General features: G+C 36.2%; 3 protein-coding genes across 3 annotated transcripts; all 3 read left to right on the forward strand.

Annotated features, from left to right (window-relative positions):
* The first annotated feature begins 30,452 nt into the window (after positions 1-30,452).
* On the forward strand, positions 30,453-42,452 carry LOC145777451 (potassium voltage-gated channel subfamily A member 1-like). The gene is made up of 10 exons (XM_082588826.1): positions 30,453-30,473; positions 30,844-31,033; positions 31,360-31,560; positions 34,276-34,502; positions 36,618-36,744; positions 37,459-37,798; positions 38,223-38,355; positions 39,527-39,659; positions 39,757-39,966; positions 40,653-42,452. Exons 1-10 carry the CDS (start codon positions 30,453-30,455, stop codon positions 40,901-40,903), a joined length of 1,833 nt encoding a protein of 610 aa, XP_082444952.1. The 3' UTR covers positions 40,904-42,452.
* A 4,204-nt stretch (positions 42,453-46,656) lies between these two features.
* LOC145777725 (deoxyribonuclease-1-like) lies at positions 46,657-60,345 on the forward strand. The gene is made up of 7 exons (XM_082589164.1): positions 46,657-46,825; positions 47,734-47,906; positions 54,675-54,775; positions 55,386-55,498; positions 57,828-57,982; positions 59,883-59,976; positions 60,280-60,345. Exons 1-7 carry the CDS (start codon positions 46,688-46,690, stop codon positions 60,325-60,327), a joined length of 822 nt encoding a protein of 273 aa, XP_082445290.1. The 5' UTR covers positions 46,657-46,687; the 3' UTR covers positions 60,328-60,345.
* On the forward strand, positions 48,651-50,048 carry LOC145777388 (protein FAM200A-like). The gene has a single exon (XM_082588757.1). It carries the CDS (start codon positions 48,651-48,653, stop codon positions 50,046-50,048), a length of 1,398 nt encoding a protein of 465 aa, XP_082444883.1.
* Positions 60,346-60,948: the final 603 nt, after the last annotated feature.

Genomic DNA, 60,948 nt, shown 5'->3' on the forward strand with positions numbered 1-60,948 from the left:
AACGTACCTGCATATTCGCAGTGTGTTTCAACGACTAAGCGCAACAACTTAATACTGAAACGTAAAAGTCTGTAATGTTTACTGACCTTGAAACGCCAGGCAAATGCCGCCACCCCTTCCCCTTTGACGCGACGCAGGAGAGGGCACCACTCATCAAGGTTTATGCATTGATTCCAAGACGTTACGGTTCATCGATTTCCAGTAAAAATATTTCATTAGACGATAGCCTGCAGTAGATAAAAAAATTAAACTAATTTAATTTCATAATCCTATTAAACTAGGCTACACGTAGAGCAATAGTCTACTACGGTTCTTTTTAACGTTGAATATTCATTGAGTGACGTTTCCTTGGCCTGGAGGTTATTTATTGAGAACAAAAATAGAAGCGCTCTTGGAAACCAAATTACTCTTTGCAAGATAAAGCAAGTAATATTCCACGTAATTCAATATCTGAACTCCCTTAAAGTTTGATTCATTATCTTCCAAAGAAAAGTGCAGTGCTTTGAGGAGCAATTGTGGTTGATTATACCCAACGCTAAATGAAAATAAATTGATTTTTCTAAAACCCTTGTATCAAAATATGTCAAACAAAGCATGCGTTTATGCCACAAGAGTAGGAAAAAATAGTAGTTAGCATAAAACAAAAAGTTATTTATTTCTTATTCTAAGTTTGAGATAAATATTTGCAATGCAGCATATAAAGATCAAAAGATGGAAGATTTTCCTGTATAAGAGAGAGGCATCTTAGTGTTTATTACGTTGTCCACCAAAAGCAGTTGATCTTGAAATCATCATCCCTTCATGTGAAGCCGTTATTTTAAAGCCTGGCAAAAATTTACACAAAAACAATGACAGTTTCCGCAAAGAATTCAACGTTTAGTTTTGTCAATTCGCCATTGTCTTCAATCAATAAAATTGTGTTGTAATTTAGGAGAAGCAATGTTGAATCTATGTTGAATCTATGTTGAATCTATGTAAAACTGCAATTTGTTTTTTCATTAGTTGTCTCAGTGCACTTTAAGTGTCGCTAGAAAAAAAATTGATACTTAAATGGAAAAAGAAAAAGGTAAATCAGTCAGGTGTCAGACGGAAGATAAATCTGCATCTGAGCTATTAGCCGACAGGTTTGTTTTAGGCGGATATGGAGAGTTTGGGAAGTTACTAGTTTAAAGAACGAAAGAAAATAAAACAGTATAAGAAAAATATGCAGTCGAGCAGTATACTATGTAACGACCTTTACTTGGGATAAAAAGCTAATTTTTTAACAAAATTATTTTTTATGCAAACATTACTTATTTCAACGCGTGGCGGTAACAGATCTTTTCAAACGTTAACTCCCCAGACAGCAAATCAACTAGTTTCTACATTGATTCAACGTCTGTAGACTTCCATGTTAAAAAGGGAGTAGGTTTTCTGTCTGGTTCATGACGTCGATAAATAAAATATGAACTTCCATTTGCTATAATTTATCTTCAAATCATTTCGCATTAGATCTGGCAAACTCTCTTTCAACCTTCTTGCAAAAGAATATTTGACAGAAAGAGTATGCGCTTGCAAAGCCTAAGTAAAAATTACTATTTAAGACGACTAAAACAAATGGTATCGAGCAATGCAAAATCCATTTGACTTTTATAAATAGACTTGGCAGCGTTAATTCTGTAGGTGAGGTGCGTTGGAATCTAAGCATTAGTAGCCTTAGACACAAAATGTTGATTTTTGCGTTGAATTTGCATCAAAAAACGATGTAGACCTACTAATTATTGAGGAAAGTCAAATATGTTTCCTTTCCAGCACGTGGCGGTATACCACATGCTTACTATTTTACCTTTTTTCTAATTGAATTAGTTTTGCTTATTAAATCAGCTATTACCGTAACATGATAGACGTTTCAGTACATTGCTATAACTAATAGTTTGTGATATCTTCAATTGCACCAAAAAAGTCTCCTCTGTTGTTATTCCTTTCAGAGATACAAGTTATGGTTTTGCAATGTTTTACTGGAAGTTTTACATCCGCACAAAATAAGATCGCTGTTTTAAAGAATATTTTTGTGACAATGTGATTCACGGTCTGAGCTGATGTTGGCAGCAATAAAAACAATAACAATGCGCTGTTGGTAAACTAAGAAATACGAACTGCATGGTAAATGCTTCTCTGAAGCTGTCGGCTAACAGTAAACAGCTTCAGAATTTTTGAAAAGAGTTACAGTCTAGTCTAAGTCCATGTTCACTGAGAGAGGGTAATGACTACAAATCTCAGCGCATGTGTCATTGCGACCAAAGCAAGAAAAATCAATTTCGTGTTAGACCACGTGGGGCTTAATTTCTGAGAAAATATGGTTACATTTTTTGACAGAAACTAACATATTTTATATTCTGTATCAACTTGGGAAGCCGAGTCATATTAGAAGGAAAGGATTAATATCAACAAAGAATTTCTCACTTTCATTTATTTAATTTTTTCTCTTACATTAGTTACAAAAGCAGTCAAGTATAAAACATAATTAATTTATAAACAAGATTTCATTGGAACCATCTAGAAATTAATTTCTTATGAAATTTGGTAGAGAAACTTTCTCTATTTTTTAAATACAATTTTTTCTGAACACTGCAGTCGTTCAATTATTCGCCATTTGAAGTTACCAATTAAATTGATGACATCACATCCAGCAAAACAAAGTAGTATTACTTCGTTTCCTAGTGGTTGCCACTCAATGTCTATCACGATCATGTAATTATAATTTCCATACACAAAATATGACATCATTGCTGACTCTCGCGATCATATGACGTCATAAAGAAAACTAATTACGTATGTTGCAGAAAACCGAGAATTTCGGCGTTAGCGACTGAGGGTGTGTTCCTCATAAAGTTTTTTTCTGATAGTTTGACAAAATTTCTGCTGAAATCAGCAGACAAGAAACTCGCTAAAGCAATTTGGTTTATAAACCGCAATTTGTTATTTCATATTTCATTGGCAAACTCATGTCATGGAATAGAAGAGAATCTCAGAATGAAAGATGGAAGAAACGTTTTCAGTTCCATTCTATCCCATATCCTATTGGGAGATCACCAGTGTTGTTTTAGTTTTACTGTAGTCTACTTTACAAACTTTAAAAGTTTTAAATTTTGAAAAATTAGAAACTATTTTTGTTAGGTCTTTTGAGCTATGCTAAAATATTAGAAAGTCTAGTCTTTGATCACTTCGGCACAAAATTTACTTTAAAAAAAAAACAGTAAGTAAAAACGGTGTCATTGATTTATTTTAACGATTTCTAGTCCTGTTCTGTCAAAGTTCTTTCTTCTTGATGTTTGCTTATCGTAAAACATGGAACGACGTTGGAAGAACTCATCACAGTGAAATAATTTTACGTTATCGCGAAAACAGACAGACAGAGATTGTTAATGTTATGAAGACTCAGCATTCTTTTAACGAAAAAGTGTTTTACGTAAAACATTTAAAAATTAAACTGAACGAATGTATGTATGATCCTCCGTGAATGCACGAACAAGTATTGTCTAAAATGTTTTTGTTTTTTTTTGTCAGCTCTTTTTATTGTCACATTTCTTATTTTGCTATAGAATTTCTTTTTTTAAATTGTAGATTTTTTTCGTAAAATGATCATAATCACTGTGACATCATCTCGATGTTGATGAAATGTTGGCATCTCCACAAAGTTCTGTCCTTTTCGTCTTCAGTCATATGAACGTTTTCTATATCCTTTGAAAATGGAGATAGAGATGCGTGTAATTAAATTAACAACTGTCATGGCAGATCGATTTCTTTATGTGAAGGAGAATGAAAGAATCCATACGAGGTAGTTGTTCTAAAAACAATCGGCATTTCTTCCATTATTTTTGGCTTGTGTTTTGTAGAGAAGAGACATTTGCTGTGGAAGGCTGCAAAGTGAATTTATAGTAAAAATTGAGCGCAGTAGACAAATATCCATTGTGATACATTATAACTTGCAGATGAATAAATTTTTTTTGTGAAAATAGTTTTTCTTCAGCAAAATGTTTATTCTGCGTAACTGTTTCTTTTGAAACTACCATCGGTCAGGATCATGATTTCTGTCGCGGCTGGAAACCAGACTGCTTCCCATTCCAGACAAGACAACTCGCCACTGCCGTACAATAAAGAGCAAGTGAGTGTTTGTGCAAGATTTTAGTGACCTACGTTAAAATTCAAGTTATCGCAACCGACAAGTTGAAGTGAACTTGGCAAATAAAAATAATGTAAACATTTGTCATTATCAAAACAGCTTAGGCTGTGTTGCAGTAGGCCTATTTATTTGCAATGACAAGAAGCAATACACGACCATAAGACCAACACCACTCAACCAGTGAGCCACGATTTATGAGCGAACCTTGAAGCTTTTTCAGACAGCCCCTAAACCGTTGTAACTTATGGCAATATTTTTACGTTTAAGTATTCTTTTTTAGTACCCGGTGATTTATTGTTATAACATTTGATCATATATTTCTTGCCATACAACATCAGCTATTTGTGTAAACCCAGCATTGCAGCTGTTAAGCAATACCGAAGACCAGAGACACTCTGAATGCTACATTGCGCGTGAGATTTCTATCAAGCCTCCGCTTTATTTTCTCAAGTCAAATAGACCAATTATGATATTGAAACTGATTATAATGAAGATCACCCTGGTGACAATTCTGTATGTCCTCTAGTCGGTAAGGCCAAGAACCATGTGTTCTAAGGGTGCACATTAGTTATGGTACGGAAAACGTTACGGAATTGAAAAGCAATTGTTTTTTTGTTTTTTTGTTTTAACTTATTCAGGATGAAAAAACTGGTTCTGCTAGAAAAGCAGACCAAATTATCAGTCATGTTGGTCAGTCATAGTTTTTATGCCTAGGTTAAGCAATTGGAGATCAAGAAGAAGCCGCAATTGAGTGCATTCAATTTTTAAACTGATAGTCTTATCTAATGGATACGTAATAGAAAACAGTATTCTTACACTTCAACACAGTAGAGTTGTAATTCGATTTGCGGTACGTATGTAAAAAGTTTCAAAATTACCACTAATGCTCAACGACAATAAAACGTATTTTAAAAACGAAATTCCAGTTTTGGGAGCAAATTTAAGGCCAATCCTTGGCATTCAAGGACGTTTGACGATAGTAGTCGCATTATTTTTAAAATCTGTCTGAGTGTGCTAACAAAAACTTTTGTTCACGTGTCCATCGCGTCACAAACAACGGTAAAATGATATTGGCCAACATCTTAAGTTGTCCAGTAGCGTATGCAGAAAACAGCAACGAAACTGGAAGTAGTGATATAAATAATAAATGCAGCGATAGCTTTTGAACCAATTTATTCCGCAATTTAAAAATGAACAGGAAAATTGAAATGACGAGTGTCTACTTCGGAAAATTGATTTTTCAAGACTCTTTACCTGAATGTTTGTGTGTGTGCCACAAGTCATTACAAAGCTGTTTCAAAATGTAGGTATAGAGTTATTCCCATTACGTTGCAGATAAAAGACAGATGTCTCACCGCAATTATAAACTTAACATCATCAGATTTAGATTTTACATTTAGATTATATTTTACATAAATAAACCCTCTCAAAACAAAAATAACTTTTATGGCCGTGTTGAAAAGTTAGTAGCCTAATCATATAAAAAAAAGTGAAAATATCAGTCAAATGTGAGCTTTAAGATAATGCAAATAATGCCTACAAACATAGATTATATGGGTTCATAAATTGTGACAAGTGGTTAAAAAGGGCATCTTGTTGAATCCGTGAAGCGGAAAACACAATGTATGACAATATCATATATTTAGGTCATAAAGGGGATATGTCAATCATTTCCGACGACAAAACGAAAGCCTGTGTACTATCAATACCTTCATTCTCATTTTTGAAATCGGTAGTTGGGAAGAATTACTTCAGCATAGCAAGCAATAAAAATTGTGTGTCATAAGGTTAACATCAATGAAAGTAAGCTATGTCCATTACGTGATCCAGCTTTTGAGCAACTCCTTTCTTAGAGTATGAACTGCGATAGACACAACATGGCAATTGAACAATGGTATTCAAAGAAAAAGCTAAACTTATAATAAAACAAGTTTAAACATTTTCTGGGTAACTTTGATTTCTCATCAAGAGGAAAATTATCTCAAGTAGTTTTGTCAGAGTAGCCTACAGGTTGAATTGGACATTTTGAGGCGTGGTGTCCAGTTACTTTGCACGTAGCATTTGCTTTGGCCAAAATCCAACCGACACATGAATTGAACCAAAGTCTCAAGAATGGAAGACGGTCTAGCTTTGTAAAGACGGTCTAGCTTTGTAGTGAAACCAGGCAGCAATAAATATACGCAAATAAATATTTGATTAAATTATTGTTCTTAATGAGGTATATCTTCAGCAAATTACTTTTTGAACTGTCAACAATGCTACAAAGCATTTAGAATTGTCTACACAGCGTCCTGTTGTGATTGCTTTCAAAATCATTCCAAAGAATTAAGGTTACTTCTTTTTCATTTGAAGCTCCAGACGTTTAATGTTTAATTATCTCATCGGGAGACATAGTTACAACCAGGGCCGTTGAGACGATAACTTGAGCCCGGGAGCAATGAGATTCTTGGCTCCCACATCATGACACTCCCAAAAAATACGCATGTATCCAAAGAGTACTCGACGATTTCTTCAGACTCTGGGTTACAATTGATGTGCTTGGTAGTGGCTGTTGCTGGTTTAATCGACATAAGCAAATTTATCTTGTAAGCTTGAATGACAAGCTTATACCTCAAGCATTTTTTTTGTAAAATAAAGTTGAGTATTAGTGATTGCACTTAGTGAGTTTTCGTCGAGCAGGATTAACGTAAACTTCCTTGTTTTACCATAGTACGACTAGCAATTGTTGTCTTTTTATCTTGAAAATTTTTAAACTGTTTTTGTTTGCGTTTATAGATTAAAACAATTTAAAATTTGTTTGAATCAATTTTATGCAACTTCAAACTTCAGGCTGGTTTTAAACAGGTAAGGTTTGGGAAAACACTCCTTTAAAAATTAAATAAAAATACATCAAGGGGAGTTGAGGGTTTGTAAAGGCATTGAGACCACGATCGAACGAAAATGGAAGACACCATACTCGAGTTTCACCCTTGTTTGGGATTATCAGTGGTGCATATCCATGTGTCTTGAGCGGGGATCGAGCTTCTGTCGAGATTGTACTACGGTATTCTACATGCCCTTCTTTACCACTTTGCCATGTCTCAGGGCAATGAAGCTGTTGTTTGCTGCAGCCTCGTTCCGTTCGGTGCAAGTTGAAAGTTTGATTCTGGCTCAAGGCACGTGGATATGCACCACAGATGATCCCAAACACCGGTAAAACTTGAATATGGCGTCTTCCATTTTCGTTCAATCGGGGTCTTATTAAAAATACGTTCCAAAAATTGTGAAAATATCTGGCAACACTTTTGTTGAACTCACTCTTCACTTGCCAGCAGTGGCGCCGCCAGACCTTGAACAACGGGGGGCAAAATATTGACAGTGCAAGACAGTAGCGTAGTCAGTAATTTTGAAAGGGGGGTGTTGACGGCCGGCGGGCGAAGCCGATGGCGTGTTCGCCGAAAGCGACACTTAACGGCGGGGGGTCTGGGGGGCTTCCCCCATAAAATTTTGGAAAATTACTTTGAATTTGGTGCATTCTGAGAGCATTTTCAACAAAAATGTGGGTATGAATATTCCTGTAAAATGGTGCTGTCCGGTGGCATAGCAAAAGGATAAGATCATGTTTTCTTCGGCATTTTTCGAAAATAAAGCTAAGTCTCTATGTTTTTTTGTAGCTAATTCCAGGCTGAGATATTTGAATGTTTGGTATTGGCAAAACTCGCTCTTTTAATGCAGTTTTGTTTAAAATTAGGCAAACTTTGTTTTAGAGACGTAGGTTGATTGCTTTTTTTTGCGAGATTATTACTGTTTTATTATTTATCAATTTTCTCCTTGGTTGATCCAAAAAGCGATCTTATTCCGGTAGGCCTACTGTAAGTCACCCACTCACCCCTCACTTGGCTACGCCACTGGTGCAAGACATGCGAGACAATGATATATTGTTTAATTTCTCTGGCTTTCTGCTGCTATTGTCTACTGCAATATAGCCTACCAAAAGTTCTACATTTTTGACACGTCTGATCTTTTGACAAAAATAAAATTCAAAATAAATCACAATTTGATTCCGCATGGGACTTGCAACTGCCATGGCTAAAGAAATTCTGCGTAGCTTCTTTCCAGATTGAAAAACATTTTTTTACAAATGCACTGTCTGAGTGTCTGATTATCCAACAGTCTGTTAGTTAAATATGTCTCATGATTTTGACTAATCTGTTTGTTGACAGAGAAATTATCAAATACTATGCTAAAACGCTGTGAAAACGTTTTTCCATGCTTGGAAAATACAGATGTCAAAACATAGTAGATATATCAAACGCAGAGGCGGTCACATGCGTATTGCGTAGCCTATGACATTGTGAGAATTGAGGCTAATAAAAGTTAATGGAATAAATATACTGTGACGGCCACCTGGCGTAGTTCAACTGCAATACATACTCAGCCGATGTTAAATGATTTTTTATTCTTAATATTTCTTCTTCCTATCCACGAAGATTTCATCAGGAAAATACACAATATCAAATGATAAGTTTAAAACACAACTTTAGAGAACAATTTTTATATTTCTTAATAAGATGCCAAAAATGCAGCATGATGGAACAATACAGTTAAAGTCAACATGTTTCTACGTTATTAGACGTAAAAACAAGCTTCACTGAAAGTAAAAAATAATCAATTAAAACGCCAACCTCAACCAGCTAAATCTGTTGATTTTACATCGATTCAACGTTGTAGGGCGTTGAATCGATGTAAAAAATGCACAATTTTGCTCGCGAGGACGCATGTCTTCCAATTTACAGGCAATATGCAACGCAATATCCTCAGAAATAATAGAATTGGAAAAGAATTTTACTACAAGTGAAACGTATTTTAACGTCTAATAAACGCAGGAACATGTTGACTTTAGTTGCATTATTTCGTCATACTGCATTTTTTGCATCTTAATACGTATATGCTATAATTGTTTGCTCATTTTGTGTTTTAAACTTTATCGTCATTATATTGCGCATGAAATCTTCGTGGATAGGATAAAGAAACATTAAGAATAAAAAATCATTTAACACCGGTGGAGCATAATTGTAGTTTAATAGAATAAACTTTAACTAATATTAACAGGACTATAACATACCAAGCTGTTGAAAACTCAACAGGGAAAGCAAAATGTGGCATCCTTAGCTTCTGAATACTCTAGCCAGAGATAGTCATTGAACCACTGGTTACTTACTATATTACTTTAGTAGACTTCGTTGAGTTAAATCTATACTATATCCTTGAAACATTGAATGACCCACTGCTGTATGCACTGCCACCACTCAAGAACCAAGCAAGAGCCAATCTGCTGAACAGCCGGTAACAACTGTTACGTGATAGGCAGCAGGCGAAGTATGTAAATAGAATCACAAAATAGTAATAATAACAGCAGCAAGCTTTTACCACCCCCCTTGCAACTTGAGTTGACTTCAGGTTGGGATCCAAATATTAAAAAAACAAAACAATACGTAATAATAAAAAAAAATTAAAAAGATGATGCCCAAAACATTGTGGGGCAGCTGCCCCGCCTGCCCTCCTCTGCCGGCGCCACTGCTTGCCAGATACCGTAACCTATAGTTGCTCACCGCGTACTCATATAGGTACCTGCCTTTAGAACAACCACTGGAGTAGGTTAATTTACCTGTTAACTTAATGCAGTTAAATGAGCAACGTTTTCATTTTGAAGCATTGCATTATTTGTCAGGCTTGATAGGCGCATGACCAATTTCCATATTAAAACTTCTTCATATTTGAAACACGCGTGCGCTGCGCTTTATGCCGCTGATTAGATTAATGCATTGTGAACAAAATGAGCGAAAAAGTATCCAAAATCCTAGAAAGTTTATATATATATCATGGTATATATATATTTTTTTCTTTTTAAACGTGGTACATGACTAAATGCTCTTTAGATCCTCTGCTACTTGTTTATCGGCGTCATGTAAACGGAAATAAACAAATTGTAAGACGCAGAATTTTACTTCTATTACTAACATATAGGCTATATCAAGCCACTTCCGTCGCTGAGTGATATTTATGTGATGGCATCTTGTATTCTGACGTTTAATTACGATTTACGGCAAGTTGTAGCGGTCTATTGTATGATCATCTTATCAAACCTGGTGCGTTAAATTCGAGGCTTTAAATTTTATATAGTTCACATATTCTTACCTTGGTAAGTGTTGAGAGACATCAAAACGTAAAAAGTGGATATAAATAGGCTACGTTGTTTCGTTAGCCAAAACATTATCTGAATATCAAAAACATGAAACTGTCACGCCCTCTGTGCTCTGACATCGGGTTGCTCAACTCAGATATCCCTCTTGTTTCATCTAATTACACAGTGGTGGCCTTTGGGGTGGGCAAACTGGGCGACCGCCCAGGGCCCACAAATTTATGGGGCTCGCGCTTATCCAAAATATGCACAAATAAATTTACCAGCACTAGCAAAACATTGGACAATGCTTCTCTGTTAAAGAGTTTGCCGTAATAAAAGCTAGAAAAGTGCATTTTGTGTAAGTGATGCAGACGGGTGGTGTAGGACTAGAAGGGCACTGAGTGTGGTGATACAACATAGCATCAGAGTAATGTGAAGATGTCACAGCATGAAATACACCTTTCTCGTTTACCATCGCTGTTTGTTGTTTTATCATGTTAATTTCTTTTTGTGTTATGCTCTATGGTTATTTGAATTTGCGTACTTTAATTTGTCGATACCGAGCTATAGGGGGCCCACATATTACTTCTTGCCCAGGGCCCACAAAACCTTAAGGCCACCACTGTAATTACATGTGCCGAATACGAAATTGTATTGCTCTCGGACGCTCAAGCCAGTTCTCTTGTTAATTGGGAGGTTATTTGTTGATCAGGCAATTTGTAGACGGTGTTTGCGCCCTAACCTTAGCAGATGGTTTGTTTGTCCAGAAAGGGGAAAAAATAATAACTAGGACTATGAGTTGGTTGGCTGAAACAATTTAATAACGTTTTGTTTGTGTTATCCTGACGTTGTTTTTTCTTGGCAATGTAGAACTTTTGTGGTGCTTTACTGTTTTGCTGCAGTGTTCGATCCAATAAATTACTTACTGCAACGCCTAAATAAATGATGCAACGAATGCAGCTTGCAGTGTACGAGCCACTTATCAAATATTATGAGTTAGTCATCATTCAGTAGCAATTAGTTCACATAATGAAAACTCATTGGTTGCGCATGAGATTTTTTGCATTGATACAACGAATGCAGCACAGAAATGCTGGCTGGGGCTGCACTTCATCAAGCAAGCGACTTGGAACACAGACGTTTTCTTGGAAGGCATTAGTGACGCTAAATAACGTCAGGTAAACGTAAAATTACATCATTTCTTTTCTTGTGAGTTGACGCACACTCATAAAGGGAGTATGGCGCATTCAACTTTACCACAGTGCAAACTTGTGCTGCTTTCGCATTATCAAATTAAAAGGTAAATTTAACGCTTTTAAACGTCAAATCAACACGGTTTTTATGAAATCGTGAACATGACGCAATGGACATGATTCTTCTCCGCGACGTTGGCTGCGAGCATCATTTTCTTCATGGCAGTCTCAAAGGAGGTTGCTAAGTTGATACTTGTGAGTGATAATCCGACGTTTTCCGACGTAAAGTTTACGTAAAATAGCTTGTTTGTGGTATTCCCCGAAGGATTGTGCGTGGAAATTTGTACGCACGCAATCCTGCGTTGAACAGCCAACGCGTCAGTTGCGAGATGCAAAGCGTGCTGTTCCACAGAAGCAAAAATGAACATAAGAAAAAACCACGTTTTGACTATTGAAAGTCAATGGGAAAATAATTTACAAAGATTTGATCGTGTTGATGTCAAATTGAATGTAAGGAAATTGCGAACCTATCAACTTATGAAGTTGAAATATTCGCGTCAGTTTAAATCGGTTAGTTTATCCGGCTTCAGATTTAAATGCGTGACAGAAGATGAGGTGGCATTAAAGCGGTAATTTTCAAATTTATATTAAAAGCAGCTGTATAGCTATTGAGGGTATCTAAGAAAAATCGGTTGTTAGGTAAATTGCTGAAGAAGGTTCAAATGTAATGACATGGTGAGAATGGATCGCGACTGCAATTTAAAGGTAAATCAAATATTTCGGTTGCATAATGTTGCTTCAACGGAATATTTCGGTTGCATAATGTTGCTTCAACGGTTTTCAATATCAACTTTGCCTTCAAATTTCCACCATGAATGCTTTAATCGTAATTGTCGGCATATGAGGTGTTTATTGCAGACAGGCTGGTTGGAACACTGTGTTTATGGTTCAATGTTGTTTTTACACATGTTGTACAGATATATTCATAAACTGCGTAGAATTCAGTCAGTTATAGAAAAAAAAAAGAAATTGAATAATATTTACATTATATTGTTAATAATACTAATAATTACTAATAATATTACTATTTATATAAAGCATGAAGACAAGCTTTATGATGAGTATCAATTTGCAAGCAGTTATTCTAGAACAAATGTTTTCAATTAGTGTACCGGTAGTTGTAAATGATCATCTCACCGATATATGCAAAACGTAGGCCTACTTACAATAGGAATTTAGCCTACTTTCAGAAAAGAAAGTGTGTGTGTTGTAGCCTACAGCAGTAACAATCAGTTTGTGTGACAAATGTCCTACATTGACTTCTTGGTAATTTAGGCATTTACTCGTACGCTGTTTTGTATTCTTATTTTGACACTGTCTGCTTTGTAAAAAGCTGAAAGCAACTCGAATGTACGATGGATGCTGCGCTAGCCTATACAAAGACACGCATTAGTATGATTATGTCAGCTACGCACGAGCGGTAACGTACGCAGAAACGAAAAGCATTTCCATGAAAGTTGTACTCTTCTTAACCCTTTGTCCTGTGGGGGGGGGGGGGGGGGGTCGGGTGGGACTTGGCGCTTTTCAAAGCAATATCACTAAAGAACTACGCAATCCACACCTTTGAAATTTTTTGACTTTTCCTAAAAATTATTCAAGTATTTATTCCGCTTGAAATGGCATTGCTATTGTCTATAGTTTTAGAGATATGACATGATTTTCATAACATACTCGGATATTTTAGCCTGCTACTAGCTAGTCCTTTTGTTTTCTAATTATACGGATTAATAGGATTACTGAGCGCCGTCGTGCGTGGAACTGCGACGCAGATATCTCGTGAGTTGGCTTTGTTGTAAAGCATTCGACCGTAATGATTCCGCCTTTTGTTTGCAAACTCGAGTTTTGAGTTGCTTTGATTAATCTTTTAATTACATCTGGGTTTCTTTGAAATTATATCAGAGAGTAAGTATACGATAAGCCATGCTGAAAAAGATGTAATTTTACATAGTTTTCTATGGCCAATACATTTTGTTTCTAACTTATAACAAGAAGCCGTACGAAAATTTCTTGACAAAACTCAGTCTATCTCACAAAACAAACAAACTGATGTGGGAAGTTTTTTGTTGATTTCTTGTCGGAAAGCAACAAGGAGTGAGTTTTTGACCCGCCAATAAACTTCTGCATGTACCTGTACACTTATATTCACATAAATATTTATGGATGTTGTTAAAACGTTTTTATAAAAACGAGAGATTGAAGGATACTGAAAAGAACTTGACATCGTTTATCTAAACTGCTCTGCTTTTGTGGAAATACACGCGCAGTGAAATTGTTGTGCTTTGACAAACATTGCACATACTGTATTGTCAGCAATGAATCTTTACCTAAATGGTAATTTTGCAGTTGCTTGAGAGATTACAAAATTATTTTTTCTCTACGAGGATTGAAAAGTTTTGATATATCTCAGCAGAAACACTATTAGGACCAACTCAATAATTTCAAACTTTGTTTTCAAATGTTGATCTTCAAAAGCTTATTTTCACAAAAGCTTACCTCAAAAAGGTGTAGGCATATATCATTTTCCCAATAAATTTGGATGTTTATGTCATTTGGAGCAAAGTTGTTTGCTTGGTTGAAAGAATTTGAAATCAATGCCTTGTTTTTGTAACGTATCGCAACGTAACCTATCAGTCAGCCGCTTTTGAGCCTTTTTGTTTTCGAATACATTTCCGTGACAAAAGATTGGCTTTTGTAATAACGCCATCAACCGCGAAGTTGCATTCTCTGACTGCAGCTAAAACGCGATACCATACTCAGCAATTTTTCTAAAAAATTGTTGCACGAAATACATATCTGACAAAATAAGGGAAATATGTTGAATTGAATTATTTTTTATACCGATTGTTTTCCTTGTCTCCTAAAAGTAACTAAAAAAAAATAAAAACGATTTTTATCGTTTGGCATAAAAATATGATATTGAGGTTCACCTTGGTTTGCATGATGAAAAATGAAAATCATAACAAACAATTGCTCGAAGTGATTTTCACAGCTATTTGATCCTTCGCGATGATATCAATTGTAGTTTCTATTACATGAAACCTGTTCAAACTAATTTTTTTTAAAACTGTGGTTGATTCAAGAATATAATACTTTGTAAATATAACTTACTTCATTTTTGTGTTTTTACTTCGACTTTTTCACAAGCAAGACTTTACACAAAACAACTTCAGTGTGAGCCTACCCAATAATGTCGATAAGTTATTTGCAACGTGAGTCGATTGACCAGAGTAGCCTCAGTGGACCAGAAAGCTGTGGCCAAAACTTGATTACTTTTATCAAAAGGTTTGCACATAGGGAACAGCAATCACTTTGTTTCAAATCAGCAAATCACTTTTTGTCACTGGTTCAACGTTTGAACTAATATACAACAAAATTGGTTTTCTGGGTCTTTGGTTCGGAAAAACATCATTATGATGTATTGTTACGTGGTCTATCAGCCAGCAGTAGTTGATGCGCCTTTTGTTTTTGGTTATGTATCAATTACAAAAGATGGCTTTTGCAGTAATGCCGTCAACCGTAAACTGCATCTAAAAAGTTATTTCAAAATTTGAAGAGAAAGAAATCTTCTAATGCGTAAGAAATAGCTTGACACAAAATGCATGTCCAACAAATTAGAAAAACATGTAGAAAACCTTATCTTGCAAATCTAGTTGACAACATAAAAAAGCCGTTTCAATCGCTTAGACATAAACGTGCATTTTCAAAATATCAAAAACCTTCAATTTTGCCGAAGAAAAAAGTCAAAATTTTAGTGATTTTTTTGTATGATAATAATAATCAGCCTAAAAAAGATTTTTTTTGCAAGATTTGATATCTTGCTAAATGTATTTATTTTTCCTATCGTTATGCCACGACTTTGAGTTTGTCACGCAGAACGGGAGTTCCCTTTGGCAATGTACAAACGACCTTTTCTATAGCCTACCAATACGATTTGACTAAACGATTATTGTCACTACACTTTATCAAAATTGTTGCAAAATTATTTCATTCAAAGTGATCATTGTTGGTAGGTGTGGAAACAAATCAGTTTTGTAATGCATCGTGACATAGTTTATCAGTCAGGAGTTCTAGACACTTTTTGTTTTTGAAGTGCATGAAGGTCCAAGTTGGAACGAGCTCCTATCGAAGCAAGTAACTACCTTTGGATAGGTTGTGGTTCAAACACCATGTGACACCAATAGGCTACCTTTCTTTTCTGTATCAACCGCTAGCTAGAAAGCAAATCAGATACTTTTACATCAATTCAACGTCTCTAGACGTTGAAACAATGTTAAAAACAAATAAATAGCTCCCTGGGATGTGCTGTAAACTGCAAAGTGTTTCTTGATCATGTATAACCAAATTGGACAGTATGAGTGTGAAAAGAAAACTGAACTGAACACAATTGTTACAAATAAAATGTTTACTAAAGCTCATTGCTTGATTTAGTTTTAATATCAAGCGATGACAGTACATTTGAAAATGTGTAGACTATAACATATGGCTCAAAAATGACTTGAAACAGTTTATTTTGCCGTGATTTTGTCTCATTCTCTGCAAATGTTGAGACAAAGCGAAAGATTTTTGCAATGCCTCGGGCAAAACAACAAGCAAACGCAAGTCAGACGCCAATTACGATTTCATTGAAGCGTGGACGACGTCCACGCGTAAGAGATTAAAATCCAACACAATGGAATTATCCCGTCACACTCAATTATAAAGTAATTAAGAAACGATTTCTCAAGTCAAATAAAAAAAATATGACCAACCATCAAATTATTTGATTTTTCAAGTTACGCTGTTGAACAAATTGCAAAAGATTTTCGATGCTATGTTGTCAGATAAATTATCTGCATCATGTGAAAATTTGATTGATCTATTTTGCGTAGTTTTTGAGTTACACGAGCTGAAAGTGATAGTGTCGCACCGACCCCCCCCTCCGCAAGTCAACTGGCCAAAATACGTCACAGGAAATAGGGTTAATGCTTTATAAGCGGGGCTGTGACTTTGCGTTGACAAGGAAGACGGGGAGTTATGTTTATACGGATGGATTTTAGTCGCCCAAAAGCTTTTAAACCGGCCAAGATGTAATAAAATAATTGATTCCTTTCATTTATGGCAGAAGTACGTTTCCTTTCGCGAGAAACACTGAATGGTTCTTTTTTGCGAGCCATGTTATTCCATTGGGCAAGGATGTCCGCGTGGCATCAGGCCAAACTTTCGCTTTCAACGGCTCTGGTGATTGATATACAAACAGTAGGATGATCCATATATGGTGTTGCAACCCTACAAAGTTGTTTAACTTAATATTTTATTTCGATTTCAAGCACGTGTTGACTTTTGCATTTTGTCACTTTTACCTTTTTCTAAACCCCCGCTGGGTTAACATGTTTTGTTTTATTGTTTTCTCTGCTGTGGTGACAAGAAAGAAAAACAAAATAAACCGGACTGTTGAGAAATTGTTAAAAGTACGAATGTTTTTTTTTCTCCTTTTTGTCACTAACACTTGCGATAATGAAAATAAGCTGGCAAAAAAATAATATTGAACAAATTGCAAATTTATTGGATTATTTATTTCATCTCCGCTGTATATGATTAAAATTCTTAGTCTGCAAACAAAGTTTCCTAACAGAGTTATGTAAGCTAACTTGATCAATCTTAGATTAAATTTTGTGACCAACCTATTTTAAAATATGAAGACCATCTTCTCATGAATCAACCTAGCAGTCAAATACATTCAAATCAAAGCATTTCAGAGCCAAACCAGTCTCCTAATACACTAAACGATGTCTTCTTCAATACTTCCTACACCACTGTTAGGTCGTAGCCTACGATTGGGATGAGATTGGGAGTATGAACTATTGTCTGTCTTGGTGCATTTAAATACATTTTGCTTGTCCATAAAATAAGCTAATCTTTTAAAGTATGGGCAATACTCTTCTGTATTATTTTGAACCCCCTATTGAAACGAATAAGTTAATAGTGGTGGGACTTTCCTCTGAAGACGAACCGCCCACCCTACCACTACATTTACTTTTTGAGTCCTTTTTATCTATTTTAGGACGGCAGAATTATTTTGAAAAGATTCTGATAACATTTCATAATTTTTATGGTTAAATGTTGTTTCAACGGTGAACAGTGTTTCATCTTGTTGGCATTGAACATGAAACTGTGAAGCTTGTCACTCTCTTGTCTCGTCTGAAGCATTTTTTTCTTTGTTCACCGGAGTTGACAGTTCATGGCAAATTGATGTCAGACATTTTAACTTATCGACCTTGTTTATCTCAAAAACTAAAGGAACGAAAATATTGAAGGACAGTGGTTCCCGTTTAATAAGCCCAGGGTTAATATGCCTAACCGCTTATTAACCTTTGTGACCTTTGTGCATTTGCAGTTTGTGTATCATTTCGTTGTTTTTGTTTTGGATATGGACAACTTTGTCTGACGCAAATAAACAATAAATAAAATAAAATTAAGCCCGATTTAGTCCGGTTCGGAATTACTGAATGTATAAAAGTGACAGAGAATCGTCCCTCGCTTAATAGGTCCAAAATTGTCCGGTCCCGAGGTGGCCCTGATAAGCTGGGACTACTAGATTATTTCTAGTGCGTACAATGTACACAAAGGACCACACCGCTGGGATGCGGACGTTGATTTTGCAAAGTGAAGTTCTACCGAGCCGAAAACTTGAATTAAAAGCGCTGTGTTTATTAACAACGTGCTGGACGTTTTAACAATGAAGTCCGGCCATTTGCTTAATAAATCTCACAACTGGAAATGTATCAATTCGTTTGGAATAGTAGGAAGAGTCCAAATACGGTTGATGAATTATTTAAATTATTAATCGACGAAATTATCTGGCGCTATGACATTACTGCGCGAGGTGGTCAGACTTAGCCAGATAATTAATCCTCTTTCTATCGACTTAACGTCTGCTGACCTTGAATCAATGCAAAAGGTAGCCTACATATGAAACTGTTTTGCTGATGAGGTAGCCTACTAACTTAGGCCTACCATATTTTCATCGCCTAAAAAGAGGACACGTTTCGCAAGCGAGTAAAATACAAGTAGAAGGTTACGTATGAAGAATTTTTGACATCTTTTTAGATAAGTATGCAGAAAAAGTTACAGCAAAAAAAATCAGACACAAAAAAACAAACAAATTTGTTTTTGACAAGCCGATTTGTTGCAATAAAATAAAAATGTGATGTGATAATGTAATAAAAATGTGACAAATCAGGCAGTAGCCTATCTGCAGATAGTCATGCCTTAACTTTCTTCAGAAAAAAAGTATCAGCTTTAACGAAATCATAAAATTACTTGCATGAAATATAATTGAAGTTGTATACAGCCGTTAATGAGATGCTAAGGACAAACTCAACTAAAAGGCTGTTACCTTCCTTGTACTATTGTGACTGCCTCATAGATTAAAGTCACTCTTCATTTGTATTCACATAAGTTGTAAGCATCCACGCCACGATTTATTTTAAAAATAATTATTTTGGAAATATTTATGTTATGCACAATGCACATTGGGTATTGTTTTCGATTTGTTTCACTTGACAAATTAGCCAAACTATTAAGTCGGTAATCATCAGTAACGTCTACAAGCGCTGAATCAATACAAAATTGATCTGGGCATAGCCACCTGGAGATACGGCCTGATTTGTCACATTTTGCAGATTTTGATTGCAGCTACTGCTAGTGCTTGACTGACATTTTTTGAGATGTTTTTACTTTTTGCGGTTTCCTAATTACATAAAACTTTTTGTTGCCTTGGGGAAGCAGTAGCAAATGAGAAAAAGTAAGTTGAAAAACGCAAAATCAGACTGTTATTGAAAAATTAACAGTCTGACTAAAATCTTCGAAATCAAATTTTCTTTGTTTTTCAACATTTGAAGATGTTAAAACCTATTGTGTCATCTGGGGAAAACAGTAAAGAAAGCGTAAAAATATAATTTTTAGAAAAATTTATTTAAACGTTTGTTGAAAGTTAGAAAAACATGGAAATTTCTGCAAAATGTGACAAATCAGGCCGTGTTTTTAGGTGGCCATGATCTGGGTAAAACAATAATTTATTTTAAAAGTGTGAGAAGCTTAAAATGTAAATATGTCAAACTCTTTGCAAGTTTTTGCGTTTTTTAATGTTTTATTTCTTAGTGATTTACTCCATTTTCTTTTTTTGATTTCGTCACAATTTTTCATTTTCATAAATTTGTTGATCAGATCTCCTCAAATGAAGAAATTTCCTCACAAATTGATTTGCAGTTCCACTCGCACTCATCGCTGACCATTGTTTGGCTACTTAAGACAATCGCAAAGCAATGTAGTATGTTTTAATGAACGTCTAAGATTGTTTAGAACAGCAGATCAAATAGTACGTCAATGTTTTTTTGAAAATCTATAAATCAGCATGTTGCATTGGTACAGAAATTGCGAAAAAGTCACATAACAATGAAATCCTGTTGAAAATATGAGCAAGAAAACTGAAAATGTAAAAAAAGAGAACATTTTAGCATTTTTGGGTGTCCTCGGAGGACAATTTATTTTTCTTCCAAAAAGAGGACAAATCCTCTTAAAAGAGGACATATGGTAGCCCTATACTAACTGATCTCTTAAAAGTAAAAATCAAAAGAATGTTCTCTTTCCAAAAGAATCGTCCATTATATTATTGCTTGTTTAGGTTTTTCGCTGTCATATTGCAGCAGTCCTCTGCAATTATAGTTTAATTGTTTACCGGTTTCTGCAGCAAGGTTTGCATCTGTTAAATTTTCTGAATTTGAGCCACAGCTCAAGTAATTGAAGCAAATTGCATGTTTTGAGTTTTGCTTTCGCTGCACCCAAAGACAACCCGCCTTTAAATTGTAATTAATTAACACAATCTGGGTGAACTGTTTTGTAATGGAAGAACAGGAAGCCATCTTTAAACGTTGATATTACTCAGGAAAAATTGTAGCTACTTGCAAAACCACTTGAGTTTACAAGAATAAAGTTAGGAATAAAACACTATTTTCCCGTTTGCTGCTTCAAGCCAGCAGTGAAGTGGTAGAGTTAGTAAGAGGCGTAGGTTCAAAACATTTGAACCTGGTTCGACAACCGGTTAAGTTACCAGTTAAAAACGACGCTTAGCTTTACCCAGGGTGCAATAAATTGAGTGGGTGTTGTTGCTGCATGAAAGGAACTAGCTTCAATACTCTCATTTGAACAATTACCTCGCCGTCTTCTACTTGACCCTGAGTGATCATAATGACAGAATATCAACCATTAACTTAGCAATCATGGACAGTCAGATATGCCTTATTGCATTGGCTGATGTTTTGTTTATGATGTCATGGGTTATTACCAATTTTTAGACTAGCATACTAAAGATGTAGTCTTGACAAATAGGTACATGAAAGGAAAATGCAAGTGGCTGATATGAAAATGCTGCGATGGTTTCAAAGATTGAAAAGCAGAATCGATTAAGAAATGAACTTACCCGAAAACGACTGCAAGTCGAAGAGATAAATGCCTCGGTTGGAACACATTGAGAGGAGTTCAGTATTTTTTATTAAAAATGGATGGAGAATCAGCAGAGGCCCTATTTATGGCATGTGCATTTCGCTCAATAAACATAATGAGAGGAGAGATGACAATTATATCGGAAGAAGAATAAAACGATTGAAAGTTGAAAAACGAGGAAAGCCAACCCAAACGGAAGAACTGTGTGGCGGAACACCTTGGAGCAACAAAATGAGTAAAAGAAGAGGATGCTGCTGACAGGGTGATGTAGAAGACTGCAATCTGCATCGTCGACCCCACTTAAATGGGAATAAAGCCAAAAGATATCAAAGATGCAATATGTTTGAAGAAGTTGGTTTTCCAAATCAACAGTTTCTATTGAATGTATTGAGTGGAAATATAGTTGTTGTAAGATGACATAACTACGCAACAACACTACAATTAACGTTATAAAATCAAAAACAATAGGTGAACGTTTTCGGCTATTCATATAGCCCTTTTCAAGGCTATAAAAGAAAAGATTAATTTGAAAATTTTAATTTTACTACTTTCAAATACTTGACCCGTTGTAGCCTACTGTGTAATCTTTCAGTTATCAGTTTGTGTGAGCAAATTACGCATTCTCAAATGTTTAGATTAGACCATATCTTTGCTGTGATACTATATGATTCTTTAGTATTTCTTTTACAATATCTTCTTTTATAGGCTTGAAAAGAGCTATACGAATAGCCAAAAATGTTTTCTTATCGTTTTTTCGTTTTAATAATGTTAAATGTACTGTTGTTGCTTAATTATGTCTGTTTATGGTTTAAAAAAGTAACCTCTCCACCTAAATTGCATTATACGTAGTTGTTGTAGTTTGAGATTTCGTTAGATCACAGCCAAAGACAAACTGTTGCAGCTATCTGTCTGTATTTTTTTTCATTAAAATAAAAAATAAATGTCATCATTCCTTATGTAAGTGATGTCTTAAAATGAATCTGCTTGAAAAAATGCACGGTCACAAGTAGAACATCATCCTTTAGCCTACATATTATCAATTGCGTTTTAACAGATTTATACACTGAGAAGGTCGTACTAGAATGGCAATGCTCAGGGCCGTGTTAACCGTTTAGGGGTCAACACATTATAGTCCGTGCAAGATGTTTTGATAATTTAAAAAAAAAAAAATGCTGCTACAGAATCTCGATCATCAATAGCTTAAATCATGCAAGGCCGTATTTACAACCCCCCGGCTGGGGGCCCATCGCCATCTAAGAGCCCAGACATATTTAGTTCGGGCAAAGTTTTTCGGCTTGTAATTTCACTTGTATGGTATTTTTTTTTCACTTTTGCAAAATTTTCTCGCTCGCTTTGCTCGCTCAATCATATTTTATTTGTCTAATCAGCGGTGTTGAGCAATGGGTATGCACAGCTTCAGAAGTGGAGAAGTGGATTAAGGAGAAAAAGTTTTATGGGTCTCACAAAAAAAAATGATAAAATAATGTAACATTTTGAGGTAAACACTGCTCACTCAAATAGCCTAGTCTAGTTAATTAACAATTAAATTAATAAATTTCAGTGTTAATAGAGATAGGTTATAAGGTGAAATGAGCGGCGAAAATACTATAAGTGAAGCCAAGGTTAGGACACCTTAGATGGATTTTTCGAAGTTTTAAACTGCTAAAAGACTACACCATAGCCAGGCCCGGATTTAGGGGGGGCAGAGGGTGCAGGTGCCCCGGGCCCCCCTTTTGAAGGGGCCCCCCGACGTGGAAAAAATGTGATTTTTTCTTTTTTTTAGCCTTTGAAGTTTCTACAAAATGCTGTGCGGTGCAGGATTAATGCTAGTATGCTACTGTAGACGTGGAAGTAGTTTTTCGCACGGAGGGCCCCCCGATGTAAATGTGCTCTGGGCTCCCCATGAGCTAAATCCGGCCCTGACCATAGCCTACTAGGCTATACAGAGTTTCAAGGTATAACTTATTGAAATCCTTTTGTGGTCGAGTATGAAGTTGTTTTGAAATGGTAAGCTAACTTAATTTCAAACTAAACCTTCTACCCAAATCCTATTTTAACTTGATGAATTTGGTAACATTATTGCTCATGAAAACGCCTAGAAGTGACCAAAACCATATCGTATTTGTCAGAATTTTTCCGAGACAAGCCTCTCACATCCCCTAGCCACCTTTACTTTTTTTGGACAATGTTTTGCATTGTCCATTTATCTTATAAATTTTGCTTTGTTACAACTCTGGTCCTTTCCTAACTTTTTTCCAGATCAACTACTGCATTGTCGACATGTTTAGGCTACTATTTTTTTGTAAAAAGTTTTAGAGTTGTTTAATCTAGTCTTTGTTGAAATGATTATTGTGAAATTTTTTCCTACATTGAAATAGTTTGCGGCCATAACCTGACGCTTTGTCCTGTTTTTAAGAGCCATCACTAAATATAGGGGCTCACAATTTGATTTAAGGGGGGGGGGGGGTCTAAGATGGTTTTTACATGGCCCTGGCAATGCTAATAACAATACATGTGAACCAATTCCTGAATGTAGCAGGTATAACCGAATGTCTCAGATTCAATGCTGACATCCAGTTGCAAGCCTATTGGTGATAGGCAAGTCCGTATAGCTTGTTTTGATATCAAACACATCGAAAGCTAAAATGGCGGCGACAGATGACGCTTAATGTTTTTCTACAATGAAATCTTTACTTGTAGGCTGTGGACTTGTCAGCTTTTCAAAAATTGAGTTTGCGTGAGCCAAGCGTGACTTTACTGTCAGCCATGCAAATAGTTAGAGTTCAAGCTGCGAGTTTAAATTCAACATTTGAAATTAGCAAGTCGATGCTTAATGCCTTGTTAAAGAATTCTAAAAGAAGAGTAGCCTATAGAATTTAGGGGCAAACCGACTTGTATTTGTTGCACTAAAGCAGTGGTTTTCAACCAGGGTTCCGCGCGACCCTAAGGTTCCGCCAGTAAGTCTAGGGGTTCCGCAAGTTTACATTCAAATCCGAGAGTCTATTTTATTCTTATATGCATATTGTTTAAATATAATCAAATACCGGTATTGATTAGGTTTGCCACTATTAATAAATTTGCTACACTTTAACACGTTCGCTGCGATCCCGAATTTTCGTGGTGCGATTACTTTTAACTTTCTGTTTTCCCGCCAAATTTCGTCGACAATTTGTATTTTTATTTTACATAAATAAATCTGAACATGAGTATTTTAATTTAATTAATCAAACGATGTTTTTTGCATAAGGCAACTAAAGTATTGAACAGGGTTTCCTCGAGCTTTTGGAATTTTTCATTGGGTTCCGTTCCACCAAAAAGGTTGAAAACCACCGATTAAAGGCTTCCCAACCCATGTAAACCGATAACGTTCACTCGGATTGACATGTTGGCATTCAATGTTTTAATAATTTAAATTTCACCTTTTGTCGTAGCCTACAATTGTGACATATAGCTGCTTTCTGATTATTTTACCTTTTTTCTTACGAGTGTTACGATTTTTCCCCGAAATCAAAAGTCAAGACCAGCAACCACAAACTTGTCATATTCGAATACTACTCCACCCCAATTTTTGTCAGCGCCAACTTGATCAAAAGAAGTTTGCCATTGCACAGGCTAGATCTTTAGGTAACAACTAGAACATCACACAACTAAAGCGAAAGAGAAAATTGAAAAAAGAAAACTAACCAGGAAATAGTTAAAACATCGCTCTCTCGAGTTTTTTGGAGCTAAAAGTAACTACTTTCAATTCTCTCATTTTCGCAAACCATCATTTTTCCAGATTAGTTTTATTTTTTCAATTTTCTCTTTCGCCTGAGTTGTGTGATGTTCTAGTCGTTACCAGATCTTTATTGCTTTCAAATAGCAACCGTAAAATCCATAAATCGATGATCAGTTTTAAAACGCTTTTTATGTTGAACTTAGCCCGAAGAATACTTTGATGCATATTCATTTCCAATAATTCGATGTTGGTCTACATTGATGAAGAAAAATCAGACAAAATTGTTGCTGTTATTGACTTTTAGACTTAGTTTTCATTGATTAAAAAAAACTACTAAGTAAAGTATTGCCGTTTAGACTTGGCGCTATGCTGGGTAAACATAAATCAATTATCTAATTGAACAAAAAGCTGAACTTGGAGCCTCTGTGCTGCAATGTCTGACTTTATCCTGTTCTTCAGTTGCTATAATTTAATTTGTTCAAGATTAATCTAATCATATTTTTAAATCAATACTGCACTTCTGCTTTACTGGTTTGAAAGGTGCCGTGATTTTTTACCAGAAGTATTATTAACCCAGGGATTTCTGCAAGCACGGGATGCGAAACTATCTTCTCAGAAAAGGGTGGGTTCAGTAAAAAGGTTGCCAGATGTTTTTTCAGCAAAAATGTATCTTCACAACTTTCTCAGATATAAACCGATGCTTGTTTTGTAAATCTATCCCAATGTTTACAAAATCTCATAACCTTGATTTCTGAACAGTTGCAACAGTAATTGGAAATGCAAGCTGTTCAAAGCAATTAAGTTACTGTTTGAAAATACAAATTTAATAAATACGCATCTGCTGTCAAAAACTATCCATTCGTCTAAACCAGTGGTCCTCAACCTTTTTCTGACCCAGCACTACTTAAGTATTTTAAAACTTCTTCGTGTAAACCTTCTTCGCCACTCTTGGGGTCGAAGGGCTGCGCTTTTACCACCTTTGGGTAGTGGCGGCGACTCGGTCAGATGTTTAGGCAGGTAAAGTTTTTGCAGGCAGGTTTTACAAGTTTTTCGAGTATATTTAGTTTTGATTGTGGTTGGTTTCTTGAGTTGGTACAATGAACGGAATGAACTACAGGCCTCAACTAACATATAGCTCGGTCGAATAAACTCAAACTGAGTGTGAGAATTGCAAACTATTTCGACAAACAATGAAAACTAGCGATAAGGTTTATGACGTCATCTTACTCATTGTTTAATGACTCGAAGATGTCCTCAGATGAAAGCGCTGTTGTAGTGTGGGGTATGCAGACACTAATTTTGACTGAACTTCCGCTAAACACAAGAAACGCTGGCGCCGGCCATACAATTTTAGTGGCTTCTTGTTTATTCCATTCAATAGTAACTTGTCTTGAAGAACGTGTGTCACGCACCTTTTGCACTTAAACATTTTACCCTCATGGGGAAACAGAGGTTGAACAACGTTATATTTACAACTGCAGTGTATGGTGAAGTGTTGCCAATTCCAATGTAGATTGACAAGCGGCAAAAGGAAAAAACGCAATAACTTGGATGACTGTTGCTATCTTAAAGGTCATGTAGAACACTCAGCTTAGTCTTAGCCATCCCTCATAGATTTGTGGCTTTTCTGGCAATTTAATAATTTGTTTTACACTGTAACGTATAACATCGAGTTTCAAACGGGGTATGATTTGAAAAAAAAGTCCAGCCAGAGAAGTCCGACATGCGGCCCGCTAGTCATTTTCATTCCAAGTATTATTTAGCAAAATTGCTAAAAATCGAAAAATGTTAATATTTAAAAATATGTTACTTCATCTCAGAAATGTTCTGAGATTTACGCCGCACCTTAACAGGCTTCGTACGCGCCAGAGTTAAGCGAGCGTCGCTAATGAGTGGGTGTGTGCAACTCTGTGGCTGCTTACACCTATAATTTGTTTTTTTATGTACCCATTGTTCTTGAAATTTAATAGGTTCTGCGGCCCATAGAATTATTTTAAGTGACAATGCGGCCAATTATAATAAAAAGTTGGACATCTCTGGTCTAAACAATCAAGTTTTGTAATAGTTTTATTTCTTTTCTTCACATTTAGTCGACACATTTACGCAACCGTGCCAATTTTTTTAACTTCAAAATGTCTTTCGGTTTCTAGCACAACGTTCGCGTTTTGTCGCTTCTACCTTGTTTAGACCACTGCTGTTTGGCACATATTGTTTTTCGCTGTGATGGTCAGAAATGAAAACAACTGAACTGAAAAGTGAGCCTATTTTTGTTCCATCCTGGTTGAAGCCTATCAATTTCATACGCCACTGATTTGAGGTGGAGAAGCACGTTACCCTCAAAAGTAAAAGCAATAGTTTTGTTATTGCACCTTTCAGGTTCGCTCCCATTGTTAAGACTTGAAAATAGTGTGTTCGTTGTTTCAATGCCATAATGGTGAAGAACGTTAGATAATGTTGTGAAAACATCTTGTTTAGACACTAAGACGATACAGTATGGCTGAAGATGCTTTAATTTATTCCCAAGCCGGGTCAAATACAGATGAAGATGGAGCGAATTTAATGCTCGATGGTAACCGGAATCTAAACAGACACAACTCAACAAAAAGGGTAGGCTAACAACTTTAGATGTAACTTTACAATTGAGGAAGCAATTAAAAAAGGATTTTTTATCATTTTTTTTGGGGGGAATTAATGCATGTTGGAAATACCGCAGTTATTTGTTAGCGGAGTCTCACATTTTTATATTGTTCAAAACATTTATTGAGTTCCATTGTTCAAAACAATAACATTGACTTCATATGGTCTTCCAAGTTATCAGGTCTTTGTCTCTTTGCAGATTCTTATAATTTCCACACCATTTTTTTTCTGGATAAAAATTAGGAAAACAAATAATATTTCAATATTTTAAGTTTTTTTTGGGGGGAGATTCGATGCAACTGCAGTATACTGCAGTCACATTTGACCCATATCGTGTTTTTCATTATGCGACACATAAAACTCAACTACTTGCTTTTCAGTATACATATGGGTTTTATTCAGTTTTTTTCTGATTATGTTTATGAATAACCGTGTTTCTGAAACAAAATTTTGCAAATCGAAGCTCCAAGAAACCCGATTTATCGGAAACAAATGCGTAGATTTCTCTGTAGTAGGAGGAATACTTTTTTTTCAAATTTTTGATTAATATGCCACTTAATCTTGGCAGTTACTTATCACATTTGATAACAGCATTGCAACTGTTGTAACCAGTGCAAACGGGTCGGAAGGAACGTGACCTGTAAAAGTGTATTAAATGTCCATCTGCTACAAGAAAATCAGAATAATTTTGTTGCGTTTAAAAATCTTAGGGTTGTAAAAATTTAAATCGAATAAATGAAGAATTATAATTTCAACTGTGGATCAATAATAACCATAAATTCTGATCAGCGGTTTACAGCTAACGCATGCAGAAAAAAAAATTATTAAGCAGATTAGTCACTAAATTTGTGCGTCCAATTTTAACATAACAAACTCTTGCAAGAGGTAGCCTATGCTAACATAAATTGTACGGTTGCTTTGCACATACTCAGAAATGAACTATAAAGGGAACCTATGTAGCACTATGTTAGAAGCATAGATCCTTTTGTCTGTTGATGACGAATACGTTTAAAGTGGTTTGATTACATTCTTTGATTTTCAGTTGGCATTCTTTATGCTGTCTCCAAGCTCAGTATGAAAGGCTATTAAAATATTTTCTAATACAAGTTATATCCTGAGCAAAGCCATGATTTTGATGTTGCTTCCCAGTAATATCCAGTGATGTACGCGCATACAAAAAATATTGACGCCGTCAGCGCAAACGCAAACGTTCGAAAAACTATACGCCGCATGCGTCAACGCAACTTGTAAAAAACGTTGGCGGCGTCAGTGTTAGCGCATACACTAGCGCAAACTCATTTTGTTTGCTAGGTGCCAAACATTCACACGGTATAAACCACTCGAAACAAATAAGTTTTATTTTGAATTTCCACGAAGAAACACAAGCATCTGAAAGTGTTCATCTGACATTTTGCTGCGTTTTGGTTTCAATATGTCTTTGCCCATTAAAAACATTCTTTCCACCGCAGCGCTGGAAGGTATTGGCGTGTTGTAGCGAAAAAAAGTATTTTGGAAATCTTTCGTTGGAAAAGCGCCCACTGTTAATGGTCCTTTGTGTGGCCTCTCTTCCAAGTACGCTTTTACAACCTCGTCTGTGCTGTCTTCGCCAGTGTCCTCATAAAGAGCATGGAGAAGCCCACGGGGTTCGTTGTCGCTGGCTTCCTTCGTCTGGTTGCAGTGGCTCTCAGTCTCAGAGTTTTTTAACAACTTTGATATGTGGCGAGTGGCCATTTTTCGAATTTCCACTGGATTGACATCAGGCAACCAATCGAGCCACCGCGAAAGCCTGTAATTCGGATGTGTGGCGCTGGCGAGTATGGAATCCGCATCAGTAAACAACCGTCCAAACCTGTAAAGTCAATGGTAACTTTTTCACAAACGAAACTTGCTTACATTAATTTTACAGTACAGTGTAATTCTGTTTATGCAATTCAATTGTGGATTAAAACTATTGCTCAGTACTCACCTGTTTTTTATACCCTGCACAAGGCTTTTATGAAGCGGAGAACAGTGTTCGAGGCCACTTATTCCAGCAAACGCATTTAGCAGACCTGCTATTGTGGGCAGAAGAAGACCCATATATGCTCTTACTACGCTACATAGCCTACAACAAGAATAATCGGCAAAGGCAAAGTAATGTACTACTTGTAACATAAAACAGAGTACAACATCATGCAAGCAATCACGGTCGGAGACCAAATATTTGAGTTTGTTTAGATACATAGGCTGCACTGCTCATTGCCTGAGAAGCTTCTGATTTGCCCCAAAATACAAGACTTAACTAATATAAATTAAAGTGCTCACAATTGCTTACAAACGCCTTCAACACTGCTTGACTAAAAATACTTTACACTACGAAGCCAAGTAATTGTTTACATTTTACATGGGTGACATTACCAACCTACCTACTTGCTTGCTTACATTACATTCCTGTTCTGACCCGTAATTTACTAATTTCTCAGTAGGCCTAAGTTGTTTTAACTAATTCTTTCTTTTTTTCTGCAAGACTTCAGTCTCCACGTGGGACTCTAGCGTCAAAGGCAGTAGTGTGATATACAAACAAACTCCAGCTGACTGAACAATAGATGACACTGTGACACAACACTAGAACAATGGGCAATTGCAAGACGTCAACATTTCGCAGTTTGACAAAAAAAAATTGCAAACAACAACTAAGACATTAAAAAGTATGCGTTGACGCTATGCGCTAAAAAACCGCGAAAACTATACGGCGCAGCCTCAAGCGCAAACTATCCAAAAAAATGTGGCCGCAAGCGTTAGCGCAAACAAAAAGTCTACGCCGCAAATATGCGGCGTAGAATTTGCGGCGCATACGCACATCTCTGGTAATATCCATGTGGTTAGTTTTTTCGTTGCACGCTTCTGGTTTGAAAAGGCGTTTATACAACGTTGTGTAAAAAATAAATCACATCAAAGTCAATTTTAGTCTTGTTACTGTGAATTACAATATATGCCGCTGCTTTATGCAATAAAGATTTCCAATAAAAAATATAAAAATCTCATTTTTTATGAATATTTATGGCAACACAATTGCAATACGTTTGACAACTGCATGGATAGTTGAGTGGTAAAACCCAACAAACTGTGAATAAACTTCATCTGGTCACATTTATTCCCTTTACGAGCTTTAACGTCAATGCCTGCATTTGACGTGAACCATTCGCCTGCTATCACTATCATGGTCAAAAACCAACTTTTGTTGTCGATTTTCATTGGAGCTGCGAGGTGTAATGCCTCCACATTTATGAAGAGTGGTTTGAAACAAATCTACATTGAGTGATGTTGGTCAATCGTTGGTCTAAAACTCTAAATCGACTATTTCCACCATAAATTATACTTTGGTGCAGACAGTAAGTTTTTGCAGTAATAAATCGCCATCGTATAAACAGGGCTATGGTTTTGTTTGCAGAATTCACATCACGGAAACCGAGACAATGCCACTCATTACACTGCCAGTTCTCCACCAGGATACACTTCATCCTTAAGAAAACCAAGGAGAAGTTGCGCAGGAGACTTTGAAATCGGAAGTGACACTCCTTTCAAAGATGATTTCAAGAGAGATGGTGTTCTCAAGTCGAAACGGAGTCAATCCTTCAAAGGTTGAACTACTTTATGTTACTTGACACCAGTGGTCTGACTTTGAAGATTTGAGTGTCTTGCAGCTGAATTCGTTGCACCTTTGCATTCATCACGTTCCGCTGGATGGAGATTTTGTTTTCTTTTGACAGAAACTCTTGACTGTCACGCCGGGAATGTAAGCTTACAGTATGTCAGTGTTAGGTGATTCTAGTATCTGGCTGTTCTAGGACGACACTTTTCTTTTATAAATACTCTTCTTATTATTATACTCTGTGCTTTTTTTCAAATCCAAGTTTTATCTTTTCCCACTGCCCTTTAATTCAAACATTAAAACAATATACGACAGGTTTCCAACATTTTGCATATTATGATGAGGTAAGCAGAGATGACGTTACTGATGACGTAGGCAAATCAGAGGACACCATCAATGTATCCGCATCTCATTTGGACACTTCTCCACATGGCTCCCAATTGAAGTGCTGCCAAGAACGTTCTTGTGCTCATCTTCTCAATGGAGTAGAGGATGACAAAAGAGATTTATGTCCAGGTAACGATGACTTCCCTAGGTCGTGGAACGTTTAAACGTTATGCCAGAGTAACTTTACAACAGCTGAACAAATTTCCAAAATGAAGTCGTGCTAGAACTGTTTGCGCACTATAATTGCTTTATTAAAGTAAACTAGAAAAATTTAACTGTCAGATGTTTAAGCCAAATGCTGTAAAGCTAAACTTGAAATATTTGAAATGGGCTATATTCGTGGTCATTGTACAGCGTAAACAAGAAATGAAGCAAATTATTTTTATGTTTTATTTGATCATTTGTTACTATTAATCAACATTGTAAAATCACATATCTCCTTTGAATGACGACCTTACAACGATGGAGAGCGAACTGCTGACCAGTTTTATTCAAACGCCAAAACATTGGAAGATGAGATTGATGGACAGAATCGCATTTTGTATAAGGGCCAAGTAATAGGAATTACTGCCTGGGTAAAAACATCAAAACTCATTGTAAATGGGTTAAAATGCTCTCCGCAATAGTACAGTCATGGTACAGTATAGGCTACATGGTTTTGGCGTAGTCAAAAATTGCAGAAAATGGATAACAGGCTAACGCTCGGTAGTTGAAGATTTAGATTAAGTAGATGGGAGGGCACGAAAGCCAATCTGCGTGTCCACCTTCAGGTATGCCTTTAAGTGTCTTGTCAAAGACACAACCGCGTGCTCTTCAGCTGGATCAAACCGTCACCCTTTCGAAGGTTAAACCAGGGATCTCACTCGGCTATGTAGCTTTCCTGGTATCCACACATTCAACGTTTCTTTCATAAAGCTATTGGGTGATGTCAAGCCACCGCCAGACAGCATTCAATAGCATTGCAATAGGTAATCATGTTATAAAAGTTTGTATAAAATGTAAGTTACATCTTTCACACAAAAATGAGGTTGACCTGTATAGGAGTTTGTAATATCACCAGATATAGTTTTCCATCCTTTTAAATTTTTCTCTTTACTATTTTCTTGGCGCACTTTTGGATCATTAATTTTTTTACAAGACAACTAATGCGATTTTGCTTTATATCGTACAAATTGAACAGTGCAAGGAGGATGAGGCATTTCAGATATCAACTCTAAAGTTTGTAAGGCCGGCTATGTTTTTTAGTGATTCAAACTTGCTGCTTTTTTTACTGCTTTAAAATTAGTTGGTTGTCAATTATTCAAAAAATGTGAGAGCTATTCTCTTTTTCCATTTGTTGAGATAAATTAGCGGATAAAACAGTGCCTGAACCGAACCTAATTAGCATCAATTATGCTGGAATAAGGAAAATTGGCAAATCCATACTTTGATCACTGCAGCATGAATTATTCACTGCGTCTTGTATTAGTTCAGTACTACATGTCCCTTACGTTATTGAGATTTAAAAGCAGACCATACCCCTTGCACAAACTTTATTTTGCTAGAGTTGTCTTTCCAAAGGCGAAGCGAAAGTATTCTTGGCATGTAAAATTCAGTTATTTGTAAGCTTAACAGACGTGAGTTGTGTGCGTCCAATCTTGAACCAAGGATGTGACAAAATGCTCTCTCTGTGGATTTGAATGAAAAAGTGAAGCAAAACTTCAGTAACTACAAACATATTAAAAATGTTTCCGCAAATAAACATCTCATGTAAAATAAATCATATGTTGGGGTCTTGGAGTGAAGAAAAACCGATTTCATTCGCATGGTTTTCAAATTTAAATTTACGTAGCTGAAAGCGAAAGATATCGTAGACTGCCCAAATATTTTTGTTATAGCCCATTTGGCAGAGTTTCAAACCAATACGGCTAATCCGAAGTTGTATACATATTTTTTTGATTTCTGTCAAAAACATCAAATAAAGAAATAAGAAATGCATGCTATGCGTTTTCCTCGTGTAATTAAACAGTCATGAGATGTGTCTTAATTCCTTTTTCATGTTCAGATCATTCTTATGCATTTCTTACTTCCCTTCTTGTGTATGTATCTCAGTTGTTCAGATGCTTGACAACGCTAACGTGCTGTTTAGCCGAAAACGTTTGCAAATTTTAGTTTATTTATTTGTTTAATGTCGTGTTGTGGCTTAGTTTTATCTACTTATGCTTTACCAAAGTTACCCATACCAGAATTGTACTAAAACGATTTTGGTTTACAACAGCCAGCTACAATGCCTGTGAGAAATATAGGCTATGCCGTGCACATTTGTAAGTTCTTCTTGCAGCAGACCACAACCTATCCGTGTTACGTCATAGTCATACGTAATAATGATAATAACAGCATTTGCAGTAGGCATTATTGCGCCACATCCACGGTGCGAATTATGTTCCTGGGCGCCGAAAAGCAACAATGATATCGTTTTCTTTCTGATTGTTATTTTACTCTCCTGCATATTATTACAGCAACTCGATTAAAAAAACGTTACATTTACACTAAGATTCGCAGACCATGGACATGCAAAACTCCATCCGCCTTCAGCTTATCCGCAATACTATAGAGGGGTTACTAATTACTTATTTCTGATTTACAAAACAATGTACTTTTAATGGCTATGTAAGAAGAGTGAAGCTGGTTTTAAAGTAATTTAAGGTTTTTAGTTAAAAACAAGCCAGTGGCAAAGCGTAAAAAATGTCAAATTGGCAGTTAACCCCTCTAATGCTGCCGGGACAGCGGAGTTGCGTGTCCCATAATAAACTATCCCTAACAACAACCAACGTGGAAATTTTTATTTTGTATTTTGCTTTTCAGATCATTGTGATGGATTTCCTGGTTCTAGCACTTGTCCTGACTGCAAAAGAGTCGTTATTAACGTATCCGGACAAATATTCGAAACACAAATGGGAACACTTCAACGCTTCCCAAAAACACTCCTTGGACATCCGGATAAACGGAAAAAGCACTTTGATCCTGCGCGGAAACAGTATTTTTTCGATCGGAATCGGCCTTCTTTCGACGCTATTCTCCATTTTTATCAGGTCACCAAAAGTATGGAACAAACAAACTAAACATGCACTCAGGAATGCTGTAAACTACTCATAAAAGTGTCATAGAGATCGTTTTGATTGTTCAAGCACGATTACGTTTTGCCTTTGACAACTTTTTATTCCGAATTATCAAGAAGCATTTAGCTCTAATTTAGCTCTAAATTTCAGCTATGGAAAAATCATACCTGTCTTTCTGAGGTATTCAGTGAAAGAATCTCATTACAGAATGTATTTGAACAACATTTACAGGATTGGGCGGACGGTACATACAACACTAAAGCATCATAAACATTGCATTAGGATTGTTGAAAATTATTAAGCTGATCGAAGTATAGTCGATCGAATGGCAGTTTATGAGATAATTTCTCACTCAAATTCTTAATTTCTTAAAAACACAACAAATCCAAATCTCAAATCCACCAGTCTTCTCAAATCGCAATTCTCCGTAATAGCAATTCCTGTTTTTCAATTGTCTGATTTCCAGCTTTCCATTAAACTAACTGTTCCAATTACCACTTATTTCATGCATAACAAATGAACGATAAACATTACACCTGCTTTTAACCCACAACAACATCTCACAAAATGTTTGCAACTGGGTCTAATAAATAAAAATTTAAATTATAGTCTTAAAATAAGTTTCTGGGCAGCCGATTTGTAGCAAGAATTGACAGCGATAGACACGTGTTTCGCCCATGAGGCTGGGCTTATCAGTATCGCACCGGGATCATCAGAACGTCCCTTCTTCACAAGTCTTAAAATATTTATAAATCAACCTTAAAATTCTTGATAAAATCAAGGCAATCATTTACGTTACTGGGACAGCATTGTCTTTACCGCTGGATACTCTCTTGAGATTATTGAAAAGAAAACAAAACCAAAAATATTCATATCAACAATAGAAATAACTTCTGAATAGTTCGATCTCAATTATGATGTTTAGAAAGAGATTTGAAGATGCATTTATTACAACTTACTTAAATAAGTTATTTCCGCCTTTTGAATATTTGTATTTAGAATCCATTTCCAACCGTAATAAAAAAGATAATTTGTATGTAGCCTAATCATTACATTTGCAAATAGTAAATTTTATAAGGGCTTTACGCTGCCATAGTAGTAATGTGCGATCATGAGAAAAGGGTAATAAACTAGCATTAGCTTGGAATATCTTGCAATTATCGCCAGGTCATCTGTCTCATTGTGTGTCATAAATGTTCAAATCCCAGAAGATATATAGTTGAAGTTTCTCGTCATCCAACAATACGTTGTTTCCATAAAGTTGATAACAAAATTTACTGTAATTTTAAACGTTAATACACAATTAGCTATTGTTTTTTGCAACATACTTTGTAAGAGATATATAAGACCACAAATATCTTCTATTTACATCAAACAACACCACAGTATCATGATATAATCGAAACACAGATGGAAACATTTTCAGTCATACATTCAGCCTTTGCCAAGCCACTGAGCATCATTTATCAACCGCGTAACCTCTATGAAATCATTTCAGAAATTTCCAAATGTCAAGGCAACACCTCTTCAACGGAATGCAAACGCTGTTATAGAGCATAGCCATAGAGCCTAATGTTTGGTTCTGTTACTTCATAATTAATTCATGTGATTGCTCAATTGATTAAGGGTCTCTGTGTTGCCAAGACAACAGATTGAATATTGGAATCTGATAATTGTGCATCGACTAAAAAAAGAATATTTCCAAAAACTATCATAAGGCTACCCCCAAAAGTGTACGTTGCACCTTTTAGGATTTCTACACGCAATTTGTATTGATTTTTGCTGTTTAAACTATTTCTTCAGTACATTTTTCCAGCACAACTTTGTACCAATGGTTGAAGTCCATATTGTGCCACGCACCAGAAGATGTTTATGTATAGACTTTCAAAAGGAACCGTTGCAGACATTCTTAATTGAAACTTTAATTTTAACTTTTTTTTCAAATACCTGTCACCAAGTAGTTTAGTAGTCACTTTAAAAATGTCTGCGTTAAACACACGGCGAACAGCGTTTTATATATAAGTTTTTTTCTCATCAGTACTTACAGTTCAGGTGTACTTAAAATATCTTATCTTTGTTGCATTACAGAGTGGAGGACGATTAAGACGACCACTAGATGTCCCTGTTGACATCTTTGCAGACGAAATCAAGTTTTTTCAGTTAGGTTCTGAAGCAATGGCAAAATATCAAGAAATCGAAGGATATGTGTTTGAAGGTAAAAAATTAGCACCGAAACTATAGATATTAAGGGTTGAATCAAAAGTGGTTCAAAACCGAAGTGCTATAAAACAGATTGGTATCATGCTTGTCATGCTGAAAATATGTTGCCCAATAATGGGTTATGCTTTTCAAAATAGCACATATTGGCCTAAGATTGATTTGAGCGCGACTGTAAAATATTAGAATATTACGTCTATGTACGGTAATGTTGAACTAGAGTAATACTAAGACTCTGATTCAGGTTTGCATGTTTTAAACTGAACGACTCCTGTGAAGCAAACGTCATGGCTCCCGCCTTGTCATAAAAGGTGCCTTAGGAACTTGCCTCAGGAAACTATAGCGATGTCATGGCTCGTGCTGTTTGTTCAATAGGTTTGCATGTTGATGACTTGCTAGATCACTGTAGATCATTATCTTGGCTATATAACTGAGTGATGAGAGCCCTGGCGCGGCACTCCAAGTGGCGCCGGTTCAATACCGCTCAAGCATGCGGCTGTATCTGGCAAAACACTTAAAGGCATGCATGAAGGTAGACAGGAAGATTGGCTTCCTTGCCTTCCCGTCCACTTAATCTAAATCTTCAACCACTGGGCGAAGCCTGGATACCATAAAAAATCAATTATGGATATGAGGACAATGTTGCTCACTTTTATCAAACGTTAAGAAATAAATTTGGAAACAAATATTTATATTAATAATGTTTTTACAGAGGAAGAATACGAAACGTGTGGAACTGGAATGCTGGCGGAAATGCAAGAGAGAAAAAGAGAAATTTTACCTGAGAACAAATATCAGCGTGCCGTGTGGTTGCTCTTTGAAAAACCTGAAAGCTCAAATGGTGCTAGAGTCGTGGCTGTAATATCAATATCTGTTATATTTTTGTCAATCATTTGTTTTTGTCTTGAAACTGTGCCAAGTTTGCAAGAACAATACAACCCAAAAGTCACTCCGCAAGTCACGAAAAGTCCAAAGGAATCCTACCACAGTGGAATTCATAAAAGACAAACCACTCCTACAATCAACGAAACTGTCAATGAGACATTTTTTCGGTAATTTTATCTTAAAATACACATTGGCAACCCTTACGGTAAATTCTATTACAACGATATATTAGGCAAAGGGAGGGAATAAACCAAAAGTAAGAAAACGTTTTTATGATTCAGTATCTACTTGCTCCTTCATGAGAACTATCGGGTTTGTCGATCGATCGTTCATTGTCGCTTCTGAGTTCTATTTTGTATGTGAAAAAGGTATCGCGTATAAATCCATCGGATGGATGGTTAGTTGATGATTTAAACACGAACTTGTGGCAGTAGATTAATTTTTCAATGGTACTGTAACATAAAGATTGTATTAAAAAGGGTTTAAAATAAAGTTTCGTAATTTTCTTAAATTTCGACCATTTTGACCACCCATACTAGATTTTGTATGATTTCAAGAAAATTTTGTTTATATAGTTTTTTTATATTTCAGTAAACTGTTCGAAGCCACAGAATTGCCGGTTGTTACTACTTCAAAGTGGGAAGAAAAGCCAACCCGTACACCATTCTTTAAGAATCCGTTTTGGATAATTGAAACATTTTGTATAACTTGGTTTACTATTGAGGTAATGTTGTTAGTAAAGTAAATAAATAACTATCTCTCGATTTATTTTTAAAGTTTTATTCTACATTGTTTATGATAAAATTAATTTACTATCTCTTTCTGTTTAATATTTTACAATGTCGTGAAATAAATTTTAAAATGTCACAAACAGATAATTCCCCACATATTAATGGGATTGAATGACATTATTTAAGCATTGAATGACATCTTTTAATACAATAAGCTAACGTGCATACTAAATTTAAACATTTTCGGCAAAACTCTAATGGCAGTCTGTGCCGTCATCAATAAAATAATACGTCTAACCAAAAACATAGAGGCTATAAATGGCTATGAGAGATATTACAATTTGCACTATAATAAGGCGAGTAGAACAACATTTGGAACTGATACAAGAGCTGTTGAAACTATTCTGATATAAGACATTAGCCGGAATCTAGTCATATGATTAATTATCTGTCTGTGGTATTGCAAAATTACTCTTTTTCTAACGCAATGCTAAAATAATTTTTTGCAGAGTTTTTTTAATCCAAGATAAAGTTTTGTCACAGAACTTTTCACATAATAATACATATAAAATAAGTCTTGGCTTGATGTGTAGTGTCGTGTTTTAAACAACGCAACAGAAGAAAATAATAAGATAAACCATTTAATTTAGTTTATCATTGGATGATTTTTACCCAAAAAGCAAAATCAGTCATTTTTACATCTGCAAACGTTGAATCAATGGAAAAATGATGGACTTTGCTGTTTGGGTATTAGCCCTGTTCAACTATACCCATGAAGGAACATCGACTGATGAAAATATTATTATAAAGTCAGCTTTCTCGTTTCCTTTTTTTTTCGTTCACATGTTGTCCACCCAATTAGCTCAGTGATTACACGCCCGTTAGTTGGCTTGAAGCGGTTATATAATAAACCAAGCTTATAAAATAAGAAGAAACTTTAGCCACACAAAAACAACACGCAAACAACTCTCAATAAATCGAACAGCACAACTTCATACGAGACTGGAATTAGATTTTCCACAATTTGTAATTTGTAAACTAAAAGTAGGCATTTATTTCAAAGAAGGCCAAAGGAAACAATAAAGAACGCATCCTTTAACGTGACAGTCATTTCTTTGATGAACATTCAGTTTCTTTCATTTCTTTGCTTTGTTTTGTTTTCAGTTGGCAAGTCGTTTTTTGAGTTGTCCTACCAAGCGAAAATTTTGCCGGGATCTTCTCAATATTATTGATCTGGTGGCAATTGTGCCGTACTTTTTCACCACAGCTTCACAGGCGGCAGCTTATTCAGCTGGAGGTAAGTTAAAAAACATGCATCAGAAAATAAAAAGACATTTAAAAATCAAAAGATCAAATTTATATTTTTTTACATTGGCTTGTACCCTTTTGCTCAGATGATCCTTCAAACGCAAAAGGGATCTCCCTCGCCTTCATTCGCGTCGTTCGTCTTGTGAGAGTATTTCGGATCTTCAAACTTTCGCGCCATTCGACTGGTCTTCAGATTCTCGCCCAGACCTTGAAGTCGAGCTTCAGAGAGTTGGGCTTGCTTCTTTTCTTTGTTCTAATTGGTGTTGTGATATTTTCCAGTGCTGTTTACTTTGCAGGTAAGTAGAATATTTTTGCCACTTTTATTTAGTTTTGATCAGAGTTGAGCTTTCCATGTTCGTGACGAGTTTGTAAATCGTAGGTTGCTGCGAGCCATAAAATAAAATTTGACCTATCAAAATGCACGGTTTTGTTAATTAGTTCTAATTGTTTATTTGAAAGTGTCAAAAAAAATGTTTCTGAGAAATATGATAATAAACTTTTTACTTCGACCTACAGTACTTCACTTTTTTATCCCCAATTTCTAGCCAAAGCTAGTGAAAGTTCTCAATAGGCTATGTATACTAAATAGTAAAAAACAAATCTCAGTACCGTAATTTATCTTCGACTTATTTCTTACTTCGTTTATCAAACGTACCAAAACGCAACAACAAAGTTATCCTTTAAATCTAGTTTACTTTGACGTTGTTAGGTTATAACTTTTTTTTATAAGTTTTTTCGATTTTAGTTGTTTCGATTATAACTTTCATTCTTGAATTCACTGAAGCTGTCGGAACTTCCCACAAAGTAATTATCTTTCAAGTAATTCCTTAGTGTCACTAGAAGAAGCAGTGACGCAATTGAAGGTTTGTTCTAGCAAGGAAGCAAAGTTAATGAGAAAGAGTACCAACCACGTTCTTTGCAATCATCAACTTTTATTTTTGAACTATTTTTCCGCGCTTTTGACGCATGTTTCTTGTTTCAGAGGTAGATTCTGGTGAGGAACAATCTTATTTCAATAGTATCCCGGATGCTTTCTGGTGGGCGATCGTCACCATGACAACGGTCGGATACGGCGACATGCATCCCGTCACTGTCGCTGGGAAGATCGTGGGGAGTGTCTGCGCACTGTGTGGAATCCTCTGTTTAGCGCTACCTGTGCCCGTCATAGTCTCAAACTTCATGTATTTCTACCAGAGGGCGGTGGCCAATAAGAAACGAGACAACGTAAATTGAGCGTGCAGGAATCGGAGACGTTTTCATTAAAAACTCCTCCACAAAACGTTTCCATCTCTTCACGACAAACATCAGTGAATATTGCTCAAATCAAGGCTTTATGCGACTACTACAACAGGAAAATATATGGAAGTACAAAGTTTGTATGAGAAAAATGACAGCGAAATCGGTGGTCACTGCACTTTTCACGTATGATCACGCACAGAGCCAAGCGACCATAGAAATCTCAATTTAAAGGCCATAAAGGATAAGATGAGAAAACGAGAGCGTTGTTAAAACGTTTGAACAACAACAACACCATTTTTTTGAAAATATATTATGTAAAAACAACGTATAAATTATATCCAACGTTCTATAGAATACTGTACACATGTATTCGTGTACCATATGGCAAATGGTTTTTTAAAAATACGTTTCAAAATTCTACAGTTCTGGAGAAGTGTTCACAATCTTCAGTATTCTGAATTTATTAGTGTCCCTAGAAGAAGCAGTGGCGCAATTGAAGGTTTGTTCTAGCAGGGAGGCAAAGTTAATGAGAAAGAGTACCAACCACATTCTTTGCAATCATCAAACAAAAATTGACTCAAGATGTAGCCTACATTTAACCAAGGAAGGCATTTTTTTAACTCCCTATCAGGTGCGCCTCTCACCTATTTTTGAAATGCTTATTGACAAATTTCCATGATCATGAAATCTATATTTTGTAGGCCTAGGCTACATATTGAACTACAAATGCTTTAACAGATTTATACCAAAGTAACACCACGTTACCACAAAATGAGGATAAGTCTAATTGTCTTTTTGATTTTTCAATTATAATTAGAGCATTTGTTGAACATTATTCTATGACTTTTGTGGTGTTTCGAGGTGATATACACCAACATTTACTGCACAAATGTATAGGCTAGTTTAGTTATGCCTAACTAATGTCGCTTTGGTTGTGTATCCACGAAAAACATTAAGAAGCTATTCAAATTCTGATGCAGTTGAATTGTGCTGTTATATGTAAAGTAGCCTACTCAATATCATAATTGATTTGATAGAAGCGCTTTCGCTTTAGTGCTATTCTCTAGTTTGTGCAAACCCTTTGCTTGGCGTGTAGAGAGAGTATCTCTTGAACAAAGAAAACGCGCTTGTATGTCATGCCAACAAGGTTGTTTTTGTAATTTAATTTCATAAACTTAATTTAGATTTTTTATGTGTGTGGAATTAAACTTTTTCGGATTGTTTACGTTTAATAAACTTGTTTCCACGATCGTCTCACATTTAGTTGAAAAGTTGCTGGGAATTAAACTCAGGCCTGCAAACTGGGTGATGAGAAACTTGAAAATAAAATCAAGACAAAATTTATTAAATTAAAGCGCTTTGAATCGACTGTGGCAGAAATTTTACCAACTCAGAAATTTTTACAAAATCACCGGATTCAAACATGCAACAAATCAAAAACATTGTCTTGGCTGATTGAAATATTTTTTTTAGTCAAAACAAAGTCAAATCTTTCATAAAAGTTTGATCTTCACTGTAACAGACCGGGCGTAGTGCTGTGACCTATTTGTTTGCCCCACTGAGTTTTAAATTTCATTTGGAATCTTACTAATGGCCAATAAAAGTGCACCATTTGGATGTACGTCAGTGATAATGGTCATCAGGAAGTTTGTACCAGTTTACTCGTTGCGCAGTGTTGCCAGAGCACGTGTTTTAACTGAGGCAAAGATTCTAAGTTAGTTTTGCTTAACAAGAACATCCAGTGGTCATGAATTTTGAAAATCAGTTTTTAACATGCAAGCTTGAGCTGCATGTGTTTACGCAAAATATTTAAAGAAATTGGCTGATTTCTCAATGCAACAAATAGGATCTGGAGCGTTTAAAGTATAGGCAGTTGACTATGTTTCAAGCTTTCGAACAAAGTTAAACTTATGAAAGAAAAATACTTAGCGTTCAGAAAGTAGGCTAATTCGTCATAGGCTTACTTTAAATGGTTGAAAATAATCTTTCGGGAGCTTTCTCAGCACGAGGATGAAGATTCAAACCAACGAACAACCAACATCCAAAACTCCAACATCCAAAAGCTAGTTGTAAAGTCCTGTTATGTAAACCCCATCAGCTCAGTGGCTGAGCACCCGACTTAAAATCAAGTTACGCTGTTTCGTCTCTCGGGGTGTACCAAGACTTGAGCAACGCATTTCAGGGCTGCTTTCTTCAGCAGCACCTAATAGATGGAATAATTCTCCAGCAACAACACTTCAACAATTGGAAAATTCCACTCTGTCAATCTCGGTAACCGGCCCTGCGTCAAACACTTCTACGAGTATGCGAAACTACCAGGAATAACATATCAAAAACTTTGTTATTCCGAGGACAAAAATTCAAAGATCAACCAACCCAACCAACCACCTAGAGCAAGTCATAGTATGATGGGGATTTTGTGGGAAGATTATAAAATAGATTATGAAAAGTAAATTTGATGTGGACGTTTTTGTCTGTTTTCCACATTGTTGCGTTGAAACAAGAAAACTGTCCCGAAACAATATTACAGTATAAATAGATTTATGCAAATATTGAATATTTGCAACAGACTAATACAAAGGCAAGTTTGGTCTCAAGAATAATATCAAACACTTCGTTTCATCGCTGGGAAAATTGCATCTGGTTTTATGATTGGCTTGCTCATTCAATGGCAACGCATTCTATAAGCAACGCCCTTTGCATCTCGATCCAAATAGATACGTAGAAGTGCTGGAGATAGAAATAACTACTTTTTAAATAGTCACCAGTTCATTTACCTACATTCAAGTTCAGGAAAGTATTTTGAATACAAAGAATGGCTGATTTTTGCTGAGTTGGCGGCGAACCTCGCATATTTATTAGGAAAGTCTCAGTTCAAAGATATAATAACAATAATCGTGCTTTTATTTGCGCCCATTGCGATAACACACATAACACTGCGATCACAGATGCGATGCAACAGACGACAGGAAGCAGCAAAGTGACATATAGTCTTCGAGTCAACTGCTCCCCTTATTTTGGCTTGCCATTAAGTGTCTTTCGCCGAGACACAGCCGCGTGCTCTGGAGCAGTGTCGAACCCACGTCCTTTCGAACGTCGTGCAGACGTTCTCACCGCTCGGCTACGCAGCCGGCAAAGACTGACTTTCCTCAATTCTATTTGACAGGAAGTTGGATTCAAAAAATGAGTTAGTTCCTTTTAGAAGCAAATGTAGAGTACAGCTAGTTTAGTAGATAGAGGAAATAAATGCGGTGATTAATACAGCATAAGCAACGGATTCAAGGCGACCAGATACAAAAAAAATAGCGACTAATTAGAGGCAATGCCAAGTTTTTTTTCAGCTTGTTGTCGATATGTGTGAAACATTCTCGGCAACTTTAAAAAGGTTTTCACGCGATACTTGACAACCTATTCCAGCTAGCAGTTCTTTTTTACGTTGAATCATTGCTAAAGAGACCAATTTTGCTATCATTGATACCAATAACAGCAACTCCATTCCTACATGTCAATAACTCACCTTACCTGTCCATAGATCACGTATCTGCGTGTGAGATAGCTTGGCTCAAGATTAGCAGCAAACTACTTTATGATGTAAAGAAACAGAGAAGGCAGTGATTGGTTTGTTTGCTTGTAAAGATATTACAACATTCGATTCATTTGTAAAATCCCAACTCAAATAGAAAACTCTTGTTAATTTGAAAGTTGTAGGCTTTTGAATAGCATATTGAGGCCAGTGGGAATATTGATTATTACTTGGTTGTAGGCTTGTAGCTGATTAAACCTACTGCAGGCCTATCTGCAAACGATATAAGAGAAAGCAGTCGATAATGAAAAATTTCCTTCTTCAATCGTAAAAACTTAGTTGTGGCATGCAATTCATCCAAAGAGCCTTTAGTTACATCGAAAAGTCAGAAAACCATATGATTTTTTTGATTTGGTTGAATCTTTATCCTCGGACTGGGAAAGCTTCTTGCAAGGCTTAATCCTGGGAGTTTCGCATACTTGTAGAAGCTTTGAACTACTTACGCAGGGCGGTCACCGAGATTGACAGAGTGAAGTTTCCGATTGTTGAAGTCTTGTCGCCGGGGAATTATTCTATCCATTAGGTGCTGCTGAATGGAGAGCAGTCCTAACGTGCGTTGCTCAAGCGCACACCCCGAGAATCGAACTAGCGCCACTTGATCTTGTAGCTTTTTCGTTCCAGAAGTCACGCGCTAACTAACTGAGCTATCGGGGAGGACTTTTTTTTCTTTTGCATGAACAAAACGTGAAATGGTTCGATCACAATGGTCTTCCAAGTAGACAGGGCTTCCATAACACGGCTGAAGAGACTCGGTAATGTTAGGGTAATATTGTTATGTTGATATAGCATTTATTTGGGTGTAAGTGTTTTATTGTTTTTATCTGCGTAGGTCTAGTTAGTTTTCAGTTCACTTTCATTGTCACAGTGCGCAGCGGTGATTGATGGACGTTGTTGATAACTGTTTTGTCAAAACGCAAAACTTTAAATCAGCACCAACATTTACCTTAGGATAAGCTGTAGCGAATAATAAGGAAACAACCGACACGAAAGGTTCGACTCTAGGCGCTTAATCGTCTAAAAAGTACTGTGATGATAAGTAAATAAATTAAAGCAAATAGGCTACTTTTTATTTATATCGGGTCAATATAAAACAAATGTTGTCAGTGGAAAGTACAAATTAAAAAAAAAAAAGCGCCAAAATAACATCGAACATCACAACACACCCTACACACCTCCCCTATTTTCCAGTTGAAACAACATAACACAAACATTTCCACGTTTTTCCCCAATCCTTGAGAAAGTAGCATCTGTTTCTACAATCTTTATTCTTTTCAACAAGCATACTTACAAAATTTGATAAATATAAAAGCGATGTCCACCTTCTATATTGAATAGTGGCCTTATCCTTCATCATAGTTTGTTGGCTATAGACCAAGACCAACATAATAATGAGGTTTGATTCTGAATTGTGTGCGACGTCGTGTTGCGATCGTGCAATTTCTCGGATTAAGCTTAAGATAAAATTTGACAATGCTATTTAAGGCATATAATGACAAATGTACATCAGAAGGTCTTTATTCAGATAGATTCTATTTGAATAAGGACCTTCTGATGATCCCCCTTTTAGGGTGAAACAGGCCGTAAAGGTTTTAGAAAGTAATAACTATATTTGATGCAATTCGCTCTGCTTGGCTTTTTGCTTGGCATTGAGTACTTTTTGTAGTGTTAATAGTATTTATTGTTTAATGACTAATATGCATAAGTGAATGGTATAAAACCGATTATAATATTCTCAATTTCTAACAAAAGATTTTTCGCTTTATAATAATAATGTTAGTTTTTATATAGCGCTGTATCCATCGCAGAATGCGTTGCTCTACAGCGCTTTACAAAGCAGACAGTGTCAATGCAGCCGTATAGAGGCGCAACTGAGTATTACCCGAATCCACTTCATTGCTCAGTGTCAAGCAGGAATTAGATTCAGTACCATTTTTAAAAAGTCTTTGGTATGACCCGACAAGGTATCGAACCCATGCCTACCGCTTCAGAGGCGAGCGCACTAACCACTAAGCCACCGAGCCGGCTTTACATTAAACGTTCTAAGATTTTAAATCCTTTTCCATCAAAGCAAATGACCACATGCAACAAACGACTGAAAAACCAAATAAAGTTGAAATTGCAAATTAAAAAGATGTTTTAACTCTTATACATGTTCGTAGTATCGAATAGTTTTATATGAAAGCGAGTTTGTAGTTATGGCCATTTCATTTATTTTGTTAACGTTACTGATATCGTACGCAAATGCCTCCCCATTGTTGATTGGAGCCTTCAACATTCAAATCTTTGGTGTTTCCAAGATGGACAAGCCAGACGTAGTTGCTACGTTAGTGAAAGTAAGTTTGATGTTGTCTTGAACTTTGAACTCTTTAAACTGTTGTTTCTGGAAATGAAACAAAAAGGAGAGACGATTTCATGGAAAGTTGCATTGAACATGAGGAATTTGTGACGTCTTAAGATCACAAAAATCATTCATAAATTTTTCGTGGTTGCCCACTAATTTTAATTATTGTTCAATGCCTTTTCCAGCAATATCCAAATTTGAGCATCACAAAATAGGTTACATAAATATTTCATAAAGGTTCAGTGATTTCGAAACCATAAAAAGAATCTGTTATTTATTGATATACTTTGGTTGGTTTCACTGCTGCTGGTTGATGTCGTAACCGTCAACAGCTCAATATAATCAGTGCGAGGTACACCATTTGAAGATCAAAATACTTTTATTTGTTAGAACTTTTTCAGTTAACAATTTTATTCTATTGTATATCTTCCCGTGTTGATATGTTTTTCGCTTGAGAAATGTTTCATTTTTTTCTGTAGTTTTCTTCATCTGTTAATTATTAAATTAAATACATGCAGTCGATAGCCTTTCTTTTGCCATTTTAGCAAAAGCAAAATATATACTCTATAGACTTTCTTTATGAAGTTCGATGCTACGATCAGATCTCCAATATAAGCTGGATTTGTAATCGTGCAACATTTTGCATTAAATTTGCAATGAGGTCTCCTTTTGATTAACTTAGAGAAAAAGTTTTGAAAAGATTGATAGATATTAATGGCCTGATGTTTGTGTTTCTGACCAAATCTGTTGATAACAAAATAAAATTGATTTAAAAAGTTGTCCACTTTTTGTGAACTGTACGTTTCCGCTAAAGGTTACAGAATTAATTATAGGCTAATCTCTTTCATAGCGAAAATGCATTCTATGAACTGTAGTTCTTAACGTGCCACTGGTTTGCAGATAGTGGACAGATACGACATTCTGATGATCCAAGAGATACGTGATGCATCTGGGGAGTCGTTGCCAGAGCTGGTTGGAAAAGTGAACGAAGCTTCATCTCACACGTACAGCTACGTCGTTAGCCCTCGAACTGGTAGAACGAGCAGCAAGGAACAATACGGCTATATATACAGGTGTGCTCTCCTACGTGATTTAATTGGTTTAAATCAGGGGTTCCCAAACTGTGGGCCATGGCCCACTAGTGGGCCACGAAGACGGTTTCAGTGAGCCACAGAGTTGTTTGTAATTGAACTTATACTGTTCCTGTATTGTTAACAATTTCTAGATTTTTTACCGAAAAATTTTAACTGCCATTCTTAAAACTGTCTGCCACGGGGAGGAATTGTTACGTAACAATGAGTTTTTAAGCTTGCATGTGCCAGAAATCGTACTTAAAAACAAGCGTTCTTTATGTCGTGAACTGATAGTTGTGAGGTGCAGAGCGAAGAAGAGATTGAATAAAAATTCGCAAATCGAGACATGCTAAACTAAATTACTAAATACTAAATTATTCAATGGCAAACAAAAGAAAGTATGATGATAGTTACGTTAAATTTGGATTTACTTCGTTAAATGATCATGGAGTCGAAAAGGGACAGTGCGTAGTATGCTACCGCGTCTTAAGCAATGAGTCATTGAGACCGAGTAAATTGAGAAATCACCTGGAAAAAAATCATCCTGAGTTGAAGAATAAAAGCATTGAGTATTTTAAACGACTAGAATCTAGCTGTAAACGTCAGCGACTTGACAAAACTGGAAACTTTCAACAAACTGATCAGAAACTTACAGAAGCATCTTTCGTTGTTAGCCAAATAATAGCTAAGCAGAAAAAAGCTCATAATATCGCTGAAACTGTTGTTAAACCGTCTGCACTGGCCATGACGAGAATTGTCCTGGGTGATAAACATGAGAAAAGTCTCAAAGCTATTCCTTTATCCAATAACACAGTAAAGAGACGAATTGCAGCAATGTCAGAAGACATTAAGGAACAAGTAATAACTGAAATAAATAAATCTGCTTTTGGTCTATTCGCCATCCAGCTGGATGAGTCTGTCGATGTATCTTCAGTTTTTCAACTTATGGTTTTCGTTCGCTATGCAGTTGACACCTCTGTAAAGGAAGAATTACTCTTCTGCTGTGCTTTGAACACCAGCACAAAAGCATCAGATGTAATGGAAAAAGTCAACCATTTTTTTAATGAAAACGGAATATCCTGGGACAATCTGTGTGGCGTGTGCACTGACGGTGCACCTGCGATGCTTGCTTCCAAAAGTGGATTTAAGGCACTTGTGCAAAGAAAGGCTACTGGCGTTATGTTTACTCATTGCTTCATTTACCGGGAAGCTCTGGCTTCTAAAACTTTACCAAGTGGTCTCCAAGATGTGCTTAACGTTACTATTAAAATAGTAAATTTTGTGAAGAGCAGCGCTTTGCACACTCGTCTATTCAGAAAACTTTGTGAAGACATGGAATCTGATCATAAAAACCTTTTGTTTTACACAAAAGTTCGGTGGCTCTCTAAAGGGAACGTTTTATGCAGAGTGTTTGAGCTCCGCGATGAGTTGGAAATCTATTTAACTGATGTAAAACCTGAGTTAGCATTTCACTTTACCAATGCAAAATTTATTGCTTGTTTGGCATACTTGGTAGATATTTTTCATTCTTTAAACACCCTTAACCTGAAAATGCAAGGAAAAGAAAAAAACATTATTCAGAACATGGACTTGATCAATGCGTTTGTTGAAAAATTGGCAAACTGGAGACGAAAAGCTCAAAACGGCAATTTTGCCATGTTTAACAACCTGTCTGATATTTACGAGTTAAACGATGAACTAAAGACCAATATTGTTCAACATCTGAAAGAGCTGGAAAGCGAATTCAAGTCATATTTTCCTGAAGTTAGTGCTGATGACCTATCACTTGCAAGAAATCCGTTTCGACTTTCCCCTGAAAATGTGGAAGATGAATTGCAAGACCAATTGATTGAATTGAAAAACGACTCCAGTTGCCGAGATCTATTCGAAACTTTGCCACTCACGGAATTCTGGCTAAGCATGGCATCATCATATCCAGAAATAAGCAAAACTGTACTTAAACAGTTATTGCCTTTCACTTCTACATGGTTATGTGAATCTGCCTTTTCAGCGCTAGTATGTATGAAGTCCAAGCAACGCAACCGCCTTGAAGTTGAACATGACATTCGCTGTGCTCTTTCGACAACTGAGCCAAGAATTTCTAAGCTTGTTGCTAAAGCGCAAGAGCACCCTTCCCATTAAAAAATAAATTGCAAAAAGCCATTTTGTTTGTTTTTGTGTTACATGTCATATAGTACAGTAATTAGGTAGTAGAACTTGGCCGATTAGCGTAGTGGTAAGAAACATCGCTATCTGTGCTGGAGGTCTGGGCTTCGATCCTCGGGCCAGTCAAATCAGGCACAGCGTCGCCACTTAGAAAATTGCTAGAGCCTATAGTGCTCGCCCATATAGGCTACAAGTGTATAAAATATTTTGGGTGGGCCACGAACTTTTTTTGAATCAAAATTTAGGCCACGGAGTAAAAAAGTTTGGGAACCACTGGTTTAAATAAAACAGCGGTGGTTGGTATTGAAAGCAACAATGACGTATTTAAACGGTTTAACCCTATTTCCTGTGACGTATTTTGGCCAGTTGACTTGCGGACGGGGGGGTCGGTTCGACACTAGCACTTTGAGCTCGTGTAACTCAAAAACTACCCAAGATAGAACAATCAAATTTTCACATGTTGCAGATAATTCATCTGACAACACAGCATCGAAAATCTTTTGCAATTTGTTCAACAGCACGACTTGAAAAATCAAATAATTTGATCGCTGGGCATATTTTTTTATTTGATTTGAGAATCCGCTTCTTAATTACTTTATAATTGAGTGTGACGAGCGGATTCTTTTGTTTTGGACTTTAATCTTTTACGCGTAGACGTCGTCCACGCTTCAATGAAATCGTAATGACGTCCGACTTGCGTTTGCTTGTTGTTTTGCCGGAGGCATTGTAAAAATCTTTCGCTTTGTCTCAACATTTGCAGAGAGACAAAATCACCGCAAAAAAACTGTTTCAAGTTCTTTTTGAGCCACATGTTATAGTCTACATATTTTCTAACGTACTGTCATCACTTGATATTAGAACTAAATCAAGCAATGAACTTTAGTAAACATTTTATTTGGCGTCAATTGTGTTTAGTTCAGTTTTCTTTTCACACTCACACTGTCTAATTTGATTATACATGATCAAGAAACACTTTGTATTTTGCAGCACATCCCAGGGAGCTATTCATTCGTTTTTAACATTGTTTCAACATCTAGAGACGTTGAATCGATGTAAAAAATGACTGATTTGCTGTCTGGCTAGCGGTTGAATACAGAAAAGTAAGGTAGCCTGATAGTGATGGTGTCACATGGTATTTGAACAACAACCTATCCAAAGGTAGCCACTTGCTTCGATAGGAGCTCGTTCCAACTTCATGCACTCCAAAACAAAAAGCGATAAACTATGTCACGATGCATTGCAAAAGTGATATGTTTCCATACTTACCAACAATCATCACTTTGAATGAAAAAATTTTGCAAACAATTTTGATAAAGTGTAGTGATAATAATCGCTTAGTCAAATCGTATTGGTAGGTTATAGAAGAGGTCGTTTGACGTTTGTACATTGCCAAATGGAACTCCAGTTCTGTGTGACAAACTCAAAGTCGTGGGATAACGATACGAAAAATAAATACATTTAGCAAGATATCAAATCTTGCAAAAAAATCTTTTTTAGGCTGATTGCTATTGTCGCACAAAAAAAAAACAATCACTAAAGTTCTGACTTTTTCCTTCGGTAAAATTGAAGGTTATTGATATTTTAAAAATACACGTTTCTGTCTAAACGATTGGCATGGCTTTTTTCATGTTGTCAGCTAGATTTGCAGGATAACGTTTTCTACATTTTTTTCTAATTTGTTGGACATGCATTTTGTGGCAAGCTATTTCTTACGCATTAGAAGATTTCTTTCTCTTCAAATTTTGAAATAGCACTTTAGATGCAGTTTGCGGTTGACGGCCTTACTGCAAAAGCCATCTTTTGTGATTGATACACACTCAAAAACAAAAAGCGCGTAAACTACTGCTGGCCGATAGACCACGTCACAATACATCATAATGATGTTTTTCCGAACCAAAGACCCAGAAAACCAATTTTGTTGTATATTAGTTCAGACGTCTGCAGACGTTGAACCAATGACAAAAAGTGACTTGCTGATGTGAAACAAAGTGATTGCTATTCCCAATGTGCAAACATTTTGATAAAAAGTAATCAAGTTTTGGCCACAGCTTTCTGGTCCACTTAGGCTACTCTGGTCAATCGACTCATGTTAAAAATTACTTATCGACATTACTGGGTAGTCTCACACTGAAGTTGTTTTGTGTAAAGTCTTGCTTGTGAAAAAGTCGAAGTAAAAACACAAAAATGAAGTAAGTTATATTTACAAAGTATTATATTCTTGAATGAACCATAGTTTTAAAAAAAAATAGTTTGAACAAGTTTCATCTGATAGAAACTATAATTGATATCATCGCGTAGGATCAAATAGCTGTGAAAATCACTTAGAGCAGCAATCCTTTGTAGTGATTTTCATTTCTCCTGCAAACCAAGGTGAACCTCAATATACAAATTTTTATGCCAAACGATAAAATTCGTTTTTCCTTTTTTTCTAATTAGTTTTATGAGACAAGGAAAACGATCCGTATAAAAAATGATTCAATTCAACATATTTCCCTTATTTTGTCAGATATGCATTTTGTGTAACAATGCTTTAGAAACATTGTTGAGAACGGTATAGCGTTTGAGATGCGCAGTCAAAGAATGCAACTTCGCGGTTGATGGCGTTATTACAAAACCCAATCTTTTGGCACGGAAATGTATTCGAAAACAAAAGGGCACAAAAGCGGCTGACTGATAGATTACGTTGCAATACGTTACAAAAACGAGGCATTGATTTCAGATTCTTTCAACCCAACCAACAACTTTACTCCAAATGACATAAATGTCCAAATTTATTGAGAAAAAGATATAGGCTTACACCGTTTTGTGAAAATAAGCTTTTGAAAACCAACCTTTCAATAAAAAGTTTGAATTTATTGAGTTGGTCCTAATAGTGTTTCTGCTGAGATATATCAAACTTTTGAATCCTCGTAGAGAAAAAATAATTTTGTAATCTCTCAAGCAACTGCAAAATTACCATTTAGGTAAAGATTCAGTGCTCATACAATATGTGCAATGTTTGTCAAAGCACAATACATGTAATTTAGTTGCGCGTGTTTTTCCACAAAAGCAGAGCAATTTAGATAGCCGATGTCAAGTTCTTTTCAGTATTCTTCAATCTCTCGGTTTTATAATACATTTTAGCAACATCCATGTGAATATAAGTGTACCGGTACTGCAGAAGTTTATTGGGGAGTTAAGAACTCACTCCTTGTTATTTTCCGACAAGAAACTTACCACATCAGTCGGTTTGTTTTATGAGATAAACTGAATTTTGTCAAGAATTTTCGTATTACTTCTTGTTATAAGTTAGAAACAAAATGTATTCGCCATAGAAAACTATGTAAAATGACATCTTTTTCAACATGGTTTATCGTATGCTCACTGATAATTTCAAAGAAACTCAGATGTAATTAAAAGATTAATCAAAGCAACTCAAAACTCTAGTTTGCAAACAAAAGGCGGAATCATTACGGTTGAATGCGTTCCAACAAAACCAAGTCATGAGATAGCTGCGTCGCAGTTCCACGCACGGCGGCACTCAGTAATCCTATTAATCCGTATAATTTGAAAACAAAGGGTTAACTAGTAGCAGGCTAAAATACAAGAGTATGTTATGAAAATCATGTCATATCTCTAAAACTATAGACAATAGCAACGTCATTTAAATCGAAATAAATTCTTGAATAATTTTTAGGAAAAGTCAAAAAATTTCAAAGATGTGGATCGCGTAGTTCTTTAATGATATTGCTTTGAAAAGTACCAAATCCCACCCGACCCCCCCGTCACAGGACAAACGGTTTAGACTGCGGCTGGCTGGTACATGAGTGGCTAAGCCGCTAATGTGAAGAATGATATCACTAAATAACAATTATAGCATGATATGCGTTCTTCTGGTGCAAACTAAGCTGAGCTATATCACAGGTTGTATAAGGTGATAATCTGTTTTTTATTCCGACGTTTCGTCAATCAGACACGACTGAATTCTTCAGGGGCTGGGTCAGATAGCGACTACCTGTCCAGCATGGCAAAACACAAGACCAGGTTGCTGTAAACCATACTGTAAACCATTGCTGTAAACCAACCAAACATGCAAAATGCAATTCAAATTCCAAACAAGTACCACAAGTTAACAGTTACTTCAGTGCTTGGAGTATTATACCAATTTGTGGACTGTAAAAAATTCTCCATCATGTTTTCTACAGTTATGTTCCTTGTAGAAAAATTTGCTGGACATGTATCAAAAACATGTTCCGTCTTCAGTTACCTGAAGAAAGTGCATCATAAGGCTAAGCCATGGCTAAGCTATGTATGAAGTGAATGAGGAGTGACTTTTTTTGTCTACTTACATTGTATTTTTAACTGTCCATCAGTTTTGCTTGTCTTGATTTTTGCAATTCTTTAATTCGCTAAGTGTTTGGCAGTTTACTTTGTTTATAGAATAACTGTCTGCATGTGTTTTTATAAAAGTGATTCATATAAAAAAACATTGCAACAAGCCGTGGATATTACGTGTATTTTTAAGCCTTGTGACATGTTATCGATATTAATTCCTGGTCTACAAGCTTCCGTCTTCCAAGGAACAGATCTTATCCAAGTCATGTCTTAAACCCTTTGTTACAGAACTCAAGTTGTTTCTGTGGTGAACACATACCAATACCCGGACAGAAGTGATATATTCGAACGAGAACCTTATGCGGTTCAGTTTGAAAGAATAACATCAGGTTTGAACAACGGATTGTAATGATTGGTTAGGCAAAGAGACCATGAATACTTCTGATTGGTGAAAGTTTCAGTGACCTTTTAACCCGTAGGCTGCATCCATCACTTTTTTTCACTTTACGCTCTTATTTTATAATTTTTTTTTTAATTCTAACTGAATAGAGTGTTAGCCTACGTAGACATTGTAATAACATTTTAATTGCTTATAATTTTTATCGCACAAAAGCTGCTTGTGTCAGATAAGATACATCGTGATTGTAAAGGTGCAAAATTGCAACATCAGATAACAAAAGACTTTTAAAACTGCTGACCGCATCATGGCAAAGTAACCTGTAAATTTTGATATCACATTACACCCCATGCGGGCTTACAGTAGCTTGGCTAGTTGTTGATAACTTTCATCAAAATGTGTCCTGGTGTTTGGTGATAAAGGTATAGTCATTCTGTATGAGACCAACGTTACAAATGATAGCTTTCAATGTGTGACTGATCCCACGCTTGATGTCGCACGTTGTACACTGGTGTTATGGGCATGCTGGTTTCAACGCAAAACCACCAAGAAAACGAAGCTTGAAAACTTTCCACAAGACAAACAGCTTGTTTGTGTTGCAGGTAAGCAGAATAGCTTCAGCTATATCGCAATTCATGCCAAACCTGATGATGCTATTGCTGAAATCGATGCTTTAGATGATGTATATGACGAAGTCGTTAAATCGTTTGGTTCTGTAAGTACATCAGCTACATGTTAAACAATAAATACTGTTAATACTACAAAAGTGCTCAATGCCAAGCAAAAACCCAAGCAAAGCAAATTACTTCAAATATAGTTATCACTTTTTAAAACCTCTACAACCAGTTTTACCTTAAAAGGGGGATCATCAGAAGGTCCTTATACAATTAGAATTTATTCTATTTAAATAGGAACCTTCTGATGATCCCCCTTTTAAGGTGAAACAGGCTGTAGTGTAGAGGTTTTAGGGAGTAATAACTATGTTTGATATAATTTGCTCTGCTGCATCTTAGATCAGAGGTGACGAACCTGCGGCCCGCAGGCCGCATGTGGCCCGTCAAAGAATTTTGTGCGGCCCGCAAAACAATTTGACAATCGCTCATGCATTAAAGACAAAAGACATCTCAAAGCTGTTCTATGCCTTCACTGGTGCACCTTTCCTTTGCTACAGGTCGTTACAGGTCGAGGCTGACAGATGAAAATCTTAGTGTGCAGTTGAGAGTTGCCACATCGTCTGTTCGACCTAATATTGAGCGCTTAGTCAAGCAAAAACTTTTCAAAAATCCCACTAAGCAACAAAATTCAATGCTTCAATGTTATTTTTTTAATATTTTATGCTTCAATGCTGCATTAGATAGCTTCAGCTGTATGATTCGCATGGGCTTTTGTTTGTTGTTTGAAAAAGAAATTTCATTAACTGATGTGTTGTTTCGGAGCATAATGGTCAAAACATTTCGTCAACTTGAGCAAAAAGGATAGAGCCAAAAAAAAGAAGAAAGCAAACGCTTAAACTGGAAAATTAAACTTAAAAAATTAAACTGTCTTCAGTGCAAGTACTGTTGCTCTATCCTTTTTGCTCAAGTTGATTTGTTTTTATTTTTACTGTTGTATGTTTTGATTCTGCGTAAGATAATTTCAACTGTGTGGGTTTTATTACTTTCATCTGCCGTTTGTTACTTTTCATGAATAATATCTTGAGTCGCTTCTAAAACATTTCATAGTAAGTTACGATTAAAAAGTTGTGTGGCCCGATATCTCATGTGTAATTGACAAAGTGGCCCGCGATCGCAAAAAGGTTCGTCACCCCTGTCTTAGATATAGTGAAGCTTTTGATTTGATTCTGATGAGTAAAGACTGATTGTTATTCTTACTGACAACTTACGTGTGGCGTTACAATAGATTCAGCTAATAGCCTATTCCTCGTACTCTACGCAATTGAATAGAAGACAAGTTAATCACTCAAGCACATCCATTTTGATTGACATCTGTGGTTATACAAGGTGCACGCTGCGTTGGCACTTGGATACTATGCAAACTTGTCATTTTTACATTGATTCAACGTTTGCAAACGTTAAATCAATGTAAAAATGACGGATTTTACTGTCTGGTAGGCATCTAACATAAAAGCAAGATTGGGTTTTTCTGGTGTAAAACCAAACCAGCACACAATGGTTTCATAAAAAAAAACTACCTTAGGTAACCATTCTTGTCTCGTACAGGGCAGAGGGCAGAAACAATCCAGACAATAATTCAACCGTTTTTTACAATAATTCAACGTCTTTTTGATATTTGCTGCCTGGGAAGTTGCTGTTGACAATCAAACATGCGAAATAAAACTATGAAATGTTTCGCCAAAATTTTCAATTAATTTCAATTAACTTTTGAGCAGAAGTTATTACCGCTGCATAAATGTTGCTCATCAATAAGCTAAAAGCAATTGTCAATCAAACGTTACTTTGCATCCTACGTGAACCTTATTATTTCAAAGTGATGCTAACAATACAAAAGGTTAAAAATCTTATCTCTAGGCATATTTGTAAACTAAGATAAACTTTCTAACGAAGGAGGTTTCGAGTTGTTTACAAATAACTTTCGTGACTAAGATTATGCAATTTTTCAGTCATAGAATGCACCTTAGACCAAGTTATTACACCGACCATCACTCCCAAACTTCAACTCAGTCCATATCAACATATTGTACCGTATCTAGTACTCTTTCTGGCAGTCAGCACAATGCTGTACTCACCAGAGCAGCGAGTAATTTACGATTCGCTAACCATCGCCATATAGCTTCCACGCTAGCCAATTAAGACTTCCTTCCAACTATATGTTTTTCGGCAGTCGATTGTAGTAACAATTGACAGCGAAACACATAGTGTCTATCGCTGTCAAATTCTTACTACAATTGGCTGCCGACCAAAATAGACTACTAAAAATTATTTAGAAACTTTTTAGTTTAAATCGAAGACAAATGGTTGTTTAATGCTTCTAACCCTTCTCAAAATGAAATCGTTTTAATTAGTCTTCTTGTGTTGTTCCATCAGGATGCTTTGATTGGAGGTGATTTCAACGCAGATTGTAGTTATGTTTGCTCGAGCTGCTGGGATACAATAGACTTGTGGTTGGATCCAAGATTCACCTGGTTGATCAGCTCATCGGCCGACACCACTGTCAGCTCAACAAACTGCGCATATGACAGGTGAAATACGGTATATTATTGCAAGAGAAAACATGAAAAAATATATCTTATCGATGTAACTGCAAATGTAGTTTGAGAAAGTCCAATGCAGAGTTGAAACGTTATTCTCATCTATAGTCGGGCAAATGACGGGAATTCTTTCGCTTAGAATTAGTTGATTGTAAAAATGTAAAATTTCAAATCTATGTTTTGTAAATGATCAAAGTGACACATAGAACTATACGCCACTATTCTTAGCAAATAATCTAACTTATTACTGCACAGTAGAGCGGTGTAAAACACTCACCAACCCAATTAACGTTCAGCATCATTGTAGAATAGGCCTATTCTTTAACTTACGGTATTTTAAATTTTCACTTAAAATAAAACACTACAACAAGGCTATCGTAATGACATGTTGTAACTTTAAATCGAAAGTTATAACGACCACAATCGTTGTCTAATAAAATTAATTATGAACAAGATAACACTAGACGAAAGTTTATCCGTCGCTACCACAATAATGTCATGTTAGAGTGCAGTGTTTCCCAAACTTTTTTTTAATAGCGCCCCCCCTGGACAACGAACAGAGTATCAAACGCCCTCTTCGACAAAAAAAGTAAAACCAAAGTTATTTTCCACTCATCACAACTTAAAGTCCAACTCTAATGAGACGGATGAGGTTGGTGCAATGTCATCAGCCTCTTGATATTGGGTTTCAGTTTGGATGGGAACAATCTTAAGTATCCCCGTCTAACTATATCAAGACGGTTTCTTTTGTTATCCAGAAGCGTTGTTACGCACTGAAAGCACGCTCCACCAAGTATGAGCTGGGTAAGGCAATGATAAAAACTTTGACCGGATTCCACACGTGAGGGTATTTCTCTTTGATTTGCCAGAACGATTGATACGAGATATTGAACTTCGGTTTGAGTGCAAAATCGCTTTGCAATGTTATCAGTTCCTCCTCAAGAATTCCATGTTCGGAAATATCACAGAATGGGTCGATTATCCAGTCATGGATTTCTAACTGGAATACATCCTGGAATCGAACTCTCATGTCTTTATGTACTTCTTGAAGATGATTGCTGTAGCCTACGTCTCTACATCAACATCAGATATGCCTCTGTCACTGATATCAAGTTGACGCAAGCTTGAGAATTGGAAAAATTCTTGTCTAGCTAAATTTCGCTGATACAACACGAGTTTATTTCGTTACCCTGAAGGGATAATTTTAATTCATAAAATTTGGAAAATATGTGTGACAAGTAGGCGATATCATTTCTCACAACCAGGACGTCATTCGCAAGGCCAGGGTCACAACTATTTAGAAATTCCACGATAGTTTCAATCAGGGAATAAAACCGTGCAAGGCAATTTCTCTTGGAAAGCCATCGTACATCGGTGTGGAGTAGTAAGCGCTCAAAAGCTTGATCATATTCATTGCACAATCGTTTGAATAAAGCGTGTATTCAAAGCGTGCGCTTTAATTTTATTCACTGCTTTGATGACAATCTTCAAAGATAAATTAAGACGAACGCTAGATCAAAATACTCTCGGATTGTAAGATCGAATTTGCGCAATCGCAGTGCTTCAAATTGTCATGCGTTACGACCTCAACTAACTTGTAAGGCAATGCGAAGCGACATTGCCAACATAATTGCCACAGAGCTCTTATAGTCACCCGTCTTCTTTTGCATTTCTTTTAAGCGAAACATGACAAAAAGACAAAAATGCTTTGCAATCCTCTTCTTGTAACTGCCCCGATTTACTTTCACCGCCCCCCAACCGCCCACTTTATAGCCAGCGCTCCCTTCATGGTCGCAAACACCCCCAGGGGGGCGCTGGCGACCACTTTGGGAACCACTGTGTTAGAGGAAAATAAAGAAATAATCAGCATAACATTGTTGCGACGTTACAGGCTGGTAGTAGCTGGCTCATCAATGACGTCATATTCCCAGAACCCAGGAAGCGTGTTTCGCTTTGACTTGGCCTATGGACTGAGTTACGATGAGGTAGGCTGGAGTGGGAATATAAGTTGCTAACATGAAGTTGATTGGACATAGCGTTTGATTTTAATATTTGGAGTGAATAACCAACTCATGCTAAAGAATCAAACGGGTTGATAAAAACTGCAAAAAGCTGTACTAATAAAAATTGTTGTTCATTTGAAAGAAGCAAGAGTTTCCGAAATTAGTATCATGAGTTGTTGCTAATTTTTTTTATAGATTTGTGTTTGAGCATCAAAATTAATCTCATTTTGGTCGTTTATTTGCTTTGTTTTGGAAAAAAATTATCCAACTTATTTTATATTTCAGGCAATGGATGTGAGCGATCATTATCCTGTTGAATTTTATTTACAATAATAAATATGAACATGTGGATATTTTTGTGTGTGTTTATCTGTACCAGCGATGCATCTTATATCGTTGCAATTGAACTATCAAAAATGCTAGTAACATCTGTGACATAACATTGAAAATTGGTTTGAAGTTAAAAATTTTCATACCCTTGCCCCAATAGCTCAATTGGTTTAGCGCCTAACTCCACGAACAGTGTAACTTCAAGATTAAGCGATGCTGGTTCGACTCTCGGGGTGTGCAATTTAAACAACGCATTTTAAGAACAGCTCTCTATTTAGCGGCACCTGGTGAATGGAATAATTGACAGACAGCAACACACAATGGGAAACTTCACTCTGTCAAACTCGGCAACCGGGCTAGCGTCATTAGATCAAAGCAGAGCTGTGGAGTCGGAGTCGGAATAATTTAGGCGTGTCCGGAGTCGGAGTCGTTAGGAAAAAGCCGACTGCGACTCCATCTTGATACCTACTGATAAAGAATACAATTTTTGTTTGCAATCCTTTTTTCAAAATATTTTTCCCATTCTCCATATTGAGCTCTACAACTTAACCAGAAAATAGAAGCGTTTGTTTTTGTTAATTTTTATGAAAGTAGCTGTTCCAATTTTGCATACAATTTAAAGTG

This window comes from Aplidium turbinatum, chromosome 9 (genome assembly GCF_918807975.1).
Source record: "Aplidium turbinatum chromosome 9, kaAplTurb1.1, whole genome shotgun sequence".
Lineage (NCBI taxonomy): Eukaryota > Metazoa > Chordata > Ascidiacea > Aplousobranchia > Polyclinidae > Aplidium > Aplidium turbinatum.

What these genes read in the sequence shown, in the direction of transcription:
- LOC145777451 (XM_082588826.1), top strand. Translation starts at nt 30,453, where the DNA reads ATGGCAACACAATTGCAATAC. An exon ending in CTATTCTCCATTTTTATCAG is followed by an intron (nt 34,503 to 36,617) that starts GTCACCAAAAGT and finishes GTTGCATTACAG; the next exon opens with AGTGGAGGACGATTAAGACG. An exon ending in GTCAATGAGACATTTTTTCG is followed by an intron (nt 37,799 to 38,222) that starts GTAATTTTATCT and finishes TTTATATTTCAG; the next exon opens with TAAACTGTTCGAAGCCACAG.
- LOC145777725 (XM_082589164.1), top strand. Translation starts at nt 46,688, where the DNA reads ATGGCCATTTCATTTATTTTGTTAACGTTACTGATATCGTACGCAAAT. An exon ending in TAGTTGCTACGTTAGTGAAA is followed by an intron (nt 46,826 to 47,733) that starts GTAAGTTTGATG and finishes ACTGGTTTGCAG; the next exon opens with ATAGTGGACAGATACGACAT. An exon ending in GTTTGAAAGAATAACATCAG is followed by an intron (nt 54,776 to 55,385) that starts GTTTGAACAACG and finishes TTTGTGTTGCAG; the next exon opens with GTAAGCAGAATAGCTTCAGC.
- LOC145777388 (XM_082588757.1), top strand. Translation starts at nt 48,651, where the DNA reads ATGACGAGAATTGTCCTGGGTGATAAACATGAGAAAAGTCTCAAAGCT.